At 43.1% G+C, this 72,089-nt stretch overlaps 1 protein-coding gene across 2 annotated transcripts; it reads left to right on the top strand.

The window, feature by feature from the left end:
- The first annotated feature begins 7,581 nt into the window (after positions 1-7,581).
- On the top strand, positions 7,582-58,542 carry qtrt1 (queuine tRNA-ribosyltransferase 1). 2 transcript variants are annotated; one of them, XM_060942483.1, is made up of 9 exons: positions 7,582-7,866; positions 11,931-11,999; positions 19,536-19,674; positions 28,202-28,396; positions 33,802-33,940; positions 37,382-37,457; positions 44,964-45,073; positions 45,254-45,338; positions 57,267-58,542. In XM_060942483.1, exons 1-9 carry the CDS (start codon positions 7,582-7,584, stop codon positions 57,441-57,443), a joined length of 1,275 nt encoding a protein of 424 aa, XP_060798466.1. In that variant the 3' UTR covers positions 57,444-58,542. The 2 variants fall into 2 exon arrangements, with proteins under 2 accessions (XP_060798466.1, XP_060798467.1); XM_060942484.1 differs by having other exon boundaries at positions 7,583-7,866; positions 57,944-58,542.
- The last annotated feature ends 13,547 nt before the right edge of the window (positions 58,543-72,089 follow it).

The following is a 72,089-nucleotide window of genomic DNA, read 5'->3' on the forward strand; positions in this document are numbered from 1 at the left end:
TGCCCACATTAATCAGATTATTGTGTGAGTTCCGCCGCCACCACAAAAACCACATCGCCAGGTCTCGCCTCATCTCCATCGCAAACTGCACTGGTGTTTCTGCACCTTGAGCCAGCGCTGAGAGAAGTTATAGAATTCAGCTATAAACAATCTAAATAAATATTTATAAAAATGTAGAAAAAGTTTATTAATATGACGAAATAAATATGTGCAAATTATTAAGCCTGAATTAAGAGTTTGGTAATACAGCGGCCGTATCCCAAATGACTACCTACTGAAGCTCGAGTGCACTATATAGAGTTTAAAAATCCATTACTTCCTAGTAACATGTAGTGCACTTATATAGAAATTAGAGAGACATTTAGGAGTCAACCCTCGTTACCAGGATACACGTTTTCATTTCAGTTCAGAAACAAAAACACACACGAGACCTCACACTTTTTTTTTTTTAAATATATTTTTTAGGCTTTTTCATCTTTATTGGATAGGATAGTGTAGAGACAGGAAATGAGCGGGAGAGAGACGGGGAGGGATCGGGAAATGACCTCAGGTCGGAATCGAGCCCGGGTCCCCGGGTTTTTTATGGTATGGCGCCTTATCCACCTGAGCCACGACGCCCCCAGAGACCTCACACTTTAACACTAACCAGATAATTAAACAAACAAACAAAAAAAAAAGAAATCATTAAACATGAAGAGTGCGCTTTTTTTTTGTTTACGTATTACGTAGATGTGCTTATTACGTGTCAATTTGTGCATGCGGGACACTTTTGGGTCGTTTTCTGTTCATATTGGAGATCGCATACAAGTCTCATATAATTGGTAATGTGAACGGCCTAACAAAAAAATCGGATTTCACAACAAATCGGATATGGGTCGTTTCAGGTTGCGGTCTGAACGTAGTGTATGTGTCAGCCCTGTGATGACCTGGCGACTTGTCCAGGGTGTACCCCGCCTTTCGCCCGTAGTCAGCTGGGATAGGCTCCAGCTTGCCTGCGACCCTGTAGGACAGGATAAAGCGGCTAGAGATAATGAGATGAGATGAGAATATATGCCACGATTCCAGTGTCCACTGCAACAGTAGAGAGGTCTTTCTCCAAGCTAAAGCTTGTGAAAAATGTACTCAGAAGCCTATGCAAAGAAGAGAGGCTCTCTGATCTCCTTCTCCTCTCGATTGAAAAAGACGTACCCATAAATCACAATGAGGTCATTAATATCTACAGGGACATGGCCCCCGGAAGGTGACTGCTTTAAGGCCCCTGGAATGTTAGGCTTCTACCTTATGAGAGGAAGGACTGATTTTTATCATTTTGTCCATTAGGCTATTTACTTATTTGTTCAAAGTTCAGGTTTCACTGTTCAATGTTAAATCTTTAACAATAAAAAAGCCTAATAATGCACCAGTGTTTTATTGCTTTGCATGTCTTCCAAGCCTATGATGATGTGAGTGACAATTTTGCTGACACAAAAGAAATGGCAATTGCATATCACTTTCACCAACACAGGACACATAGCTAAGTACTTACCGTTAATTTTAAATCTACATTTCCATATTTTGGAAAGGACCGGGGAAAAAAAATCATGCACTTGCTGCCCTTTTTCTGACTTTGAGCCCCTGCCCCTCTATAATCCCGTGCACGTCCCTGAGTCTCGGTTTCATTTACTGCTTTGCAAGTTATTTTATATCCCCCCCGCTGTTGTAGTATGGTATGCATACTGTTTATAGACCCCTTGTGCATGACGTCACGCATCACGTGATAATTACAGATGGGGTCAGACAGACACCGTCTTTCATACAAGCAAGGCTTAATATGTCTTCAACATGGTTAATTTTTGTGCCGTCGAGCTTTGTTTCTGTTATCAGAGGAACACAGTCCTGTGCAATAAATTTATATATCGCATTTTTTGTTATATCATCCACCTCTAGGCTAAAGAAAAAACAGAACGTGCTGCATCATGACAGACCGGCTGCACTGATTCAGTTACAGGTTGCCAGGTCTGTATAAAACACCCACAACCTACACACTAAACAATAATTTTAAACTGAAACATTATCCTGTCTGTAATGATGCATTGCAGGGTTTTTTTTTTACCCAGAGGTGGATGATATAACAAAAAAAAAGAATTATAAATATTCTCAAACACAGTATTGTTCAAAAGTCTTGGCACCCTATTGTTTTCTTCATACAAACTTTGTTATAGATTTCTATTTTATGATTTCTACATTATTGAGGAATGAACCTACAGTCTGAGAGAGAGTTCTACACAAACACACTGAACTTTACAACAGCTGCATGCACGTGAAATCGAAATAAATCGACTAAGGCAGGAAAAACTATTTTGGATAAAATTGTTTATTGTCCGTTACAAGTAAAAGTAAAAATTAATCAATAACCAAACTTCAACTCATTGTGTGATCTTCATTTTCTGTTGCAATTCACAACTATTCTATGGTTTTCCTAAAAAAAAAAAAAAAAGTAGTACTTGCAAAATAGGGGGAAAGTAATAATACTGGGAGGCAAATGGAAATTAACCCTCACTTTCCTCCCTGGGCAAGTGGGTTTAAAAGTTAATGTCGATCCCTGTGAACTATATTTTCAAAATAGTAAGAAAGCGGGGACGGCACGGTGGTGTAGTGGTTAGCGCTGTCGCCTCACAGCAAGAAGGTCCGGGTTCGAGCCCCGTGGCCGGCGAGGGCCTTTCTGTGCAGAGTTTGCATGTTCTCCCCGTGTCCGCGTGGGTTTCCTCCGGGTGCTCCGGTTTCCCCCACAGTCCAAAGACATGCAGGTTAGGTTAACTGGTGACTCTAAATTGAGCGTAGGTGTGAATGTGAGTGTGAATGGTTGTCTGTGTCTATGTGTCAGCCCTGTGATGACCTGGTGACTTGTCCAGGGTGTACCCCGCCTTTCGCCCGTAGTCAGCTGGGATAGGCTCCAGCTTGCCTGCGACCTTGCACAGGATAAGCGGTTATGGATAATGGATGGATGGATTCTGTTGGATTGTCATTGCTGCCTATTCTGTGGATAATATGTAGAGTGTTTTGTCACGTTCTGTTCTGTGTCTTCGTGATGCTTTCTTTTTCTGTCATATTCCCTTCTTGGTTTTTTTTATCTATTCATGTATTGTCATGACTGTCTATTCTTTTCTCCAAACTAAAAAAGAACTTTTGTCATGTTCTTTTTTACGTCTTCAAAATGCTTTATATTCGATCATATTCCCTTCTGTTCTCTTATAATATGCTCTCTTATTTTGTCCTCGTGTCTGTCCTAGTCTGTGTTATTTTTTTTGTCATGTTCTCTTCTGTTCTCTGCACATGCATTCTATTCTCTATGTTCTATCTGAATATATACTAATTTGTCATATTCTATTCTATTCTCTCCTAAGTTATCCTACTCTATCCTGTTCTATTCTCTATTTCTATCCATAATGCATTATACTGTCATTTCTAGTCCTGGGTGTTGCAACCGGTGGGGAGTCTCAGGTCCGGGAGGACTTGAGTATTGGGGAAAGTGGAGTTACCCCTTCATCACCATTGCTCCCAGGTCTGCTCTGACCCGGAGTGGTAGCACCTGCCTGGGTTCCAGCTATGGGTTAGTTACAACCCCGATTCCAAAAAAGTTGGGACAAAGTACAAATGGTAAATAAAAACGGAATGCAATGATGTGGAAGTTTCAAAATTCCATATTTTATTCAGAATAGAACATAGATGACATATCAAATGTTTAAACTGAGAAAATGTATCATTTAAAGAGAAAAATTAGGTGATTTTAAATTTCATGACAACACACATCTCAAAAAAGTTGGGACAAGGCCATGTTTCCCACTGTGAGACATCCCCTTTTCTCTTTACAACAGTCTGTAAACGTCTGGGGACTGAGGAGACAAGTTGCTCAAGTTTAGGGATAGGAATGTTAACCCATTCTTGTCTAATGTAGGATTCTAGTTGCTCAACTGTCTTAGGTCTTTTTTGTCGTATCTTCCGTTTTATGATGCGCCAAATGTTTTCTATGGGTGAAAGATCTGGACTGCAGGCTGGCCAGTTCAGTACCCGGACCCTTCTTCTACGCAGCCATGATGCTGTAATTGATGCAGTATGTGGTTTGGCATTGCCATGTTGGAAAATGCAAGGTCTTCCCTGAAAGAGACGTCGTCTGGATGGGAGCATATGTTGCTCTAGAACCTGGATATACCTTTCAGCATTGATGGTGTCTTTCCAGATGTGTAAGCTGCCCATGCCACATGCACTAATGCAACCCCATACCATCAGAGATGCAGGCTTCTGAACTGAGCGCTGATAACAACTCGGGTCGTCCTTCTCCTCTTTAGTCCGAATGACACGGCGTCCCTGATTTCCATAAAGAACTTCAAATTTTGATTCGTCTGACCACAGAACAGTTTTCCACTTTGTCACAGTCCATTTTAAATGAGCCTTGGCCCAGAGAAGACGTCTGCACTTCTGGATCATGTTTAGATGCGGCTTCTTCTCTGAACTATAGAGTTTTAGCTGGCAACGGCGGATGGCACGGTGAATTGTGTTCACAGATAATGTTCTCTGGAAATATTCCTGAGCCCATTTTGTGATTTCCAATACAGAAGCATGCCTGTATGTGATGCAGTGCCGTCTAAGGGCCCGAAGATCACGGGCACCCGGTATGGTTTTCCGGCCTTGACCCTTACGCACAGAGATTCTTCCAGATTCTCTGAATCTTTTGATGATATTATGCACTGTAGATGATGATGATATGTTCAAACTCTTTGCAATTTTACACTGTCGAACTCCTTTCTGATATTGCTCCACTATTTGTCGGCGCAGAATTAGGGGGATTGGTGATCCTCTTCCCATCTTTACTTCTGAGAGCCGCTGCCACTCCAAGATGCTCTTTTTATACCCAGTCATGTTAATGACCTATTGCCAATTGACCTAATGAGTTGCAATTTGGTCCTCCAGCTGTTCCTTTTTTGTACCTTTAACTTTTCCAGCCTCTTATTGCCCCTGTCCCAACTTTTTTGAGATGTGTTGCTGTCATGAAATTTCAAATGAGCCAATATTTGGCATGAAATTTCAAAATGTCTCACTTTCGACATTTGATATGTTGTCTATGTTCTATTGTGAATACAATATCAGTTTTTCAGATTTGTAAATTATTGCATTCCATTTTTATTTACAATTTGTACTTTGTCCCAAATTTTTTGGAATCGGGGTTGTAATAGTACATCACCAATAAGGCACTGGCAGCAGGGCACTTTTCGGTGCAATGTAGCAGATTAACCCAACAGGGTCAATGGCACACCACCAGATGACATGCGGAAGAGCCACTCAAATCGCCAACGGATGGCATCACTCGGCAAGTCAGTTGTCACTGCGAGGCAACTTCCATACCCGTCAGGTCTGTGGCACTTTTGTGCACCACTTGGCATCAGGTCTGGAGGTCCAGAGAGAGAACACGATGAGGGCATGACATTGTTACCTTACTGTGCAAGGTGCTTCATTAGGAAAGGAGAAAGAACGTCACCGCTGTGGACGGCTCTGTTGCAGGCCTCACCGCTCATCTGCGTTCCTGCACATCCAAATAAAGCAGTCATCATTGCTCGCAATGGACAGTCGACGATGACAATAAATCTAAAATATCTGTGTTATACAATATCTAGCTATAAATATATATCATATAATATCTACTATATATAATATATTATGCATAAAAAGGTCGATATCAATAATATACAATATCTATAATATACAGTATACATTATACATATGTCTGCTATCAACAATATAAACAGTACACCATATACATACAAGATGCAGGATATTTACAGACAAGACACAGTATAGTAAAGCCAGGGTACGCTGAGTGCAGTGAGGTCGTGCAAACAGGAGGATGTTACAGGAGGTAAAAGTGGTACAGTAGTATCATGGCAAGGAAGGTTCAGGTCAGATATTTATGAGGTTGATGGCACGGGGAAAGAAACTGCTCTTCTGTCTGGTGGTTCTGGTTCACAGTGCTCTATAGCCCCTGCAGGAGGGGAGGAGATGGAAAAAGACTGTGACCAGGGTGCGAGGACTCCTTAACGAAACAATAAAACTGTACAAATCTTTCATTTTTTAAAATGAGATTAAAATTTTACCCTGAAAACAGCTTTTCGAAGGTTGCATTCCCTGATAAATTGTTTTATTTTCATGAACATTCATAAAGGAGCTTTATTAAAAAAAATAAATAAAAATAAATAAATCCTTTTTTGTAAGTTAGTAAGATTTAAAATTACAAAAGAACAAGTATTAGTTAATATACAGTGAATGGTGAAAGACTAAAATCTTGTAAAATCTTTTTTGTAAACTGTTAAACTAAGAATGACATTTTCAAACTTTCAAAGAAATGTATAATAACCATAATCATATTTTCAGATTATTTTGCATAAATGCAGTATAAAACCAACACCACAGAGAAACAGATTTTGTCTCGGGACCAGAAAAAGAGCATAAATACAAAGTCTATTAAAATGTGTTTGGAGGCTGAGACCTGTTCCCAAGTCTTTTCCTTTGTATAAAAACATTTCTGAGGTGGGAAATAATTTGTTTTTCTTTTATTCAATACTATCCACATTTTTGTTCTAATAAATTTAACCAATAATTTACTAAAAATTAGTAAATTACTGTGGAATGGCACAAAACAAAGAATCTCGTTTTAAACCCCTGAAAGCACAACAACAATAATAATAATATCTATATTAATTAATGATTAAAAATCAATAATTACTAATTAATTGTTAATTAATTTGTTAATAATAATAATAATAATAATAATAATTGCTGTTGTTGCTGTTGTTATTACTATTATTATTATCTACAAATGAATTATTAATTAAATATTCATTTCCAATTATTAATGAATATACGTATTAATAATAATATGTATATTAATTAATAATTAAAAATCAATAATTACTAATTAATAATAATAATAATAATAATAATAATTATTATTATTATTATTGCTGTTGTTGCTGTTGTTATTATTATTATTATTGTCTACAAATGAATTATTAATTAAATATTCATTTCCAATTATTAATGAATATATGTATTAATAATAATAATACGTATATTCATTAATAATTAAAAATAAATAATTACTAATTAATTGTTAATTAAATTGTTAATAATAATAATAATAATTATTATTATTATCTACGAAAGAATGATTAATTAATTATTTATTTCCAATTATTAATTAATATATGTAATAATAATAATAATAATAATACGTATATTAATTAATAATTAGAAATCAATCCTTACTAATTAATTGTTAATTAATTTGTTAATAATAATAATAATAATAATAATAATAATAATAATAATAATATTTATGAAACAACTTCCTGGTATCTTTCACGTGATCTCTTCTCCTGCGCTCTGATTGGCTGGTTGTTCACACCTACTGTACAAAGACCAATCAAAATCGAAGAAGCCGATAGGAACACCAACCAATCAATTTTCAGGAAATCTGATTTCAGCCAATCAGCGCACGGGAGGCGGGGATTAGGCGGGAATACGGAAATTGACCTCTTAGCGGCTTTCAAAATGGCGGCGCCCGCAGCACAAAGCGACACATGCGAGAGTAAATCAGACATGGCAGCTGGTAGAGCGGTTTCCTCTGCGGTCCCTCTTACTCTCCGGATTGTAGCCGAGTGTCCGGTGAGCAAGGCGCGGGCGTGTGTGCTCACACTTCCCCACGGCAGCGTTAACACGCCGGTGTTCATGCCGGTCGGCACGCAGGGCACCATGAAGGGAATCACCGCCGAGCAGCTGGAACAGCTGGACTGTCACATCTGCCTCGGGAACACGTATCACCTGGGCATGAGGCCGGTACGTGACTGAGATCCCAGTGCGGACTCAGACTGTACTGTAGCACAGCAGCCTGAGTCCTTTCTGTCTTTCAGAGATAAAGGAACAGCAGTGTAAGGTTTTGGATTTGTAGCATATCATCAGATGATGCCCCTTAATGGTCTTAAAGCAGGTTATTTTGTGGAATCGAACGCAAAAGCACCACCAAAAGACATAGGGAAAAGACAGAATGAGAAGTAAGAAACAAGGCTGGGGTTTATTTTTTTTATAGCCAAGACTGGCTAAAACATCATCATCATCATCATCAGTCCATGGGCTCGAAAACCCACTGGTGCTTCATGTTCTGATGTTTACCGCTGCCCTGCACGGTTCTCAATCTTGTGTGGTGTCCAGGTTGAGTGTAGAACATGTTTTAACATGAAGCCTGTTTTGTTGAAGTTATTATCTGTTCATTGATGGAGCCTTGAGTGTAAAACTGTTCATGATAACTGCATTCTAAAGTTATCACAGTGATCGTAGTCCTCGGCCATCATAGCAAAACTGTACGTGTCCAGAGCCAGCTTATAAGTGTGACTTTCGACTGTCCGTATGGGGCGGTCCTCCACAAGAGTGACGTGATGGGACTCCAGCCAGAAGTAGGGCATGAGGATGGATCAGGCAGGTCTGAAGAGCGGGAGAGGTCCGCATCACTGGTGTCTCAGGATCGACATGTAACGAGATGGAGAGAGGGATAGAAAATACAGGTTGTTAGGTATGCCCAGTAGGGTGCATCAGTTGCCGTCACTTTCATAAAATCTGATGCATTTTTGTTCGGGTGTTCCTTTTCACCAATAAAGACATCCTGTAAATTTTTTTGATCATATTCAAAAGTCTGATGGTGGCACCATGCGGTTCATTTTTTGCCAGAAAACGCTTATTTTATGTTTTTGCGTAAGGTTTGAATCACAATGTTGGACTCCATTTATTGATTTCTTGCGACCCAGAGATCATGTTAAAGGGATAGTTTGGGATTTTTGACATGAATCTGTATGGCATCCCCATCGATAGTGTCGTGCAAACACACTGACTTACCCCTGACAGCATCCTGTGAGTCCAGTTCTTGTCCAGTTTTGGTCCAGACGAAAGTAGTCCGGCAAGTTTGTTGGGGTCACGAAAGTAAAACGTTTTTCGTCTCAAAACAGTATGTGTTCAAAAGAGTGATATATTTGCATCACAAAACCGTTGCCAAATAAAAAGTCAGACCTCGAAATCGCTTGGCACTATTTTCTCTCCCTTCTTATCACTGCGCGCTGCCGCCAGGTGACAGCGAAACGCAGACCCACTAAGCTGGTGGGAGACCAAGGCTGCACTCTATCCACGGCTTACACACGTGATGGCACGGAGGATGTGTATAGTGGCAGCATCTGTCCCCCCAGAGAGGATCTTTTCAAAAGCAGGACAGATTATAACTGAGAGGAGAAATAGAATCAGAATTAACTAGTTAATTGCAGCAATTAAAGGAATAGGTAGGAAAAGGAAGGCGCAAAGACCCGTTTTCAGGCGCTGCGTGGTGTCTTTGCACCTGCAGCGGTGCTTTGCCTGTGCTGTGGCTGAAAATAGTTCCAGATATAAATTGGTCTAGTAAATCCCTTCGTGTTAATTTGCATTGATATGTGTACTCGATGTGAATGTACAAGTCATGAGAAATAATTATAAAAAATCTTGAATTATTTGATTCACTTTTGCAACGACATGCTAGCTGGACACGCCGGATTACAGCGACTACGCTAAGCTAAAGCTAACCTGGGCGTTTATAGGTCAGGACAATGGCTTGGTCGGCTACAAAACGCTTTGGCTCACTCATCCAACTCTAGGGACTGCAGGGACTGACTCAATTTCATCTTGGGGTGGCGTATTCCTTTAAATCAAAAATAAAATCTCAGGAGCCGTTTGGGAGCCGAAAGAGCCGGCTCCTTATAGTAAGAAGAGCCAAAAGAGCCGGCTCCTGAAAAAGAGCCGAAATTCCCATCACTAGTAAACAATGAATGAAACAGCCGTGGCTGTCACCTGGCGGCAGCGCGCAGTGATAAGAAGGGAGAGAAAATAGTGCCAAGCGATTTCGAGGTCTGACTTTTTATTTGACAACGGTTTTGTGATGCAAATATATCACTCTTTTGAACACATACTGTTTTGAGACGAAAAACGTTTTACTTTCGTGACCCCAACAAACTTGCCGGACTACTTTCGTTTGGACCAAAACTGGACAAGAACTGGACTCCCAGGATGCTGTCAGGGGTAAGTCAGTGTGTTTGCACGACACTATTGATGGGGATGCCATACAGATTCAGGTCAAAAATCCCAAACTATCCTTTTAAGAACCTTTGCGAGGGATTGAGAAGCATTAATGTGATTCATAATACATTTGTATTGTTTAAAAGTAGTTGAACAATGATTCAATGAACAGCTAAAACTCAAACTGTGCTTGATAATATATTTAGAATATGGACTAAAAACGTGTATCTAAGATATTTGGTATACTCTATAAGGTGCCATAATGCTCCATGAAAAGTGATCGAAATTTTGTCATAAAAGTCATAAAATAGCAGCTTTTTCCATAAGTTTGAGCTCCAGGTGCCACCATTAAACTTTTGAATTTTGTCAAAATATTTCACCCAGTGTGTTTTCTTACCAAAAGGAACATAAAAACAAAAATGCATCATGATCGGAGGAACTTTTCATTTTTAGGGGGCAACTGATGCACTCTAATGCCCAGTGTCACCAAATGGTTAAGCAGAGTATACATTTTGCGCCGAGTGTAAGCAGGGACTCCTGGCAAAACTAACCATGACCGCAGACCTAAAAGGGAGGGCCAGAAGGTAACACATACCCCTTTTCCACCAAATCAGTTCCAGGGCTGGTTCGGGGCCAGTGCTGGTGCTGGTTCACAACTCGTTCAACTTGCGAGCCAGCTGAGAACCAGTTTGCTTTTCCATAGCTCGCGGTGCTAACGGAAGCCACGTCATTACGTCGTTGTATACGTCAGTTACGTCGTTGTATACGTCATTACGTCGCTACGTTTGCATAAACCTTGGTGCGAATATCAAAGCAAAAACAACACGGAAGAAGCAGCAGCAGCAACAACAATAATAATAATGGATGACTTCGCGTTTGTACAGCTGCTGCTTCTCGTCGCTTAAAAATGGCGATCTTTCGCGGTCTTGTTATTGTTGTTGGTCTTAACAACTCCGCCCCCCGCTGACGTAAGCGGTTCTTTCCTCTGGCCCAGCAGAGAGTTGGTGCTAGCCTGGAACCGGTTTTTCTGGCCCCAGAGCCAGTTCTTTGTCAGTGGAAACAGAAAACCCGGTTCCAAACTAAGGTGGTGTTTACATTAGACCGTATCAGCGGATCATCAGATTAATGTTTTTAAAACGATTCGCGTGCACACAGCAACGCCAATACACGGATACGCTCGGCTCCGCAGGCATCCTGCGCTCCAAATCACTCCGCCCTGAACAGCGAGTGCCCTCTGGAGGGTGCGCACTCCGGCCCTGTGCAGCTCAGAGAGCGTGCGAGTGGAGTGCATGAGCAGTGATTCGGGACAAATAACAGGAAGTGAAAGTCCGCACCGTTTTTCAGCAGTCGCGTCACATGACCAATGTGGCATGACCAACGCCAGCGAATCAGGAAGGTGGATGTCACAGTGACGTTGTCCAATGACGACGTCAGCTAGAGCTCAGCACAGCGTATCCTCGTTCCTCAATGTTTACACAGCACTGGATCAGACACGTAATGGATTGAATACGTGGGCCCTGGCGGATTCAAACTGTTTCGCCTGTGGAGTCGTTTCCCGGCGTTTTAATGTGAACGGACAGTGCATCCGCGACGAAAACGATACGGATACGGTCTAATGTAAACACCACCTAAGCACTGGCCCCGAACCAGCCCTGGAACTGCTTTGGTGGAAAAGGGGCAACAGACACGAGGGAGCCCCGGGACACAAAGCAACCAGCCACTACACCATCAACAAACCCAAGTAGGGGGATGACAGTATTCATGCATCCCAGTTTACCAAACACTCTGTGTGTGTGTGTGTGTCCATGTCCTAGGGTCCTGATCTGATCGAGAAAGCCAACGACCTGCACGGATTCATGAACTGGAAGCGAAACCTCCTGACGGTAAGATCACCACAGTGCTGTGTGTTCCAGTCCCGCTCCGGTGTTATCCCTGTACTGCACATCTCACTGTTTCTCTTCCTCCATCAACTCTATTTTCACCTCATGAGGGATGTTCTTTTGAATTAAGTAAAATAGAACAGCGTGAGGGCGGCACGGTGGTGTAGTGGTTAGCGCTGTCGCCTCACACCAAGAAGGTCTGGGTTCGAGCCCCGTGGCCGGCGAGGGCCTTTCTGTGTGGAGTTTGCATGTTCTCCCCGTGTCCGCGTGGGTTTCCTCCGGGTGCTCCGGTTTCCCCCACAGTCCAAAGACATGCAGGTTAGGTTAACTGGTGACTCTAAATTGACCGTAGGTGTGAATGTGAGTGTGAATGGTTGTCTGTGTCTATGTGTCAGCCCTGTGATGACCTGGCGACTTGTCCAGGGTGTACCCCGCCTTTCACCCATAGTCAGCTGGGATAGGCTCCAGCTTGCCTGCGACCCTGTAGAAGGATAAAGCGGCTAGAGATAATGAGATGAGATGAGAAGTTAATGTAAGACAAAGATGAAGTTTAGAGGTTTGGTTCCTGAGTGGGGCAAGAGAAAAGCATTCGGTCTGTCTGCTGGAGATCGCGAGTTCGAATCCCGATGATGCTACAACTATCCATGGTCTAAGAGAGCGATATTGGTTTGCGCTCTCAGGGAGACGTGGTCTGCTCTCTTTCCGTTGTCAGTTACAGCGCTACGAGGCGATCTCGGGTGTTTGTGAGCTTCAGCATATAGAAGTGGACGGATAGCACTTTCCTTCGAGTGTGTTGCATAAGAGCAATTTGGAAAGATGTGGTCGGCTGCTGTCATAGCCTTCGCTCTCCCTGGTGGGTGGGATTTGGCCCTGAGTAAATTAAGGAGGGGGCGAAAAAGTTAGCGGTATATCATGAACTTTAGGCGTTTAATTGGTGTAGAAAAGAATACAGAAAACGGTCGAGTATTAGAGAATAATTCATGAAAGGGTAGATTGTCATTTTTAAAATGTTTTCCTGGACTTGTAATAATTGAATGTTAAAGGTAGACCGCCTTTCAGATTTTTCAAGTGTAGGCCAGGGGAAGAATTTTCCCTGACACGCAATTATTTTTGTTCAGTGGACTGAAAGCTACTGAATTCGAATCACAGACTTCCACTTTTATTATTATTAAAGGTCCCATGGCATGAAATTTTCACTTTCTGAGGTTTTTTAACGTTAAAATGAGTTCCTCTGACCTTCTTAAGTCACCCCAGTGGCTAGAAATTTCATAATGTGTAAACCAAACTATGCCCAACATTTGAGAATGGCGCATCAAAACGGCGTGTTGATAAGCTCTTCCCTTTACTACGTCAGCAAGGGAGATGATCCCCACGCCCCCCCTCTGGATTCCCACCCACTGTATGGATTGCCCCGCCCAGTTGTAGTGAGGAGACCATAAAGGACACAACAACATGGCGAGCGAAACATGGAAATTGCGCTGTACATGGATGTGACAACACAGAAAAGAGTCTGTTTTTACTGCCGACGGGAGAGCCCCTGAAGACGCAGTGGCTTAATTTTATTTACTTCAATAATACGCCGTCGAGTCTACCTAAGACGGTGTATGTTTGTCGGAAGCATTTTCCTGATGAATGTTTCCACAACTTGGGACAGTACAGGGCAGGTTTTGCACATCAACTGTCACTGAAGCCTGGGTCCGTACCGAGCATCCCTGCCGCATCAGCCACAAACACCGAACAAGTAAGTGTATAACTGTTAAGTCGTTTTGCCGTGTTTTAAAATCGGTGCGTTAGCCTAGCAATGGCTACATTAGCTGTGCAGCTAACCGCTTCCTGCAGTTAGCCAGGTACATGGGCTCGAGTTGTACCATTTTTTTTTTTTTTAGACAAGGCGGATGGACCAGGGCATTCGCCTGCCTGGCCGTGCCCGATGAGGAGCACTCTCGGCCGGCTTGGGAGGCAGACGGCAGCCCCTCCCCCCATGTCATGCCCCCACCGTCTACCCTTCCCTGCCTCCTGCTTCTCATTAGCAAAACGACACACTGGGAAAAACGCTGAAATGGGGCTTTCTCCCAGGAGGCTATATCTACGTACCGAGGGTTCATTTCGAGAAAGGCTGCGGATATAACATCCGGAAGCCTCCACGAGCCCGTTTAAAGCATCAACAAACCACCATGCCATGGGCCCTTTAAAAAAAAAAAACAATTAATGAATTTAAGGCCACAAGGCCCTAAATTCTCGGCTATTTTTTCCTGCTTCACCATGACGCAATACAAGATACTATGTCGTGCATCACATCACGTGGTGGGCTTTCCCCATTCACGCAAGGCATTGTGGGATACAAATTTGAAACAGGAGAGAAAAATGGAGGACGTGAGTGTGCGAATGAAACGTGAAAGACCGACTACAGTAACGGAAAGAAAGCGAGAAGAAAAGACGTTATGTTATATACGAAGGAAAGGAAACGCAGGACCAAACTAATAAATATCGGCGCTCAGCGAGCACCTCGGTGTGATCAGCTGTTCATTTAGTGACAGAATGATGGAACTGTCAGTGCACGCTCAAAGGGAAACCTGCGCATGCGCGCGCGCACACACACACACACACACACACGGACTTTTTCTGTCTGCTTGACTGCCTGATTTCATGCACATTATTTGCTTTAATCCCCTCAAATTAAATAACTTCCCAGCCACAGAACAGAACGGCCTGATATTTTGTGAGATGTTTATTTCTGTAATAAATAAATCACAATTACCGCATTTCAGAGGGAAATAAATTTCACCAATTTTATGAAATCGAAAGTCCGTCTAGCTTTGCAACACAAGCGTGCACGGAACACTTTGGTTCGTTTCTTTATTGCAGCTCTTTCGTTGTTGTTGATTTTGTTAAATGGAGGGGGGGTGGACTGATCTTGAGTCATGAAAGATGTTGTCTAGATGAATTTTAATATCCACGATGTATCCTGGACTACTTGATATCGATGTAAATAGTTACTGATGTCCTCATGATAATGTTGGAGTCGGTTCCTGTTCAAGTCATAATTTAAAGTTCAAACAATGTAATGCAAGGATGTTTATTTTTTTTTCCCTCTTTCTCGAGAAGTATTAGACTTTGAAATAGGGTGCATCAGTTTCCCTCACTTTCATAAAATCTGATGCATTTTTGTTTGGGTGTTCCTTTTCACCAATAAAGACATCCTGTAGAATTTTTTGATTATATTCAAAAGTCTAATGGTGGCACCATGAGGTTCATTTTTTTGCCAAAAAACGCTTATTTTATGTTTTCGCGTAAGATTTGAATCACAAAGACTACGTTCAGACTGCACCCTGAAACGACCCATATCCGATTTTTTTGCCCATATGCGACCTGTATCCGATTTGTTATTGACAATTTGAACGACACAGATCTGATTTTTTCACATGCGACCCAGGCCGCTTGGATATGTGGTCCTAATTCCGATGCATATCCGTTATTTTCACATGCGACTGCAGTCTGACCGGACAGGTCGCATTCATGCGACCTACACGTCATCAACAAGAGACAAACGTCACTATTCTGCGTTGGCTAATCCCGTCTCTTTGGTGGAAAACAACAACGTTTGTACAGTTTTCAGAATTTAAATAGACTTTTATAGAATTGATCAAGCTAATGGTGGATTTGGTAGGGACCTGGATGTTAAACCATCCTGTATTACAAGATAAGATTGTTCTGGAAATTTCTAGTAATTTGACACCTTCGGTCTCATTAGTCTGCTGCCCACATTAATCAGATTATTGTGTGAGTTCCGCCGCCGCCACAAAAACCACATCGCCAGGTCTCGCCTCATCTCCATGCTTTACTTGCAAACTTGAAGAGTGCACTTTTTTTTTTGTTTACGTATTACGTAGATGTGCTTATTACGTGTCAATTTGCGCATGCGGGACACTTTTGGGTCGTTTTCCGTTCATATTGGAGATCGCATACAAGTCTCATATAATTGGTAATGTGAACGGCCTAACAAAAAAATCGGATTTCACAACAAATCGGATATGGGTCGTTTCGGGTTGCAGTCTGAACGTAGTGTATGTTGGACTCCGTTTATTGATTTCTTGTGAGCCAGAGATCATGTTAAGAACCTTTGCAAGGGATTGAGAAGCATTAATGTGATTCATAATACATTTGTATTGTTTAAAAGTAGTTGAACAATGATTCAATGAACAGCTAAAACTCAAACTGTGCTTGATGATATATTTAGAATATGGACTTAAAATGTGGATCTAAGATATTTGGTATACTCTATAAGGTGCCTTAATGTTTCATGAAAAGTGATTGAAATTTTGTCATTAAAAAAAGTTCAAGTCCTTCCCATGCCCAGTACCTGGTATTCCTTGGCAGTCTCCCACTCAAGTACTAACCAGGCCCAACTCTGATGGTGGCGCCGATCTCCGTTTCCGTAGCCCTCGGCCTCTCGCCTATTACATAGCTAGGGTTACAGTGGGGGGCTAGTCGTCTGGTAACCATGAGAGTTCAACTCCCCATGCACATCTGTATTGCAGCGTGCCTTGCCAGATGGTAGTGGGTACCATTTTTATGATGGTCTTTGGTATGACCCGACCGTGAATAGAACTCGCGATCTCCCGATCGAGAGGCGGACACGCAGCCACTAGTCGGTGAAATTTTGTCATAAAAGTCATAAAATAGCAGCTTTTTCCATAACTTTGAGCTCCGGGTGCCACCATTAAACTTTTGAATTTTGTCAAAATATTATTTCACCCAGTGTGTTTTCTTACCAAAAGGAACATAAAAACATAAATGCATCATGATCGGAGGAACTTTTCATTTTTAGGGGGCAACTGATGCACCCTACTATGAAATCATCTGCTGAGAAACATAGTTGAACGTAGTTCTTGAGAGATATTTAAAGTTAAGGCTCTGCAGTACTTAATTCATTAACTTGTCATGGTAGTTCTGGGGCTGGTTTTAATTTTATAGTCTGCATTTTTACAGTGTGTGTGTGTAATGGTTTTTGTTTAATAGTTGGTGTGATGTCGAATTACTTTTACTGACTTAATAAAGATGTAGATAAAATGTTCTGGCCCGGAAATGAACTCGGCCCCCAGCTGAAAGAGTTGCTCAGCTCTGTTTCCTTTTCTTGGGATGTGCGACTACATGTGGCTGTCATGAGCAGCACTGAACACTTACTCACTCGCCTGCGTAGAGTTTGTACATCTGTGATGGTGACGTTTACGACTGACCTGCGAAATGAACGCAGGATCTGCACATCAGCTATTGAAAGGCACGGAAATTGCCAGTGTAGGAGCCATAAATACTTTATTTTTTGCTTTTTATTATGGTGTTAATTTTATGGGTATTGGTTTATTTTGTTTGTGTTGTTTTCATTTTATTGGTTACTTTTGGACATGGGTGTGGCGCTGGGCGTGTGCGGTGCGCAACTGGGAGCCTTAATTAGCTTTACCTGACACCTGTGCTTCAGTTCAGTTTGGCGCGGTGTGAGCACGGGGAGGGCTATCTTTTGTGTACCGCACATAGCACATCGCATGGACTCACCTAAAACTTCTGTTCGTTTGGATGTCTTTGCTCTGCCTTGGACTTGGAAAGACTGCTGGAGTCTAAATGAGATAGAGAGCAATAAACTACAGAAACGGGAGTAATTGTGTGGACACTGGATCATTGAGTGCGCGTAAGACAATTGTTTCCCCTGCTTAGCCCACCGCGGCTTCTGAACATTTGGTTAGTTGGATCTGGTAGCTGCAACAGCCAGCAACACGACACGTTGTTGTAATTCACCTTCCAGGCAACAGGGGGCTCTCAAAATGACAATCCACTCCTTTAAAAGAGAACTGAAGGCAAGTATTTATAATCAAAATTCTCATCTCATTTAATTAAATATCGGAATGCATGTTTGATCGCTATTTTGTCGCTGCTATAGCAAGTTCTGAGTGTTTGAAATATGCTCTGTAATATATCAGTCCGTATGTCAAAGCGATGGCCATAAACGAGATTCGTTGAGACCTGTGCAAGACATCGTAGGACGGAAGTAAAACGTACAGCGGAAATCAAAGCAACCGACATCTGCTAACGTTGTCAAAAGACGCGCGCGCCCTCTTTCGAATGCTGATGTAATCAAGCCGGAAGTTTTGTTTGTTTTGATAGCAATCAGGAAAGTTTGAAAAAAGTAGGCAATAATCGCCATTTAAACTCGTTTTTGTGCAATACTTCGTTTGGAAAACAGTTTTCAAAATGGCGGCACTGACACCTGGCTGACACTAAACGTTTCGAAGTCTCGCACAAGTGTCGTGAAGATCGCGCGGATAAACGACGCCTGCCGTCGACCAGACGAACTAAATTCAACACGGCTAAAAACCGAACAGGCCGATAAGTATAATATTTAATTGCAATTAGTTGCCAATACGAGTCACGATATAAGGTTACTAAAACCGAAAATGTCATTGAATAACACGATAATTAAGAAATAAAGCAAGTTTAAAAATGACCTCAGTTCTTTAAATACTGTAGCAATTCCTAACATTGTCATTTATTTAAAGGAGAACTGAAGTCATTTTTAAACTTGCTTTGTTTCTTAATTAACGTGTTATTCAATTACGTTTTCGGTTTTAGTAACCTTACTGTATATCGTGACTCGTATTGGCAACTAATTGCAATTAAATATTATACTTATCGGCCTATTCGGTTTTTAGCCGTGTTGAATTTAGTTGGTTTGGTCCACGGCAGGCGTCGCTTATCCGCGCGATCTTCGCGAGACTTCAAAATGTGAAGTGTCAGCCAGGTGTCAGCGCCGCCATTTTGAAAACTGTTTACACAGCGGCCAGATCGCCATGTCATTCCAATTTGGATTAATTTTGAGATTTGCCAGCTTCATCAGTGATGGACATTATTCCATACGACTTCAAATAAACGTGGAGTAGAGAAGAGTTGGAAAGACGACAGGATAAGGACGAGTCCGTCGCGCTGGTGTTTACGTCATTACTGTCGCACAATTAAAACGTGCCAGATCAGGCGGTTGGTGGGTTTTCAAAATAATAAATACATGCATGTATTTTTGTGATAAATCCATATTATACTGAGCGCATTTCCCATATCATCCTCACTAAGGTTTCGGACAGCACTACAAAATGGCGTCTCCACTATATAGTGAGTAGGGAGTGATTTCGGATACAGGGAAAACTTCCGGCTTGATTACATCAGCATTCGAAAGAGGGCGCGCGCGTCTTTTGACGACGTTGGCAGATGTCGGTCGCTTTGATTTCCGCTGTACGTTTTACTTCCGTCCTACGATGTCTCGCACAGGTCTCAACGAATCTCGTTTACGGCCATCGCTTTGACATATGGACTGATATATTACAGAGCATATTTCAAACACTCACAACTTGCTATAGCAGCGACAAAATAGCGATCAAACATGCATTCCGATATTTAATAAAATGAGAGAATTTTGATTTATAAATTTGCCTTCAGGCCCCCCCCCCCCCCTTTTTTTTTTTTTTAACTGTAACCTGTTCCCTCTCCTCCTGTCAGGACAGTGGAGGTTTTCAGATGGTGTCTCTGGTGGAGTTGTCTGAGGTGACGGAGGAGGGAGTCCTGTTCCGCTCCCCATACGACGGGAAAGAGATCCTGCTCACTCCCGAGCAGTCCATCGGCATTCAGAACAGCCTCGGTACGAGTTCAGCTCATCTTCATCACCTTTATACAGACAGAGTTCTCAATCCAGACCACAAGAACCACAAACGTTCCGTCTCAGTGACGGCTTCAAAGTTTTTGTTAAAACCATAAATTTACAGGAGTTTCTAACCATACGTCAGATTATTCAGTGATGAGAGGCAGAGTGACTGTGAAGTGGGCGGGGCAAGTGATGAGAAAAAAGTTGACCTGAACATTTTTTTTAATTTTTAAAAGAAAAAAATTCATATACTGCGTTCACAATTCCTGAACCAACTTTTTTTTTATCTCGCCCCGGGATGGAGTCCACCAGGGGGTGAGGTATTGTTTTGTTTTCGGTCGGTCTCAAATAGAACCTCCAACATTTTGAGGGTCATCTGGTCAAGGTCACCAAAAAGGTCAAACTCATTTTGGTTGTGTTTACTGTCTCATATAGAGGTGCTATCCACTACGTCATCGTGCTGTAAGAATGTAAGAGTGCAACGATCGCGTACTGCGCATACACGTGTTCCAATTAAAATGGCCGGTGAATTTGGTTCACCGTTCAAAATAAATAGACGAGACTAAAGAAATCGCTTTCAGACATGTTTATGCTTATTACAGACGGAAAGCGCGTTCCACTGAGCTCTAGCGCCGGGCCATTTCCGGGAAATAAGAGTTTGGGTCATGGCGACAGCGTGTGTATGTCAGCCTCGGTTCGGAGGTTTCAGTTTCGAAAACTGTAAGAGGTAAGAGTAGAATAATATAAAGTACAGACACTTGGTATATTTTACTTCTATGATTTTTTTTAAATTGTTCATTTTTGGATTACGCTTCATTTTTGTGGCTACTGCCTCATAAATATATATCTCATCTCATTATCTGTAGCCGCTTTATCCTGTTCTACAGGGTCGCAGGCGAGCTGGAGCCTATCCCAGCTGACTACGGGCGAAAGGCGGGGTACACCCTGGACAAGTCGCCAGGTCATCACAGGGCTGACACATAGACACAGACAACCATTCACACTCACATTCACACCTATGCTCAATTTAGAGTCACCAGTTAACCTAACCTGCATGTCTTTGGACTGTGGGGGAAACCGGAGCACCCGGAGGAAACCCACACGGACACGGGGAGAACATGCAAACTCCGCACAGAAAGGCCCTCGTCGGCCACGGGGCTCGAATCCGGACCTTCTTGCTGTGAGGCGACAGCGCTAACCACTACACCACCGTGCCGCCCCCATAGGGGACCTATTTTTTATTTTTTTCGTGATATCGTCCTTCATATTCATCATAAGTGCTATCGAAAGAGGTTTGTTTTGCCTGGCAACACTTGACTAACGCCTGTAAACCGGATTTTTCTTTGTACAAAGCAACAATCGTTATGCTGATTTGATCATGTATTTTCGAAACATAAGTTAATGGAAAATCAATAAGCTCAGCCAATTTTCACAAAATCTGCCGAGACTGAACTGGAAGATCCCGAAGAGGTGCGTGACGTCACACTTGTAACAATCCAGGTATTGATTTCGTTCACGTGCGCAGCAGTGGAGAGACCAGTCTCGATATGGAATCACATTTTGGAGAGAATTCTGATCGTGATTGGGATTCTTATATGTCGGATAAAGGGGCAGATGATTATCAAGGATGTTTCGGAGTAAATGGTTACCTTTTAGAGCCCTGCACTCCCGCGGGAGTCCCACGGCACCCGGCGCAAAGCAGTGCGGCGCGGGACAAATTTTGAAAGCTCATTGCGGGTGCGAGGGGGAGTGCACAATGCGGGAGAGGTGATAAGCTGCAGTCCCGCTAACTAAAAACGTGTTTAAAATAAAATGTATAAATTATTAATTTATGTCTATCATATATAATTTGTGCTGGATATTTTATTTGGCATTAATAAAAACATTTTAAGATGCCTAAATTTGCGGATGTGGTCTAATCTCGCGTACGTTTCCGATTCCTTTCCGCTCTTCCGTGTTTGAGATCTCCGATCATGGCAGAAGAGCAGAGCTCCTCTAGTGAAGCTCACAATGGGTATCTCTGTAAAGCCTCAGCTGCGCATGCTGCCTGGCAACGCGCACCCTCGCTACGTGCGCTAGGTGAAGGATCGGTCAGTGGAGAGCTCAGCTAAGCTCAGCATGTTTAATTCCCCAAGCCAATGACAAGAACTTTCGTGAGAAATAACGCGAACGTCTGCATCATGCAGGATTTGTGGGCGGGAGCGGGACAATATATGGCAGGCGGGAGCGGGACTGAAAATCATAATTCTTTGCGGGAGCGGGACTGCACAATGTGGGAGCGGGCGGGAGCGGGACTGAAAATTCTGTCCTGCGCAGACCTCTATTACCTTTTCGAGCCCCCAAGACGAGAAACCGATGCCAGTCCGCTCCGTTCATGAGTCTTCTTCTGTAGTGCACTTGAGATGGATAGATAGAGAGAGATATGTGTAGAATGTGGTGATTACCTTTCATCATGTTTTCCTGAACAAAACTAAAAGCAAATTGAGTCTTGCAATATTGCAGTCTGAGAGCATTTAACAATTCGTTCTCGTTAATAATTAATGATTGCGTGCGTGCATTTTTTTTCTTCCTGTCAAAGTGCATCAGATATGATAAGACCAGATGTCGCGAGCGTATAAGTGTTGCTCATAATCCTGTGTGTGTGTGTGTGTGTGTGTGTGTGTGAGAGAGAGAGAGAGAGAGAGAGAGATAATGTGGAATCGACGAACTGTCCAAATATCTGATCAAATGTCATTTATTAAATCAATGGGTTTCTTTTAGCTCTAGTAATTCCCATGTGGTCGTTGTGGTGGTGATGAACACTTGATGAATCAGATTTATTATTAGTCGGAGACAGGAAATCTGCCCACTTCGTTTGCACAAACCTCACCCACTGCCGCTTTAGATTGGTGTCATTTCTCGGAAATTTGTGAACTGAATGTCCTGTTGTATATAGATTTGAACATCCAAACACAACTCGGCGCTTTCACATCGTTATTTTTATAAGATTTCAACAACAATATCCAATTTCAGTGAGTAAACAAGCACAGAGTCAGATGAGCCGAAATGACCCACCCTGTGTCCGAAATCGCTCCCTACTCACTATATAGCGAGGACGCCATTTTGTAGTGCCGTCCGAAACCTTAGTGAAGATTATTTACACCCTATATAGTGCACTCAAAGTATCCCACAATGCATCACGAAAAGTAGTGTACAACGATGGTCACTAACCAAAGCAATATATCCCATCATGCATTGCAGTCGCGCTGAAAGAAATCAAATTAAAAGTCTCAAATGTGATTGAATAAAAGGCAGCGGCAAAGAAGAAAAAGTACTCAGCCTTGATTTAAAAGAACTGAAAGCTGCAGGTACTTTGTATTGATTAATGTGGGAAATGCGCTCAGTATAATATGGATTTATCACAAAAATACTGTACATGCGTGTGTTTATTATTTTGAAACCAACCAGCCGCCTGATCTGGCACGTTTTAATTGTGCGACAGTAATGACGTAAATACCAGCGTGACGGACTAGTGTCCGAAAGCGGTTTTTCATTTTACCAATGAGCTCACTGTATAGTCCTCTATATAGTAATTCCCTTTATAGGGAGTAGGGAACGAGTGAGCGATTTCGGACACAGATTAGATTAGATTAGACTTTATTGATCCCTTTGGGCGGGTTCCCTCAGGGAAATTAAGATTCCAGCAGCATCATTACAGATAAACAGAGAAAAGAAATGGAGAAAAACTTCTAGATAAATTAAAATAAATTAAGTATTCACATATACAAATATAAAAAGAATAAGATATGGGGAAGAGAGGAAGGGGGGCGGCGGCAGGAGAGATATTGCACTTTATATTGCACTTTTTATATTGCGCATTGTCCAGTATTGCTTATTGTCAGGCTAGGCTACTGCTCCTTCCCGTCCTCTGTCCCCCTGTTGCCCCCCCCCCCCCCCCCCCCCCCCCCCCCCCCAGAGAGGAGTTGTACAGTCTGATGGCGTGAGGGATAAAGGAGTTTTTGAGTCTCTTCGTCCTGCACTTGGGAAGGAGCATTCTGTCACTGAACAGGCTCCTCTGGTTGCTGATGACGGTGTGCAGAGGGTGACTGGCATCGTCCATGATGTTCAGTAGTTTGTCCATAGACCTCTTCACTGCCACCGTCACCAGAGAGTCCAGCTTCATGCTGACCACAGAGCCGGCCCGCCTGATCAGTTTGTCCAGCCTGGATGTGTCCTTCTTGGATGTGCTGCCCCCCCCCCCCCCAAGCACACCAAGGTGTAAAACAGGACACTGGTGACCACAGACTGATAGAACATCCACAGGAGTTTCCTGCAGATGTTAAAGGACCGCAGCCTCCTAAGGAAGTATAGCCTGCTCTGTCCCTTCCTGTATAAGTGTTTGTTTGGTGTTGCAAGTCCAGTCCAGCTTGCTGTCCAGCCACAGCCCGAGGTATTTGTAGGAATCCACAGCCTCCACCTCGACTCCCTCGATCAGAACTGGTCGTGACCTTGGTCTGGACCTCCCAAAGTCAATGACCAGCTCCTTGGTCTTCGAGGTGTTGAGCTGCAGATGGTTCCTGTTGCACCACACAGCAAAGTCCCTCACCAGGCTCCTAAACTCCTCCTCTCTGTCATCCCTGATACACCCAACGATGGCTGTGTCATCGGCAAACTCCTGAATGTGACACAGCTCCGAGTTGTAGCAGAAGTCCGTGGTGTATAGGGTGAAGAGAAGAGGGGCCAGCACTGTGCCCTGGAGTGCTCCGGTGCCGCTAATCACAGTGTCAGATGTGATGTCCTTCAGCCTGACGTACTGCGGCCTGTCAGTGAGGTAGCTGGAGATCCAGGTGACCAGGCAGGGGTCCACTCGCATCCTGTTCAGTTTGTCCTGAAGCAGTAGGGGCTGGATGGTGTTGAAGGCACTCGAGAAGTCCAAGAAGAGGATCCTCACTGTGCCATTTCCCTTATCCAGATGCGAGTGGGCTCGGTGTAGCAGGTAAAGGATAGCGTCTTCCACACCGACACCTGCCCGGTACGCAAACTGCAGACAGTCCTGGGCATGTTGTACCTGGGGTCTGAGGAGGCTGAGGAAGAGCCGCTCCAACATCTTCATCAGATGTGAAGCGAGTGCCACCGGTCGGAAGTCGTTCAGCTCGCTGGGCCAATTTCTTTTTGGGAACTGGAACAATGCATGATGTCTTCCAGAGGGTTGGCACTCTCCCCAGCTGCAGGCTGAGGTTGAAGATGCATTGGAGTGGTTCATCCAGTTCAGCAGCGCAGGTCTTCAGTTGTCATGGACACACCTTGTCCGGGCCTGCTGCTTTCCTGGGGTGAAGCTTCTTCAGTTGACCTCTGACCTGGTCTGCAGTAATGCATGGAGGAGTCTGTGTTGAGGAGGGGGCTGCTGTGATGACTGGGGAGAGGTGTGTTGAGGGAAGAAGGAGAGATGGCTGCAGTGAGGGACGTGGGCTGGTTGAACCGATTGGTAAAAGTCATTCAACTCATTCGCTCTCTCCACTGTCCCCAGGGCCAGATAACTGGGGTTCCACATGTGATGCCATGCGAGATTAGCCCTGAGGCAATTCTGCCTTTTTCCGGGATCCAAAAGCTGCGATTTATCAATAGTTTTGTGCTTGATGATAAAAAATAACAAATAATTAATATTATTTCCCTCTGCTTTATTAATTAATTTTGGTCGTTGCCAATGATATATATTCATTAGGGTGCATCAGTTGCCCTCACTTTCATAAAATCTGATGCATTTTTGTTTGGGTGTTCCTTTTCACCAATAAAGACATCCTGTAAAATTTTTGACCGTATTCAAAAGTCTAATAGTGGCACCATGAGGTTCATTTTTTGCCAAAAAACGCTTATTTTATGTTTTCGCATAAGGTTTGAATCACAATGTTGGACTCCATTTATTGATTTCTTGTGACCCAGAGATCATGTTAAAGGTCCCATGGCATGGTGGTTTGTTGATGCTTTAAACGGGCTCGTGGAGGCTTCCGGATGTTATATCCGCAGCCTTTCTCGAAATGAACCCTCGGCACGTAAATATAGCCTCCTGGGAGAAAGCCCCATTTCAGCGCTTTTCCCAGTGCGTCGTTTTGCTAATGAGAAGCAGGAGGCGGGGAAGGGTAGAGGGTGGGGGCGGGCCATGGGGGGAGGGGCTTGACCAAGCTGCGCACACATACTCGCTGCTATCAGCGCCTGTAGCCACGCTGCTAAGACAAAACCCCGTTCTCCCTCGGACTCCTTTCGTAAACTCAACGTGACACAGAGAACAGAGAGTGAGAGTGTTCGGAGTGGTAGTTTACGAACGTATAATACCCTAGGCTTGAACACGCACTCCATAACCAAAGAGGATAGAAGCAGCAACTACAGCAACATAGCGCTTATCCAACAGAAGACATGCATTGCGGAGCAATAGTCAAACATAAGCTCATAAGTTAGTCAATTTCCAGACTAAACTCAGTTTAACAGAGCATGCTGCATGCTCTTTAGTTTTGTAGCGCAGATTACCTGGCTAACTGCAGGAAGCGGTTAGCTGCACAGCTAATGTAGCCATTGCTAGGCTAACGCACCGATTTTAAAACACGGCAAAACGACTTAACAGTTATACACTTACTTGTTTGCTGTTTGTTGCTGATGCGGCAGGGATGCTTGGTACGGACCCAGGCTTCAGTGACAGTTGATGTGCAAAACCTGCCCTGTACTGTCCCAAGTTGTGGAAACATTCATCAGGAAAATGCTTCCGACAAACATACACCGTCTTAGGTAGACTCGACGGCGTATTATTGAAGTAAATAAAATTAAGCCACTGTGTCTTCAGGGGCTCTCCCGTCGGCAGTAAAAACAGACTCCTTTCTGTGTTGTCACATCCATGTACAGCGCAATTTCCATGTTTCGCTCGCCATGTTGTTGTGTCCTCTATGGTCTCCTCACTACAACTGGGCGGGGCAATCCATACAGTGGGTGGGAATCCAGAGGGGGGGCATGGGGATCATCTCCCTTGCTGACGTAGTAAAGGGAAGAGCTTATCAACGCGCCGTTTTGACGCGCCATTCTCAAATGTTGGGCATAGTTTGGTTTACACATTATGAAATTTCTAGCCACTGGGGTGACTTAAGAAGGTCAGAGGAACTCATTTTAACGTTAAAAAACCTCAAAGTGAAAATTTAATGCCATGGGACCTTTAAGAACCTTTGCAAGGGATTGAGAAGCATTAATGTGATTCATAATACATTTGTATTGTTTGAAAGTAGTTGAACAATGATTCAATGAACAGCTAAAACTCAAACTGTGCTTGATAATATATTTAGAATATGGACTAAAAACGTGTATCTAAGATATTTGGTATACTCTATAAGGTGCCATAATGTTTCATGAAAAGTGATCGAAATTTTGTCATAAAAGTCATAAAATAGCAGCTTTTTCCATAACTTTGAGCTCCTGGTGCCACCATTAAACTTTTGAATTTTGTCAAAATATTTCACCCAGTGGGGCGGCACGGTGGTGTATTGGTTAGCGCTGTCGCCTCACAGCAAGAAGGTCCTGGGTTCGAGCCCCGGGGTCGGCGAGGGCCTTTCTGTGTGGAGTTTGCATGTTGTCCCCGTGTCCGCGTGGGTTTCCTCCGGGTGCTCCGGTTTCCCCCACAGTCCAAAGACATGCAGGTTAGGTTAACTGGTGACTCTAAATTGAGCGTAGGTGTGAATGTGAGTGTGAATGGTTGTCTGTGTCTATGTGTCAGCCCTGTGATGACCTGGCGACTTGTCCAGGGTGTACCCCGCCTTTCGCCCGTAGTCAGCTGGGATAGGCTCCAGCTTGCCTGCGACCCTGTAGAAGGATAAAGCGGCTGCAGATGATGAGATGAGATGAGATTTCACCCAGTGTGTTTTCTTACCAAAAGGAACATAAAAACAAAAATGCATCATGATCGGAGGAACTTTTCATTTTTAGGGGGCAACTGATGCACCCTACTATTCATTTTAAAGCATTACAATAAGGCATTACATACACTTAAAAAAAAAAAGAAGCTGTTTTTGTGGTGTGGGTTTTTTAAAAAATTTTTATTTTTTTTAAAAGCAGAAAGGCCTCTTTTTTTTTTTTTTTTTTGAGTGTTTTTTGCATACCTACATTATGTAGCTGGTGTAATTTTCTCACAAGCCAGATGCTACTCTTGTAACCATGGCAACTGGTAAATCAGGTACTGAAAGCTGTGCAGCAGATGTGTTCAAAAAGTAAAATAAGTATTTTTGTGGATTTTTTTTTTTTCCTTTCTAAAATATCCTTTGTGTGTTTCATGTCACGGTTGTGCGGTTCGTGTTACTTCACTGTTTCTTCAGTGTGGTGAACACCTGGAGCAGGAATGTTCCAGAAACGGTGTAGTCCTTGTCCAAGACTGTAAGGTTTAGGATGGGGAAGCTCGGAGTTAACATGATGCCGCTTTCTTTTTATTAAAGGGGAATAAATGGTAGTAGTTGGTATTATAGCACATGTTAAATGCAAGCTGATCTTTAGTTTTCATTTTTGTGGTTCTGCGCAGGCTCGGACATCATGATGCAGCTGGACGACGTGGTCAGTAGCACGATGACGGGGCCGCGGGTGGAGGAAGCCATGCATCGCTCTGTGCGCTGGCTGGACCGCTGCATCGCCGCCAATAAAAATCCACATCGGCAAAACCTGTTCGCCATCATTCAGGGGGGCCTTAATGCGGAGCTGCGCAGGGCGTGCTTGGACGGTGAGCGCTGTCTGGAGTCGCTCTGTCACTTCTTTCTCTGAAATCCACCTGCATTCATTTCAAAGCCCATGTGGGAGAATAGAGCAGCAGGGTTTATTTATTTAAAAATAAAAATAACTAGCTCCTCAGAATTGCTAACTAACCAAATACAACCCCGATTCCAAAAAAGTTGGGACAAAGTACAAATTGTAAATAAAAACGGAATGCAATGATGTGGAAGTTTCAAAATTCCATATTTTATTCAGAATAGAACATAGGTGACATATCAAATGTTTAAACTGAGAAAATGTATCATTTAAAGAGAAAAATTAGGTGATTTTAAATTTCATGACAACAACACATCTCAAAAAAGTTGGGACAAGGCCATGTTTCCCACTGTGAGACATCCCCTTTTCTCTTTACAACAGTCTGTAAACGTCTGGGGACTGAGGAGACAAGTTGCTCAAGTTTAGGGATAGGAATGTTAACCCATTCTTGTCTAATGTAGGATTCTAGTTGCTCAACTGTCTTAGGTCTTTTTTTGTCGTATCTTCCGTTTTATGATGCGCCAAATGTTTTCTATGGGTGAAAGATCTGGACTGCAGGCTGGCCAGTTCAGTACCCGGACCCTTCTTCTACGCAGCCATGATGCTGTAATTGATGCAGTATGTGGTTTGGCATTGTCATGTTGGAAAATGCAAGGTCTTCCCTGAAAGAGACGTCGTCTGAATGGGAGCATATGTTGCTCTTGAACCTGGATATACCTTTCAGCATTGATGGTGTCTTTCCAGATGTGTAAGCTGCCCATGCCACACGCACTAATGCAACCCCATACCATCAGAGATGCAGGCTTCTGAACTGAGCGCTGATAACAACTCGGGTCGTCCTTCTCCTCTTTAGTCCGAATGACACGGCGTCCCTGATTTCCATAAAGAACTTCAGATTTTGATTCGTCTGACCACAGAACAGTTTTCCACTTTGCCACAGTCCATTTTAAATGAGCCTTGGCCCAGAGAAGACGTCTGCGCTTCTGGATCGTGTTTAGATACGGCTTCTTCTTTGAACTATAGAGTTTTAGCTGGCAACGGCGGATGGCACGGTGAATTGTGTTCACAGATAATGTTCTCTGGAAATATTCCTGAGCCCATTTTGTGATTTCCAATACAGAAGCATGCCTGTATGTGATGCAGTGCCGTCTAAGGGCCCGAAGATCACGGGCACCCAGTATGGTTTTCCGGCCTTGACCCTTACGCACAGAGATTCTTCCAGATTCTCTGAATCTTTTGATGATATTATGCACTGTAGATGATGATATGTTCAAACTCTTTGCAATTTTACACTGTCGAACTCCTTTCTGATATGGCATGAAATTTCAAAATGTCTCACTTTCGACATTTGATATGTTGTCTATGTTCTATTGTGAATACAATATCAGTTTTTGAGATTTGTAAATTATTGCATTCCGTTTTTATTTACAATTTGTACTTTGTCCCAACTTTTTTGGAATCGGGGTTGTACTTCGTTATACTGAAACAGACCCACTCGTCGCACCAAACACATTATCAGCGAAATTTTCAGCACATTAAAATTCCTTATCACAAAGTTCTCCTTCCAAGTCACTCTCGCAGTTCACTGACTGAGTTAATGGATCACGAATGGAGGCGATGATGATGATGAGTTCTTCGTGTGTTATGGAAATGATGGAGGTTTACAGTGTATCGTTTGTTGTCAATGTCCAAACACTCCCTGTGTCTGAAATCACTCACTCGTTCACTACTCCCTATATAGGGAATTACTATATAGAGGACTATACAGTGAGCTCATTGGTAAAATGAAAAACCGCTTTCAGACACTAGTCCGTCACGCTGGTATTTACGTCATTACTGTCGCACAATTAAAACGTGCCAGTTCAGTTGGCTGGTGGGTTTCAAAATAATAAACAAATGTATGTACAGTATTTTTGTGATAAATCCATATTATACTGAGCGCATTTCCCACATTAATCAATACAAAGTACCTGCAGCCTTCAGTTCTTTTAAATCAAGACTGAATACTTTCTTCTTTGCCGCTGCCTTTTTATTAAATCACATTTGAGACTTTTAATTAGATTTCTTTCAGCGTGACTGCAATGCATGATGGGATATATTGCTTGGTGTGACCATCGTTGTACACTACTTTTCGTGATGCATTGTGGGATACTTTGAGAGCACTATATAGGGTGTAAATAATCCTCACTAAGGTTTCGGACAGCGCTACAAAATGGCGTCCTCGCTATATAGTGCGCTATATAGTGAGTAGGGAGCGATTTCGGACACAGGGTCTGACTCGGTCTGTTTTCTAAATCTTTACCAATCAATTCATTCATGTGTCGCAAATCACCAGTAATGTCATTTATGTTGTGTCGCGGGGCTGGGCGGAATTGGGGGGGGGTATAAAAACGCTAACTAGGCGTTACGTTTAGCGGTATCAGGAGTCAGTTCGTCCTTTTATCGATCCTTTGATCAGCATTCTTGATAATTGTTTGTGATCGACACCCAAGCGAGGCTCGTTAAGCCTTTGTTTTATGGCGTTGCGTTAAAACGTATTGTTAACTTGACTGCACACTTGATTATTTATTGTTTGTTTCTGGTGGGAAGAGGAGCACGTGGCTCAGTGATGGTGGTATTTATTTATTCATTCTTCCTTCTGTTTTTGAAGACTCCAACTCCTTGTCATTAATGGACACACACATTTGATTTGTTATATGTGAAAGTTCATAGTAAGAGTTATAGCGGGGTTGCAGTGTAACTAGATGGTGAGAAACCAGATCAAACGATGACCCGGATTATAAACCAGAAATTTATATGCTGTACAGCGTAATGGAACAAAACACAAATGAAAAGACTGAACAGGAAGCGGGGGGATCCACCAAGCCGTGCATCAACATCAAAATCGAACAACTTCAACTGAGGATAATACTAAAGCTGTCCACCAAATTTCATCCAAATCCATTTACTACTTTTTGAGTTACGTTGGGATTGTGATGTCCCGAGAGGCTGTGTCGTTGAGGGGCGCTACGTCGCACGCAGATGGCTCCAACTTCTGGCAGCTATAACTCCATCTGGTGGTGGAGTTGGGAACTTCACCCTCAGCACCCAACCCGGCAACACACCTGTGGCCAATGAGGGCCTAACGAGTAAGAGGGCTTTGTGAGGGCTCAAAAACTCCCAGTGTGAATGTGGAGGGGAGGGGAGAGAAGAGAGGTTCATGGACTCTCGTTGCTGAGTGGAACCTGCTGGGCGGAGTATTTGTTGAAAAGCTTATCTGGAACTCTTACCTGAAGGATTTTGCACTGAAGGACTTACCGGTGTTATGAATGCCTGCTACTGGGCTGCCACCGGGCCAAAGACTACAGGGATTGTTGACTGGACTCAAAGGAAGGCAGAAGATTTTGTTTGTTCTGAGAACGGGATATTGGACTGAAGGAAACCTGCCTATAATTTTGTTGTTCTAAAGCCAGAGACATTGTTTGAGTTTGACTTTTGGGAATCCCTCTTCGTTTGAACATTGGCTTTTGAGTTACCTTTTCTGTTTAATTTCCTGACATAACATTTAAAAACCTTGATTTATTTTAACCTGTGTGTCCCTGCACTGATTGAAGGGTCCTGCCGAGAGCCGGCCAGCCTCTCGTGATATCACAGGATCAACAAACAAACTGAGGCGAAAACATAACCTCCTCCAACACAGTCAACAGAGGTAAAACACACATGGGGAATTTGGAACGAGACGTGTAATGCGAGAAGCTTTTTGTGCTCTGGGAATCACAATGACGTTCCAGAACAGTCGCACCATAAAAACAGGGCTCTTTCTTCCAGCTGGGAAGGGAAGAGGCTCCTGGACCACAAAGCACCAGAACTGGAGGCCAGAGGCAGAACATCGTCATCTTCACCTGAGGCAAAGGTACAGCAGTGAAGAATTTAGGAGGTAGGATGACTGCAAGCTGGCCGAGTGATTAGCGTGTCCACCTCTCGACTGGGAGATCGTGAGTGCTACTCGCAGTTGGGTCATACCAAAGACTACCATAAAAATGGTACCCGCTACCAGCTGGTAAGGCACGCTGCAGTACAGATGCAAGTCAAGCTCTCGCGATTACCAGAGGACCCGCCCCTCATTGCAACCCTAGCGATGTAATAAGTGAGAAGCTGAGGTCTATAGAAGCGGAGATCGGCACCGCACCCATGCGCCACAATCTGGTCTCGGTACTAACCGGCTCTTGAGGCGCAAGAGGGACTTTGAAGAGGTAGGATGTCCTCACCAGAGACAGGAAACAGGAGGTAGCACAATGACCTCCTCAGTGAAGATGGGAAATGGAGTCAGGAGCTAGTTGCTCTGGAAAAAGATATTCACACAGATTTCATGAACGGAAATACAACAGATTAGCACCAGAATCACTAAACGCCTCACAAACCTTTCAATATAAACCAATTTCATGTTCTTCAGGGTCGAGTTTTCCTTTAAAGGTGGGGTATGAGATTTTGGAATAACGGTTCCCGCAAGCCATATTTTGAAAAGAAACAAGCCCGCCCTCGCCATGCTCCCACCCCCCGCGTCTCGTTAAGTTAGAGTGTAGAGAGCTTGGAAAAATTGCTCAAACTTTCTCATTTAAACTGTGTTTTCAGCCCCAATTTTCACTCCACACACAATTTTCTCAAAAGTAGTAGCCACACTTGTCCTGATTCACACAATGTGTCTACCTACACGATAGGACTTGCAGTTTTTGAATGAGAAACCTGAAAGTGAGGAGAGAACAGCTGCACAGCACCATAGACTCCCATTATAAACTTGGCAGAAAAGTCACTCGTTTTTAACTCGCTCTAGTGGCCTCATTTTTTTTACACTACAGACAAAAAAAATTACATCAGTGTGTTCAGGGGAGCCTTGTGGCGCTCACTGTGAAAGAATTTTGTGAATATCTCCTTCCGTTTTCGTGTAAATCCCTGTTGTTTGGAGGGACCTTTTTCTATGCATTTCTGTCTTTCCCTGCTCAGCGCGCGGGTTGGGGAGGGGCTGCTCTCTCTCTCACTCACACACACACACACACACACACACACACACACACACACACAGAAGGGACGGGCTGCTCGCGGGCTTCAGTCTGATTGACGTGTCGGTATCCAATCATTTTGAGGTGGTACCTCGATAGGATTGGATGGCATTTTTCCTTTATTTTACACTGTAGACTGGATTAAAATATTTCGTTTTTGGGTCAAACCTTCTATTGTACTGCTTGCAACATGGGTGTGAGGAGCTTTTCAAGCAATATAGTAAAAAATACTCCTGAAAAAAATCTCATACCCCACCTTTAATGCCAATGCGTTCTTTCACTTTTTATTCAAACTCCTTCACCTCATGCATGTTGTACCTACATAATGGTTTCCATCCCATAGAGATGACGAAGAGAGACGTGCCCGGCTTCGCCATCGGCGGTCTGAGTGGCGGAGAGGAGAAGGACGACTTCTGGAGGATGGTGACTCTCAGCACAGACCACCTGCCCAGAGAGAAGCCTCGCTACCTGATGGGAGTCGGGTAAAACTCACTTTCTCATTTATACGGCCGACGTTTCCATCAAATGTACTCCGTATGAAGCAGTAGCACCCAATTTGTGCTCTTGCTCACATTCAAAATGTTACTCGGCACCAGCTGGGATTGAAACGTTGCCTTCAGGAGACAGACATCTGAATAAATCCAGGTGGGATTCCTCACAGCTGCCGTAAGACGATGGTTAGCTTTCCTGCTCATTAGTGGCCGTATTGGCACACGTGTGTCTCCTGCCATCTTAGATTTCCTGAATGTGCAGCATTTCAACATGTATGAACATGATTAGGTCCGTTTTTACGGCAGGAGCCTTTTCAGGAGCTCGGAAACGTGAGGGTTTTTCCACGAGGCCTGTTTTTATTTCCTGGAATGATTTTTAGTTCCTCCTTTGGAGTAGGTGTTTGACTAAAATCACCTAGCGCTCACTGTAAATTTACAATTTTATAAATCATTCTGAAAGTGGAGTTCAGACCAGTGTGTTCCTAAAATCCCAACATCAAATGTGTCTAAACAATTCCTGATGAGAAGCTTAAAGTGCATATCACGGGTAAATTCAGGAGCAAGATCAATGTAATTCTCCTATTTTATATTAAACTTTGGTCAAATATCTGTCACATTCTGCATTTTGTGCAAATTTTTTTTTTTCACCTTGCGCAATACCAGAAAAATTCAGTTGAAATCAAGCCATTTGAGGCGAATTGGTCCGCCTCTGAAAAAACTTGGCGTTTGGATTTCCCGGCAAACATTGATTTTCGTGACATCGCGTGCGGGACGCCTCCTTCTGAATCGTACGTCAGCACTGGTTTGTTTATGAGAAAACGACCTGGTGGTTTTCTGCAAACTTCTTCAACGTTATCGCGTAATTATTAAAATGGTTAACAGATGTATCGTAGGAGGGTGTAGCAGCACCAATCTTGATGGGATTAGTACTCATCGTTTCCCAAAAGACCGGACAATGAGAGAGAAATGGGAGCGCTTCGTGCGAGGCACTCGGAAAAATTGGCTACACAGGCTGTGCACTGAAACCGTGCAAAGCTCGCGTAGCCTGCTGGCGCTTCCGCAGGTAACGTCACGAATCTAGCTCCAGACTCCCTTGGGATTTTTCCAGATGCGTTTTGCTATTTTATTTTTTTCTGCTGTAGACAGATGGCCTTGTGCAAAATTACCCTTCTGGATGAGTGTGGAAAGGGACATGCTTTCATATTTAAAAAAAAAAAAAAAAAAGAAATTGGTCCAGAATATGCACTTTAAGGAAACAAAGAACCCTTAATTATACAAGGAACCCACACAGGCTGCCTGAGGGGCAGGGATGGAAAAAAATATTGCATTTCTTAAATGCAATGGGTTGGGGAGGTGGAGGTAGCCCTGGATGTCGTCTTTTTTATTATTATTATTATTATTATTATTATTATTATATTTACTTTTTTTTCCTGCCCCCTCACACACCTAGCAGTCCTAGAGGGCACTTCATCTCAATTTCTTGCATTTAGGGGAGCCTCGAAGCCACTACATTATGTATTCTCCAATAGAAGGTTACCCAAGAAGGCATGTCATCATGTTTTACTGCATTTAGGGGAGCCTGTTGGGCACTGCATCATGTATTGTCCACCTAGAGGGTATGCCATCATGTTTTCCCATATTCAGGGGAGCCGATAGGGCACTGCATCTTGTGTTTTCTATGGGAAGGGCACTCTGTATGGCATGTCCTCATGTTTTCTCACATTTAGGGGAGCCTCTACGCCACTACGTTTATGTATTCTCCAATGGAATGGTATCCTAGAAGGCCTGTCATGTTTTCTTGCGTTTAGGGGAGCCTATAGGGCACTGCATCATGTCTTCTCCACTGGAAAGGCACCTAGAGGCTATGTCCTCATGTTTTCCCATATTTAGGGGAGCTTATAGGGCACTGCATCTTTTGTTCTCCACTGGAAGGGCACCCTGTATGGCATGTCCTCATGTTTTCTCACATTTAGGGGAGCCTCTAGGGCACTACATTTATGTATTCTCCAATGGAATGGTATCCTAGAAGGCCTGTCATGTTTTCTTGCGTTTAGGGGAGCCTATAGGGCACTGCATCATGCCTTCTTCACTGGAAAGGCACATAGAGGGTATGTCCTCATGTTTTCCCATATTTAGGGGAGCTTATAGGGCACTGAATCATGTATTCTCCACTGGAAGGGCACCGAGAGGGTATGTCACCATGTTTTCCCATATTTAGGGGAGCCTATAGGGCACTGCAACTTGTGTTTTCCATTGGAAGGGCACCCTGTTTTGGCATGTCCTCATGTTTTCTCACATTTACAGGAGCTTATAGGGCACTGCCTCATGTATTCTCCACTGGAAGGGCACCCTGGAGGGCATATCATGTTTTCTGACATTTTAAGGGAGCCTATAGGGCACTGCATTTTGTGTTCTCCAATGGAAGGGCACCCTGTGGGGCATTTTCATCATATTTCCTTGCATGTAGAGGAACCTGATTGAGCACTGCATCATGTATTCTCCACTGGAAGGACACCCATTAGGGCACATCATATTTTCTTGCATGTAGAGGAGCCCTATAGGGCACTGTATCTTGTGTTCTCCACTGGAAGGGCACCCTGTAGGGCATTTTTTTTTCCTGTTTCCTTGTATGTAGAGAAGACTCTAGGGCATTGAATTTTGTTGGGGCAGAGGGAGCCGTGGTTAGCTTGTCTATGAACTTGTGCTACACGTTAACTCGCTGCTTTAGAGCAGATGCTGTGACGTTAATTTGGATTGTGATGGCACACACTGGCGTTACCAAATTTAAAATGTGCTTCATGGATCCGAGCAGCAGATGGGCTTAATATTTTGTGCCGTATAAACTCACCGGCCACTTTAATAGGAACTTGTTGATTCTGAGATCCCTGTTCTTAGCTGCAGGAGTGGAACCTAGTGTGTTCTGCTGTTGCATACTGAGATGCTTTTCTGCTCTTCACGGTTGTAAAGAGTGATTGATTTATGAGTTATTATATCCTTCCTGGCAAAAAAAAAAAAAGCTCGAACTGTCCATTTTCCTCTGACCTCTCTTATCAACAAGGCATTTTTCCCCACCCACCCACAGAACTGTCGCGCTCTCTCACTCACTCGATGTTTTTTGTTTTCTGCACCATTCTGTGTAAACTCTAGAGACTGTTTGTGAAAAACCCCAGGAGATCAGCAGTTTCTGAAATACTCAAACCAGCAGTCCATCTGGCTCAAACCAACACCCATGCGACGGTGAAAGAAAGTCGCACAAAAATTAGGATCACCGTTTTTTCCCATTCTGATGTTTGAACATCATTAACTGAAGCGCTTGACTTGTATCTGCGTGATTTTGATGCATTGTGGTGTTCCTAATAAAGTGGCTGGCGAGTGTATGTCGGTTCTTCCGAACACACACACACTTATTGATTGTGCTTTTGTGTGTTGCAGATACGCCGTGGACCTGGTGGTGTGCGTCGCTCTGGGCTGCGACATGTTCGACTGCGTTTTCCCGACTCGCACAGCTGTACGTATTTTATCCCGAATCTTGTAAATACTTGTCACACTCGCTGTACGTCATGCTTTTTTTTTTTTTTTAAAAGCAATCCAGTTCTTGCACCGCTCGCAAATCACTGAGTGTTGATTTTGAAAATTGGAGTGTAATTCTGTGTATTGAACACGGTGTCTATTCTGTACTTGCACTTTCAAAAGTATCTCAGAATCTTAGTATTGTTCGAAAGTATTATAGACTGGTACCAAAATCCAGAATTGTGACACCCAAAGGCATTTTTGAGACAAAGTCGGCAAACAGTCTTATTTTGTCAATTTGGGTGTGCCGAATTCAAATCTGCAATATGCCGAGCTCTATCTGACCTCTGTTGACCTCTAGAGGTCATTGAACTTTGGGCCTGTAAACGTCTCAGCTGAACCCAGTTTCTCAGCTTTCTAAGGAATGAAATGTACTAAAATGATTAATGAAGTTAGCAAATGGCCTTGTTTGTTAAATGTTTGGGTGCTGAATTCATTTTTCATTTGTAAAACGACATATGACCTCTGACAACCTCAAGGTCATTAAACTTGGCCTATAGGCCTATGCATTTAACGGCATTTTTAAACTGACTTTACTCCCCCAAAAAGAATATGAACAGACAAAAAACAAATAGAAAGGAACAAATACAACATTAAATGCCAGTCCATGTACATGTGACTTACTTTTCACAATGAGAATGCTTCGGCGATCACCTTACATAACATTGCATTACATTTAGCGGTTATTGTTTATACAAAGCTACTGAAAAAAGGACAGATTCAGCAGCATACAAAATGTGGGGGCGTACAGGGTATACAGGTTAATCAGGGTTAGTATATATCAGAGTTTTTTTCTTTGTTTTTTGTTTTGTTTTAAACGGGGTAAAGCCTTTACAAAAAACAAAGAAAAAAACTCTGATATATACTAACCCTGATTAACCTGTATACCCTGTATGCCCCCACATTTTGTATGCTGCTGAATCTGTCCTTTATTCAGTAGCTTTGTATAAACAATAACCGCTAAATGTAATGCAATGTTATGTAAGGTGATCGCCGAGGCATTCTCATTGTGAAAAGTAAGTCACATGTACATGGACTGGCATTTAATGTTGTATTTGTTCCTTTCTATTTGTTTTTTGTCTGTTCATATTCTTTTTGGGGGAGTAAAGTCAGTTTAAAAATGCCGTTAAATGCATAGGCCTATAGGCCAAGTTTAATGACCTTGAGGTTGTCAGAGGTCATATGTCGTTTTACAAATGAAAAATGAATTCAGCACCCAAACATTTAACAAACAAGGCCATTTGCTAACTTCATTAATCATTTTAGTACATTTCATTCCTTAGAAAGCTGAGAAACTGGGTTCAGCTGAGACGTTTACAGGCCCAAAGTTCAATGACCTCTAGAGGTCAACAGAGGTCAGATAGAGCTCGGCATATTGCAGATTTGAATTCGGCACACCCAAATTGACAAAATAAGACTGTTTGCCGACTTTGTCTCAAAAATGCCTTTAACTCCTTAAATTAGCACTTTTTTTGAATTTTGGTACCAGTCTATACTAGGTTTTATAGTTAATGCACTACAGTTATAAAAATTCTACTGCGTTTGCATTGCCACACAGGAATACACACTACACTGCAAAAAATGGCCTTTCAAAAATAAGAAATAAAAGATTAAAACAAAGCATATTTGCTTGAATCAGGTGAAAAAAATCTGCCAGTGGAACTAGTCAAACTTGACTTGGTAAGATTTCTTAAAGTAAGATGAAAAATCTAACCTGTTTTTAGATGAAATAATTCCAAAATAAGATTGGGGAACTTATTATGCGAGATCTGATTAACTCAAAATAATCAAAATAGTTCTTATAACAAGATCGTACTTCTTACATTTAGCCATTCAAGTCATTTTTATTTATTTCACTTAAATTCATGACAAAGTCTTAGCAGTAAAAACTGAATTTAAGATAAATATACTAATATTAGGATTGTTAAATTCTACAACTAAGCTTTGCTAGCTTAAAAGATTCTCCTTTTGTGACCTGTAATTAGTAAAATACTCTAGATATGAGACCAGAGACTATCTTGAATCAAGTTGACGACACGTGTAGCATTGCAACAAGTTGTGTCTCTTTTTTTTTTTTTTTTTTTTTTTTTTTTTTCCCCATTTCAACATTCAAACATTAAAACATATCTCTTAAGATTCCACTTCCCCAGGACCTCAGGCACCAAAAAAAAAGTCTACGCATTTTGACTTGCAGTGCTTACACAACGCCAAAGCAACAGTGCATTTTGGAGGCACTGACTATTCATGTGTACGAGGGGTTACAAGATCAGGCAAAAAAAAAAAAAAGACACTGAACTTAACTCCCAGCATTCCAAAAGACGTCACTAAAACGCCCTCCACTCACTCATAGCCTTTTTGAAGGCGCTTGTCTGGTCTAGAGTCTGTACAGCATCTAGAAGGAGCTCACTCTGAATGACTGAGAAAACAGTCGCAGTAAACTGAGGATCTGTAAGGTGGAGTTGAATTGTAATGAAAGATTCAAAGATTTCAGTAAAGTTCATTTATTCCCAAAACAAGCATGCTTTTTTCTTGAAACAAGATGAACCGCATTTGACAAATGTCCAAAATGTACTTACTTGTTTTAAAAAAAACTTTGTTTTATTTTCAAAGATGCTCCAAATAAGACTTTTTCAAGACATTTTGTCTATACAAGATTTTCAAGATGGACTGTCTAAAAACTAGCCTTTCTAGCTAAATGAGGTTTTGCTTGTTGGGCAATTATGTCTTATAATAAGGGTGGCGAGATGTTTTGACTTGAAAATAGACAAACTTCCTAAGATTTTTATTTTTTGCAGTGTATAAGGGCCCGGTCCCACAACACCAATAACTCTAACTACACCTATAACTCCAACTCACTATCCCTCTGCCTGAGTTTAGTTCCAGTCTGGAGCAGAAACACCACAACTATAATCCCCACTATAATATCGCTTGGTCCTGACACTCAGGGAAGTAAACACATGCAACTTAGGAATAGTCATGGAAGTTTTTTCCAAGCAGTAGCACATTAATCCGGGTCGTACTGTACAGCTTGGACTCCAGAACAACCCATGTACACACTCTGGTGGCTGATATAATACAGATAGGTCACGGATTACGGAAATATCATAAAAAAAAAGGATACAAAATAAATACGGCGTGGTTATGGATTTTAATATGGCTGCATCACGGATGCTAATAATTTACGGATCGGTCACGGACGTTTCAGTATATTACACACTGGTTACCGATTTCATACGGATGATGCATCATGGATTTCATTCTCATCTCCTCTCATTATCTCTAGCCGGTTTATCCTTCTACAGGGTCGCAGGCAAGCTGGAGCCTATCCCAGAAAATTAAGTCTAAAACAATTAAATGTTTGGACTGCCAAAGTTCATAATTAAAATATCTTCCCGGGATTTCTGTGTTTACTTTATTAATTTTACTGTTGATATTTCACGGAAAATAATCACACAGGGTTCTCCACGGATTGAAAATATAGGGGGGTGGGGGTCAATCGGATGACCTTGAAACAAATTTGCATAGATTTACATATGTCATTTGCATACAGTTTGCATAAAATACTCTCGTAATCATTTAGAATAGAGGAATCAATTGGACTGGTACAAAACACATCAAACATTACACACTTACACATCATATTCAGACACATTGTTTGAAATGGAACTGGAAAAAATATTTTTTTTTTATTTAGCAAACTACAAAAAAAGAACAGAAAAGTACAGAAAAGTTTTTGTATTAACTATATTCACACTGCTCCACAAAAGCTGACATTGTTTGTTTGAAATGGAAATGTAATTGCAGGCACCATGGGAAAAAATAATTTTTTTAGAGAGTAAAGTACATTGAAAAGATGTTGTTTTAACTATATTTACACTGCTCTATGGCTATATTTACACTGTGGCTATATTTATACCGTGGCTATATTTACACCGTTTTGGATCGATGTTTTCGATGTCGACAGTGGAACGCTTGCGCGTAAAACCGAATCACTCGAGAGACATTTCAACAGAGTGTACGCACTTCAAGAGCTACAGTAACACTGACAGCCAGGTTATATCCTCACGGTTTTATAGGCAATATCACGCTTGCCGCACCAACTTTGAACTTTTTGTTTTTATCCTTTATTTCTCTGCCGACAATAACAATCGGTTATCTCGAACTTGGTGTCGATTCACACGTTATTATAAAGGCGTGTTATCTCCCGCCGCAAGGACAATGTGTCAAAAACGCCGAAGTGTGAAATGCTTTTCTTAGACTATAATCGTCAGACTGACTAAACTAATTGCTGGTAAATGAGTTTCACACTCGGGTGTTGTCGCGTTGTCTGTACTCCAAAAGAGAAAGGCTATCTGCCACAAAGAAAACAAAGGGACGTCTCTTCCTTTTGTAAAGGGGGGGCGGGAATCACAGAAAGGGGAGCGGCCCGCACCTCTAAAACCCCTCGTGGAGAACCCTGTCACATATCCGTGAATAAAAGATCCGTGCTTTGTGTTGTATTTTTTTATTTTCCGTGAATCCGTATTCATGATGTACAAAGATGTTCAGGAAAAATAGCACGTGCTCAGACAACGTCACGTAAACAATTCCCTGATTGGTCAGATGTTTTATCGGATCAAGTCCAGGTTTGGTAAAATCGCTCCAGAAGCAAATCTCAGCAATACGGATAAACCCAGGCCTGGGCTATAGGGATCGTTATCTGTCTGGTGTGAGCATCGACCACATAAACTGCAGGGAACTCATCTCATCTCATTATCTCTAGCTGCTTTATCCTTCTACAGGGTTGCAGGCGAGCTGGAGCCTATCCCAGCTGACTACGGGCGAAAGGCGGGGTACACCCTGGACAAGTCGCCAGGTCATCACAGGGCTGACACATAGACACAGACAACCATTCACACTCACATTCACACCTACGCTCAATTTAGAGTCACCAGTTAACCTAACCTGCATGTCTTTGGACTGTGGGGGAAACCAGAGCACCCGGAGGAAACCCACGCGGACACGGGGAGAACATGCAAACTCCGCACAGAAAGGCCCTTGCCGGCCCCGGGGCTCGAACCTAGGACCTTCTTGCTGTGAGGCGACAGCGCAAACCACTACACCACCGTGCAGGGAACTACACTACTGCAGGGAACTTATTTATAGTTATCGGTATTGTGGGACCGGGCTTTTTAACGTTCCTACATTTATAAACCGACGCTCCTCACTGTTAACGACTGTATTGTAGCTTTATAAACGAATGTATGTGAATAGCATCCATTAAAGATGTTGCAATTCAATTTCATTGTACAATAAAGTTTATTATTATTCACACAGGACACTTTGTCGATGGAATAAAAACATGTGTTCTATTCCCTTCTTGCAGGTTTCATTCATTTGGTTTAATAGCGTGCGGTATTGTTAGCATATCGCTTATCCTACATGTATTACGTCACTCTACCCAATGGAGAATGAGTGCTGAATATGGTTTACGATATTGCATGGTTGTCAAGACAACATGACGATATCGCACATCGGAGACGTAAAACTTGCGCACTATCAAGTGACTGACGGTGACAGTTTGTAAACTAACATGGCCGCCAGGTTCGCTTGGTTACAAAATACGGAAGATTTTGAAAGAGAAAGACGTGTTGAACACCCGAAAAGGAATATGTACGTTTTGTATAATAAAAATATTGGCTGGCTTTTTTTCATGGTATATCAGAGATATTCCATTCAGTATCATGCTAGCTGAACGGAATACAGTGGTGCTTGAAAGTTTGTGAACCCTTTAGAATTTTCTGTATTTCTGCATAAATATGACCTAAAACATCATCAGATTTTCACACAAGTCCTAAAAGTAGATAAAGAGAACCCAGTTAAACAAATGAGACAAAAATATTATACTTGCTCATTTATTTATTGAGGAAAATGATCCAATATTACATATCTGTGAGTGGCAAAAGTATGTGAACCTCTAGGATTAGCAGTTAATTTGAAGGTGAAATTAGAGTCAGGTGTTTTTAATCAATGGGATGACAATCAGGTGTGAGTGGGCACCCTGTTTTATTTAAAGAACAGGGATCTATCAAAGTCTGATCTTCACAACACATGTTTGTGGAAGTGTATCATGGCACGAACAAAGGAGATTTCTGAGGACCTCAGAAAAAGCGTTGTTGATGCTCATCAGGCTGGAAAAGGTTACGAAACCATCTCTAAAGAGTTTGGACTCCACCAATCCACAGTCAGACAGATTGTGTACAAATGGAGGAAATTCAAGACCATTGTTACCCTCCCCAGGAGTGGTCGACCAACAAAGATCACTCCAAGAGCAAGGCGTGTAATAGTCGGCGAGGTCACAAAGGACCCCAGGGTAACCTCTAAGCAACTGAAGGCCTTTCTCACATTGGCTAATGTTAATGTTCATGAGTCCACCATCAGGAGAACACTGAACAACAATGGTGTGCATGGCAGGGTTGCAAGGAGAAAGCCACTGCTCTCCAAAAAGAACATTGCTGCTCGTCTGCTAAACATCACATGGACAAGCCAGAAGGCTGTTGGAAAAGTGTTTTGTGAATGGGTGAGACCAAAATAGAACTTTTTGGTTTAAATGAGAAGCGTTATGTTTGGAGAAAGGAAAACACTGCGTTCCAGCATAAGAACCTTATCCCATCTGTGAAACATGGTGGTGGTAGTATCATGGTTTGGGCCTGTTTTGCTGCATCTGGGCCAGGACGGCTTGCCATCATTGATGGAACAATGAATTCTGAATTATACCAGTGAATTCTAAAGGAAAATGTCAGGACATCTGTCCATGAACTGAATCTCAAGAGAAGGTGGGTCATGCAGCAAGACAACGACCCTAAGCACACAAGTCGTTCTACCAAAGAATGGTTAAAGAAGAATAAAGTGAATGTTTTGGAATGGCCAAGTCAAAGTCCTGACCTTAATCCAATGGAAATGTTGTGGAAGGACCTGAAGCGAGCAGTTCATGTGAGGAAACCCACCAACATCCCAGAGTTGAAGCTGTTCTGTACGGAGGAACGGGCTAAAATTCCTCCAAGCCGGTGTGCAGGACTGATCAACAGTTACCGCAAACGTTTAGCTGCAGTTATTGCTGCACAAGGGGGTCACACCAGATACTGAAAGCAAAGGTTCACATACTTTTGCCACTCACAGATATGTAATATATTGGATAATTTTCCTCAAAAAATAAATGGCAAGTATAATACTTTTGTCTCATTTGTTTAACTGGGTTCTCTTTATCTACTTTTAGGACTTGTGTGAAAATCTGATGATGTTTTAGGTCATATTTATGCAGAAATATAGAAAATTCTAAAGGGTTCACAAACTTTCAAGCACCACTGTATATCTGATTATACCATGGAAAAAAAAGCCAGCCAATATTATTTTAAATATTCTCGTCTGTTCTGTTTTTAATTGAGATGCCATCATGTTGTTGCAGAGATTTGGCTCGGCCCTGGTTCCCTGGGGTTCTCTGCAGATCAGACAGAAACAGTACGCGAAGGATTTCCAGCCCATCGATCCCGACTGCGAGTGTCCGACCTGCAGGAGGTAAGAATTTCTGCTCTTTTCTTCATCGCCTGCTGTCAGCGTTTTACTCTCTGAAATGAATCACTCTGACCTGAATCAGTGTGTGCTGAATGTTTTTGTTTGTTTTTATTTATTTTATTTTTAATATTACTGCATTCCTTTGCTGATGGGATTTTTATCATCTCCTCCTGTGAACGGCAGGCACAGTCGAGCGTACCTGCACGCGCTGTTTAAGAGCGACACGGCCGCCATGCACCACATCACCATCCACAACATCTCCTACCAGGTACTGACGAGGGAAAAAACACTGACACACACCGAGGGGTTTTTAATAGTGTTTTATGCGCCACATAAAATGAAGTCTTGTCCTGTTGTCTCATCTCATCTCATTATCTCTAGCCGCTTTATCCTTCTACAGGGTCGCAGGCAAGCTGGAGCCTATCCCAGCTGACTACGGGTGAAAGGCGGGGTACACCCTGGACAAGTCGCCAGGTCATCACAGGGCTGATACATAGACACAGACAACCATTCACACTCACATTCACACCTACGCTCAATTTAGAGTCACCAGTTAACCTAACCTGCATGTCTTTGGACTGTGGGGGAAACCGGAGCACCCGGAGGAAACCCACGCGGACACGGGGAGAACATGCAAACTCCACACAGAAAGGCCCTCGCCGGCCCCGGGGCTCGAACCCAGGGCCTTCTTGCTGTGAGGCGACAGTGCTAACCACTACACCACCGTGCCGCTTCTTGTCCTTTTGTATTAATTTTATTTCCCTTTTTCTGCCACTCGTTGCTCAGATACTTAGTAATAATTTCAAACATCTTCCTTATTGAAGCAGTACATCATGCTTTTGAGAAAAGTCTTATTCCGATACTATGAAATTTAACTTTTTTTTTTTTTACATAAAACTAATACTCAAAATTATTATAATTGTTGTTATTCCATTTATTATAAAATAATTATCATATTAATAATGGGGGGCGGCACGGTGGTGTAGTGGTTAGCGCTGTCGCCTCACAGCAAGAAGGTCCGGTTTCGAGCCCCGTGGCCGGCGAGGGCCTTTCTGTGCGGAGTTTGCATGTTCTCCCCGTGTCCGCGTGGGTTTCCTCCGGGTGCTCCGGTTTCCCCCACAGTCCAAAGACATGCAGGTTAGGTTAACTGGTGACTCTAAATTGAGCGTAGGTGTGAATGTGAGTGTGAATGGTTGTCTGTGTCTATGTGTCAGCCCTGTGATGACCTGGCGACTTGTCCAGGGTGTACCCCGCCTTTCGCCCGTAGTCAGCTGGGATAGGCTCCAGCTTGCCTGCGACCTTGTAGAACAGGATAAAGCGGCTAGAGATAATGAGATGAGATATTAATAATGGGATCTTGAAATTATGTCTCTGTCTGGTATATTAAAGTGCATATCCTGGACCAATGTAGTAGGTTTCTTAAAGGGTTTTTTTTTTTTTTTTAATATGAAAGAATGTCCCTTTACACACTCCTCCAGAAGGGTAATTTTGCACAAGGCCATCTGTCTACAGCAGAAAAAAAAAAATTAACAAAACGCATCTGGAAAAACCCCAAGAGAGTCTGGACCCAGATTGATCCAGATTCGTGACGTCACGTGCGGATCTGCCAGCAGGCTGAGAGACCCTGCATGGGTTCAGTGCACAGTCTGTGTAGACCAAGTTTAGCATCTATCTATTGTTGCATAAATCTTTTTTTTTTTTTTTCTAATTACTATTATGTATTGATATATTTCTTCATTTAGAAGAGTACTGGCTACTGTAGGAGAAAGATTTCATAAGCTACACACATGGACTCGGCTAAGCAGGGTTGTGTAAACATTTAATGTGTTTGACGGGTCCCAAGATCTCAAACCCTGACACGCCGTATATCCCTTGATACATGTGAAGTGTATTATCGCCCAGCGCTTTCGTGGTGTTTACTTTTGTGTGCGTTAATAAATAACATTATCCGTGTACCACACAAACACAGGAACACCTAATTTAGAGTATAGTCTCTCTTATTTCTTACCCTGGCAACAGTCAATTTGCGAATTGCCGATTTTCTTGGTCTTTTTCTCGGCTCTGCTTTGGTCCTCGGCTTCGAGGGCCTCAGTGGATGCGGCACTTCGCCTTCTGTCACTGGAGACGAACACGGCTGGCTCCTTTGGTGACGCTGACACAGATGGAGACGGTGTTGCTTTGGGCATTCTGACAGATGGAACTGCGTCGTTTTTCAGATCAAGTTGCTTCTTGAAGCCCATTTATTCAGATTTTTCTATTCCATTCAGAATTTTTTTTTTTTGCAGTTTGTTGTAAATCATCTTCTTTTGGCTGCTCCTGATTAGGGGTCGCCACAGCAGGTCTTTCGTCTCCATTGCTCCCTGTCTTCCGCATCCTTCTCTACCACACCTGCCACTTTCATGTCCTCTCTCACCACATCCATGTATCTCCTCTTTGGCCTTCCTCGTTTTCATGTGCCTGGCAGCTCCATCCTCAACATTCTCCTTCCAACATGCTCTGCATCTCTTCTCAGGATGTGCTCATACCATCTCAGTCTCATCTCTCTTAGCTTCATTCCCAAGCTCTCCACATGTGCTGTCCCTCTGATGCGCTCGTTCCTTATCCTGTCCAACCTCCCATCGCAAATCTTAACATCTTCAACTCCGCCACCTCCAACTTTGCCTCCTGCCTCTTCGTTAAGGGTACGGTCTCCAGTCCATACATCACAGCTGGTCTTATACATCTTGCCTTTCACTTTTGCTGGGACTTTCCGATCACAAATGACTCTTGAAATCCTTCTCCACCTGCTCCACCCTGCCTGCGCTCTCTTTCTCACCTCACTATCGCAGCCCCAATTTTCCTGCACAGTTGACCCCAGGTACTTGAATTCACCAACTTTCTTTACATCTACTCCTTGCATCTTCACTACACTCTCATCCCCATTCTCACTGATGCACATGTATTCTGTCTTGCTACTGCTCACCTTCATTCCTCTTCGTTCCAATGTATACCTCCATCTCTCCAATCCCAAGTCAACCTCCTTTCTACTTTCACCACATATCACAATATCATCCGCAAACATCATGTTCCATGGTGACTCTTGCCTCACTTCGTCCATCAAGCTATCCATCACTATGGCGAACAAAAAAGGACTCAAAGCAGATCCTTGATGGAGTCCCACCTTGAACCATTCAGTTGTTCCAACTGCACACCTCACTGCTGCTTCACTGTTCTCTGATGCCCCTTTTCCACCAAAGCAGTTCCAGGGCTGGTTCGGGGCCAGTGCTTAGTTTGGAACCGGGTTTTCTGTTTCCACTGACAAAGAACTGGCTCTGGGGCCAGAAAAACCGGTTCCAGGCTAGCACCAACTCTCTGCTGGGCCAGAGGAAAGAACCGCTTGCGTCAGCGGGGGGGCGGGGTTGTTAAGACCAACAATAATAACAAGACCGCGAAAGATCGCCATTTTTAAGCGATGAGAAGCAGCAGCTGCACAAACGCGAAGTCATTTATTATTATTGCTGTTGCTGCTGCTTCTTCTGTGTTTTTGCTTCGATATTCGCGCCAAGGTTTATGCAAACGTAGCGACGTAACTGACGTATACAGCGACGTAATGACGTATACAGCGACGTAATGACGTGGCTTCCCTTAGCACCGCAAGCTATGGAAAAGCAAACTGGTTCTCAGCTGGCTCGCAAGTTGAACGAGTTGTGAACCAGCACCAGCACTGGCCCCGAACCAGCCCTGGAACTGATTTGGTGGAAAAGGGGTAACGCATGTCTTGCACCACTCTAATATACTTCTCATTCACTCCACTCTTTTTCTCATGCAAAACTCATCTCTCGGCACTCTATCGTATGCCTTCTCCAGGTCTACAAACACACAATGTAGCTTACTCTGGCCTTCTCTGTACTTCTCCATTAACATTCTTAAAGCAAAAATTGCATCCGACGTGCTCTTCCTTGGCATAAACCCGTACTGCTGTTCACAGATTGCTACCTCTCTTCTCAATCTCGCCTCCAATACCCTTTCCCATAGCTTCATGGTGTGGCTCATCAATTTTATCCGTCTAATTCCTGCAGCTCTGTACATCTCCCTTATTCTTGTATATTGGGACCAGCACACTCTTTCTCCATTCATTTGGCATTTTCTCATTCTCTAGGATCTTATTAAACAATCTCGTTAGGAACTCCACAGCCGTCTCACCCAAACCTCTCCAAGCCTCAATCGGGATACCATCTGGTCCGACTGCTTTCCCAGTCTTCGTTCTTTTCATGGCTGCCCTCACCTCATCCTTACTAACCAACTCTGCTTCCTGATTTGCTGTCGCCAACGAATCTGACCTTTTCTCTCTTGGATTCTCCTCATTTAATAAATCCTCAAAGTACTCTTTCCACCTTCTTAATACACTGTCTTTTGTTTATCAGCACATTTCCATTTACATCTTTTATCACTCTTATCTGCTGTACTTCCCTGTTTCTCTGCCTAGCTAGTCTGTACAGGTCTTTCTCTCCTTCTTTGGTTTCCAGTCTTTCATACAACTCCTGGTATGCATCTGCTTTCGCCTTCGCTACCGCTCTTTTTGCCTTCTGTCTCGTCTCTCTGTGTAACCGCCTGCTTTCCTCGTCTCTCTGATCGTCCCAATTCTTCTTTGCTCGCCTCTTCACTTTTATAATTTCCTGCGCTGCTTTGTTCCACCACCTTGTCTTCCTTGCTGCCTCTCTTACTCGTACAGCAGTAGTATTCCAATCTTCTGGCCGACTTCCATGACCACTCAATGCTCGTCTCATTTCTCCCCTAAACTCCTTCTGATGTTCAACCTCATTTTAGTTTCCACCACTTAATCTTCGGCTCCACTATTTCACGCTTCCTCTTTTTCACTTTCAAGCTCATCCTGCACACGACCACTTGATGTTGTCTAGCTACACTCCCCCCTGCCATCACTTTACAGTCTCCAATCTTCTTCAGGTTACCCCTTCTGCAGAGTATGTAGTCCACCTGTGTAGATCTTCCTCCACTCTTAAACGTCACCCTGTGCTGCTCTTTCTTCTCGAAGTATGTATTGACTATTGCCAAATTCACCCTCTTTGAAAACTCAACCACCGTTTGCCCTTCCACATTTCTCTTTCTTACACCATATCTGCCCATCACGTCCTCATCTCCTCTGTTTCCCTCGCCAACATGTCCGTTGAAATCTGCTCCTATCAGCACGTGCTCCTCCCTCGGTAGGTATACTTTCTACCACTTCATCCATCTTTTCCCAGAAAGACTCTTTCTCTTCATTCTCACATCCAACCTGTGGGGCGTACGCACACACAACATTGATTACCACACCTTGAATCTCCAACTTCATGCCTGTCACACTATCTGACACCCTCTTCACATCAATCACACTGTTGACCAACTCTCCCCTCAAAACAATACCAACACCATTTCTCTTTCCATCGACTCCATAATAAAACAACTTGCACCCATCTCCAATGTTGTAAGTATCTACAACCCCGATTCCAAAAAAGTTGGGACAAAGTACAAATTGTAAATAAAAACGGAATGCACTAATTTACAAATCTCAAAAACTGATATTGTATTCACAGTAGAACATAGACAACATATCAAATGTTGAAAGTGAGACATTTTGAAATGTCATGCCAAATATTGGCTCATTTGAAATTTAATGACAGCAACACATCTCAAAGTTGGAACGGGGCAATAAGAGGCTGGAAAAGTTAAAGGTACAAAAAAGGAACAGCTAGAGGACCAAATTGCAACTCATTAGGCCAATTGGCAATAGGTCATTAACATGACTGGGTATAAAAAGAGCATCTTGGAGTGGCAGCGGCTCTCAGAAGTAAAGATGGGAAGAGGATCACCAATCCCCCTAATTCTGCGCCGACAAATAGTGGAGCAATATCAGAAAGGAGTTCGACAGTGTAAAATTGCAAAGAGTTTGAACATATCATCATCTACAGTGCATAATATCATCAAAAGATTCAGAGAATCTGGAAGAATCTCTGTGCGTAAGGGTCAAGGCCGGAAAACCATACTGGGTGCCCGTGATCTTCGGGCCCTTAGACGGCACTGCATCACATACAGGCATGCTTCTGTATTGGAAATCACAAAATGGGCTCAGGAATATTTCCAGAGAACATTATCTGTGAACACAATTCACCGTGCCATCCGCCGTTGCCAGCTAAAACTCTATAGTTCAAAGAAGAAGCCGTATCTAAACATGATCCAGAAGCGCAGACGTCTTCTCTGGGCCAAGGCTCATTTAAAATGGACTGTGGCAAAGTGGAAAACTGTTCTGTGGTCAGACGAATCAAAATTTGAAGTTCTTTATGGAAATCAGGGACGCCGTGTCATTCGGACTAAAGAGGAGAAGGACGACCCAAGTTATCATCAGCGCTCAGTTCAGAAGCCTGCATCTCTGATAGTATGGGGTTGCATTAGTGCATGTGGCATGGGCAGCTTACACATCTGGACAGACACCATCAATGCCGAAAGGTATATCCAGGTTCTAGAGCAACATATGCTCCCATCCAGACGACGTCTCTTTCAGGGAAGACCTTGCATTTTCCAACATGACAATGCCAAACCACATACTGCATCAATTACAGCATCATGGCTGCGTAGAAGAAGGGTCCGGGTACTGAACTGGCCAGCCTGCAGTCCAGATCTTTCACCCATAGAAAACATTTGGCGCATCATAAAACGGAAGATGCGACAAAAAAGACCTAAGACAGTTGAGCAACTAGAATCCTACATTAGACAAGAATGGGTTAACATTCCTATCCCTAAACTTGAGCAACTTGTCTCCTCAGTCCCCAGACGTTTACAGACTGTTGTAAAGAGAAAAGGGGATGACTCACAGTGGTAAACATGGCCTTGTCCCAACTTTGAGATGTGTTGTTGTCATGAAATTTAAAATCACCTAATTTTTCTCTTTAAATGATACATTTTCTCAGTTTAAACATTTGATATGCCATCTATGTTCTATTCTGAATAAAATATGGAATTTTGAAACTTCCACATCATTGCATTCCGTTTTTATTTACAATTTGTACTTTGTCCCAACTTTTTTGGAATCGGGGTTGTACCACATATTACAATATCAGTAGACATTTTATATTTTGGTTCGAGGAATGACATGCGACCTTTGACCTGGATGGTTACAATATCAATTCCCTGTTGATATTTATTGGTAAACTACAAAACTAGAAATTAATACAAACAACAATGAATGATTAACAAAATGTGATCTAGGAAAATACTTAGAAAGTGGAACACAGAGATTTTCTGACGCAGATTAAACATTATCAGCTCATTTGTTTACAAACATTAGAATTACTTCCTCATTCACGTAAACTCCGACATCCATATATTTATATAAATGATATTTTGTACTAAATACAAGTCTGTGTAAAACAAATGTTCAATAAAAACTGTTTTGTTAACTTAATACCACATACCAATTTATTATTTTTTTTATGAATAATAATCTGGGTGTCAATAATTGTGGAACGGTGTAGATAACTGTGGACAAACGTGTCTAATTGCGGAACAGTGTCACGTGATCTGATGCGCTAAGTAATCGGGGAATCAACTCATTTTTTTTTCCAGTGCACAATTTACATATTAAGTCTTTTTTTTTGTTTTGTTTTTCTCCCTACTTTTGCAACGGCCAAAAAGATCGTTAAGGTGTCAATAATTAATTGTAGCTGCCGTGCTAATAACTCGTATAATCACTCTTTACAACTATGGTGAGCAGAAAAGCATCTCAGCATGCAACAGTAGAACAGAAAACCACATTGGGTTCCACTCCTGCAGCCAAGAACAGGGATCTTAGAATCAAGAACAAGTTCCTGTTAAAGTGGCCAGTGAGTGTATTATCTCAATAACGTAACGTTTTTCAAAGTTTATGGTATCTCCATAAACATTTATCAAGCTAATAATGACCTCTGAATGAGGAGGAAGTTCCTCAAAAGTATTACGGAGTACTGGAGGCCGGGTGTGAACGGTGTTGGCTGCTTAGAGGGTCGTTTGGGTGATCTGTGGGTCGTTGACTCTCTCTGCCATCATGTGAGTCATTAAAGTCAGCGGAGTCTTGGTGTGGATGTGTATTCAGTTTTCTGGGAAGTGTGCCAAGGACTGAATTGTAGGTGGCTGATGTCTCGGGCTACATCCACACGACAACGGCAACGAGATTTTTTTTTTTTTTAAATATTGCGTCCACATGGGCAACGGATCAGTAAAATATCAGGTACATATGGCAACTCAACGCTTGCTGAAAACGATGCAATACACATGCCACACCACTACGTGCGCTGTAAGACGGTCCCATTGGAGACACCAGAACAATAGAAGTAGACGCATCCGCATAAACCCCTTCTTCTGTAGCATCAGCCACATAAAGTTTTGATTATTAATCAGTAGCGTAAAATGAAAGACGCGGAAAGAGGAATGAACGGGGGTAGATGGAGAGGGAGAGAGGAATGAACGGGGGTAGATGGAAGCCGGTACGCCAGCATTCTGAGATCCTCCAGAATTCTTTAATGGTCTGGAATAAATTGAATGCTACACGTTGATGGATTACTTTGTTCTTCTACGCCCTTTTTGAGGAATGTATTGTTGGACTTAAACCAACATCTGAAGAGGTGAGATCGCTTCTTTTTTTTTCCTATGTTTGCTGGCGGGATTGTTTTTGTTTTTGGAAAGCGCACGGGCGGTGCGCGGTTTGGTACTGCTTCCGCAGTGTTTGGACGAAAGACTCTGCCCTAAGAGCTATTCTCTCTCTCTCTCTCTGCACCATTACACAATAAATATTCACAGTGAAAATATTTTGTAAGCGCGTTTCATGAACCAAGTTATAGGATTTGTTGACAACTCGCATCGAGTTTGTTACACTTCTACCCGGCGTGAAGCACTGACAGTCATGTGGTTGTGACGTCATCGTAAACAAATCCGTTCTACTCATCCAGACGACTTCGCAACGGCGCCGTTGCCAGATTTTTCCACTCTGGAACCCGTTCTCAAAAGATTTTGTTTTGGGGCACCCAAAACGCCGGTGCCGTGTGGACGCCAGGCCGAAACGATAAACAATTTTATCAGATTCACCTGAATCTGTTGCCGTGTGGACAGGGCCTCAGTGGTGTCTCAGACCACCTCCTCTGTTCAGTGATGGACATTCCAGGTTGATGAAGATGGTTTCTTTTACTCCTCTTTCAAACCACCAGTCTTCTCTGATTAGAATGCGTACATTGCAGTCCTGAAACGAGTGTCCTTTGTTGTTGAGATGAAGATGGACTGCAGAGTCCTGGCCTGAGGAACTGGCTCTCCTGTGTTGAGCCATGCGCCTGTGAAGCGGTTGTTTTCGTTTCCACAATGTACAGGTCCATGCATTCCTCACTGCGCTGAATAGCGTACACTACATCGTTTGTCTCTGGGTATCTTGTCCTTAGGGTGGACTGATTTCTGCCTCCGAGTGTTATTGGGTCTGAAGTGTACAGGGATGTTGTTGTGTTTTTGTAAAAAAAAAAAAATCCTCCTGAGTTTCTCAGATAGTCCAGAAATGTCAGGAATGACACTGTTCTTGTGTTCGTTGCTGTTTCTCTTCCTGGTCCTGACAAAAGCCCAGTTGAGATACCCGCACTTCTGAAATGCTTCCTTGATGTGTTTTTTTTTTTTTTTTTTTCCTTCTACCATTGTAGGAATGTTCTGAGCCCTGTGATGTAAGGTCCTAATGGCCCCCAATTTGTGTTCCAGTGGGTGGTGAGTCGAACAGTAGATACTGGTCTGTGTGTGGGTTTTCGGTAGACCTCAATGCTCAGGCTTCTTCTGTCTTGTTTCAATATGCACACTGCAGTCCGAAAAGGCTCGGTTCTTTCCACGGACATCCTCCCGAGTGAACTTGATGTTGATATCCACTGCATTGATGATGTGCTCTGTGGTGGCACGGTGGTGTAGTGGTGAGCACGGTCGCCTCACAGCAAGAAGGTTCCGGGTTCGAACCCAGCAGCCGGTGAGGGCCTTTCTGTGTGGAGTTTGCATGTTCTCCCCGTGTCTGCGTGGGTTTCCTCCGGGTGCTCCGGTTTCCCCCACAATCTAAAGACATGCAGTTAGGTTGACGTGGTGTGGCCTTGGGCTGAGGTGCCCTTGAGCGAGGTACCGAACCCCTGACTGCTCCCCGGGCGCTCTGGTGTGGCTGCCCACTGCTCTGAGTGTGTGCGTGTGTTCACTGCTTCAGATGGGTTAAATGCAGAGGATGAATTTCACTGTGCTTGAAGTGTGCATGTGATAAATAAAGGCTTCTTCTTTTCTTTTCTTTATTATTATTATTGTTGTTTTCTTTAAATTATTACTTTTTATCTTGTTGGTATAAGAAGCCTGTCTCAAAAATAATACTTTCTTTTTTTCTTGAAAACCATTTTATAAATTAAAACTTCTATATCTTTCTCCAGCTTGTTGTGGGTTGTTGGTAGTATGTTGTTGGTGTTTGTGATAGGAGGTTGTTGTGGGTAGTTTGGTGGTGGTGGTGGTGGTAGTAGTAGTAGGTTGTTGTGGGTAGTTTGGTGGTGGTAGTAGTAGGTTGTTGTGGGTGGTTTGGTGGTGGTGGTAGTAGTAGGTTGTTGTGGGTGGTTTGGTGGTGGTGGTAGTAGGTTGTTGTGGGTGGTGTGGTGGTAGTAGGTTGTGGGTAGTTTGGTGGTGGTGGTGGTAGTAGTAGGTTGCTGTGGGTGGTTTGGTGGTGGTGGTAGTAGTAGGTTGTTGTGGGTGGTTTGGTGGTGGTGGTAGTAGGTTGTTGTGGGTAGTTTGGTGGTGGTGGTAGTAGGTTGTTGTGGGTAGTTTGGTGGTGGTGGTAGTAGTAGGTTGTTGTGGGTAGTTTGGTGGTGGTGGTAGTAGTAGGTTGTTGTGGGTGGTTTGGTGGTGGTGGTAGTAGTAGGTTGTTGTGGGTAGTTTGGTGGTGGTGGTAGTAGTAGGTTGTTGTGGGTAGTTTGGTGGTGGTGGTAGTAGTAGGTTGTTGTGGGTGGTTTGGTGGTGGTGGTAGTAGTAGGTTGTTGTGGGTGGTTTGGTGGTGGTGGTGGTAGTAGTAGGTTGTTGTGGGTGGTTTGGTGGTGGTGGTAGTAGTAGGTTGTTGTGGGTGGTTTGGTGGTGGTGGTAGTAGTAGGTTGTTGTGGGTGGTGTGGTGGTGGTAGTAGTAGGTTGTTGTGGGTGGTGTGGTGGTGGTGGTAGTAGTAGGTTGTTGTGGGTGGTGTGGTGGTGGTGGTAGTAGTAGGTTGTTGTGAGTAGTTTGGTGGTGGTGGTAGTAGTAGGTTGTTGTGGGTGGTGTGGTGGTGGTGGTAGTAGTAGGTTGTTGTGGGTGGTGTGGTGGTAGTAGTAGGTTGTTGTGGGTGGTGTGGTGGTGGTGGTAGTAGGTTGTTGTGGGTGGTGTGGTGGTGGTCGTAGTAGGTTGTTGTGGGTGGTGTGGTGGTAGTAGTAGGTTGTTGTGGGTGGTGTGGTGGTGGTGGTAGTAGTAGGTTGTTGTGGGTGGTGTGGTGGTAGTAGTAGGTTGTTGTGGGTGGTGTGGTGGTGGTGGTAGTAGGTTGTTGTGGGTGGTGTGGTGGTGGTCGTAGTAGGTTGTTGTGGGTGGTGTGGTGGTAGTAGTAGGTTGTTGTGGGTAGTTTGGTGGTGGTGGTAGTAGTAGGTTGTTGTGGGTAGTTTGGTGGTGGTGGTAGTAGTAGGTGGTTGTGGGTAGTTTGGTGGTGGTGGTAGTAGTAGGTGGTTGTGGGTAGTTTGGTGGTGGTGGTAGTAGTAGGTGGTTGTGGGTAGTTTGGTGGTGGTAGTAGTAGGTGGTTGTGGGTAGTTTGGTGGTGGTAGTAGTAGGTTGTTGTGGGTGGTTTGGTGGTGTTGGGTTGTTAGGAACTCTCTCTAAATTTATTACTTATTTTCTCTGAGTGATTACTTGGTATCTTGTTATTGTAAGAAAGGTGTTGAAATGATGACCGCTGCTCAGCGGCACACAGACTGTGAACACAAGGAAGAGCTTCACGACTGTACGAAGTGGTGAAATTCATTTGAGGCCCTGATATCCAACAGGGTTTATGGTTAGATCACAACTTCATGATCAACCAAACTCTTCATCCAGCATCAGATAAACGAGATCACGCACAAGGTTTAATCAGATCGGATTTTAAATCCAGCTGTTGTTCAGTACATGTCTTTGTGTGTGTGTTTTTACTCCGTGCAGCTCACTCTGATGCGTTCAGTGCGGCAGAGCATCATCGAGCAGCGCTTCCCCGAGTTTGTACGCAGCTTCATGAGGAGGCTGTTCCCCCACGCCAAGTCGTACCCGAGCTGGGCCGTGGATGCTCTCGCTTCGGTCAACATCACTCTGGACGGAAAAGACGTTCAGGACGAGCTCTAAACTTTCACTCACAGTGAGGGAAGTGTGTCAGTTTGCTTCCTTTTTTTTTTTAAATGTTGGTATGTAAATTTTAATACTTCTGACGCAAACGTTACTTCTCCTTTCCAGCCTTGACATCTGTCCAGATGTTCACTTTGGTCCTATTTTAGTGACCTCAAGACTGGGTTTTTTTTAAAAAATCTAAACAGTGTCTGTTTTTAAGCAGTGTCCTCAGCGTTGGGGAATTCTTTTCTATTACTGCTCTATTTATTTTCACAAAAGGAACATTTTATTTCTCCTGCTGCTTATGGAGCGGGGGTGGGGTTAAATGTATACACATCAAGATTTTTAAAATTCCTTATTTTTGCTCTTGAGTCAAGTTTTATTCATTCTGTAACCATGGCTTTTATTTTAACACGCACGTGCACACTTGGTGCATTAGTCAAGCTGTTCTTCACATTAGAGTATTAGCAGAAATCATGGATTGAGGAGTTTCTGTTCTATTTTTATTCTCTTTACAGCTTCTCTTGTACCTAATATTCAGGGTTTGGACTGAGAAGGAATGAATGATTTCTACAAATCAAAGCTGATGTGGAGAATCAGATGAATAAAGTGCTGCGCTACCTGATCTGACCACTAGAGGGCAGGATGGACAACAGGGCTGCATTAATAGCTGTGTCCCAAACCACGTCCTGCATTATTATACAGTGGGAGAGTAAAACACCAGGTGGTGTTTTAATATTTTAACATTTTGATATTCATTAATCTACTGCACAAGTAATATGACTCAATTAGGTTTTTTTTTTTTAAATATAATATACTGAGACTAAAATGAGTTACTTTTCTTATGTAAATCGGTACAGGTTTGTTTTTTATCTTGGACATAAACCGTTTGCTTGCTGGTGTTTTTTTTTTATAAATAGAATCAAGGAATTGTAAAATGGCTTTTTTTCTTTTCCCCCTCATCATTTCAAAACTTAAATATTTTCGCAGCATTTCCAAAGTTAGAGTAAAAATAACGGGTTAAGAAAACTATTTTCACTAAATTTTGTCCAAACTGTCATTTTCTTTGGAAACTTTGTGTACTACACTGCAGATATTACATAATATTTTACTTGTATTACGTGTGTGTGTGCGTAATTTTATAAGAAATAATTCTCCTGTTAATTCTGCTTCTCTTCTCATCTCATCTCATTATCTGTAGCCGCTTTATCCTGTTCTACAGGGTCGCAGGCAAGCTGGAGCCTATCCCAGCTGACTATGGGCGAAAGGCGGGGTACACCCTGGACAAGTCGCCAGGTCATCACAGGGCTGACACATAGACACAGGCAACCATTCACATTCACACCTACGCTCAATTTAGAGTCACCAGTTAACCTGCATGTCTTTGGACTGTGGGGGAAACCGGAGCACCCAGAGGAAACCCACGCGGACACGGGGAGAACATGCAAACTCTGCACAGAAAGGCCCTCGCCGGCCACGGGGCTCGAACCCGGACCTTCTTGCTGTGAGGCGACGGCGCTAACCACTACACCACTGTGCCGCCTCTGTTTCTCTTTAAAAAAAAAAAGCCTCTGCAACAGAAAAGGATTTACTTTTAGCATCAGGAGATTGAGTTCGAATCCCGACTCCACAAGAAATATCTGTGGTCAAGAGTCCGAGAGTGTACTGTCTAGGTGGGCAGGGTATACTCTACTCTGTCTCCTCTTATAAATCACATCGACACCGGCCAATCGAAGATATCCCCAAGCTCATGTATGTGGAAGACGGTGGATAGCGCTTTCCTCGGAGTGTGTTTCACCACCCTGTGACGCAGTATGAATTTATTTTATCAGGTTGTGTGAGTTCTTTTTGTATTGACTTTCGTCTGTTTATGGTCAGGGACAGATGTACGTGCTATGCTTGGCATCGGTCACGGGGTGTTTTTGTTTACTTTACCACTACATGGGCTATCACCACGCTTAATCAACAGACCAATGGTTCAGGATCCAATCACCTGTATTCTCACCATGCTTTGTATAGCGTGACCTGAGACAAAGAATTGAGGTCAAACCAATAAAATGCTCCAGAAAGAGGTCGAAATACAATGTTCACCACAACTCGGTCATAGCGGACCGAGCCTGGGCTGTTTCAAAAGGTCTTGGGGAGAGGGAGGTGCTTAAAGTTGGGCAGGGACTTTCAGTGGCCAAGTTATCTCATCTCATCTCATTATCTGTAGCCGCTTTCTCCTGTTCTACAGGGTCGCAGGCAAGCTGGAGCCTATCCCAGCTGACTACGGGCGAAAGGCGGGGTACACCCTGGACAAGTCGCCAGGTCATCACAGGGCTGACACATAGACACAGACAACCATTCACACTCACATTCACACCTACGCTCAATTTAGAGTCACCAGTTAACCTAACCTGCATGTCTTTGGACTGTGGTGGAAACCGGAGCACCCGGAGGAAACCCACGCGGACACGGGGAGAACATGCAAACTCCGCACAGAAAGGCCCTCGCCGGCCACGGGGCTCGAACCCAGGACCTTCTTGCTGTGAGGCGACAGCGCTAACCACTACACCACCGTGCCGCCCGTGGCCAAGTTATGAATTTTTAAATCCCAGTGTGCACCTGTGGCTGGAGCCAGGGCTCAGGTTAAAGTTTTCAGCGAGTCGCGCGGGTTTGGGGTCAAATAGCAGGCCGAGTCGCGGTCATAGCAGGCCATGGCTGCCCTCTTCGGAAAGGGCTCGGCGTGCTCTACAACCCTGTGAAAATCCATAGTGATCTGGTAAAATTCTTGGGCTGGATCCGTCCCTGATGGTGTACAATGTATCAGCACTCGCCGTTTCTTGAGGACCACCATAGAACCACCGCTGACTTGGCCGGCCCTGTTCTATACAGATACGGCCTGACATACAACACACACTCTAAAGCTCGCGATAGTTATCGATGAAAATGAGGCGTTTGGTGGCGATGCTTCCCCGAGCTTCAGGAAGTATTCCCAAACCCATCTGTGAGTATTTGCTGCTTAGTTTGTTGACAAACAAATATCCCCCACCAAATTTCAACGCGTGCATTCGTTGAAGTTTTTTGTCACATTTTCGCCCACTCATGGGGCGGAGCCACCAACTTGCAAAGTTCGGAGATCATTCACCGTGTATCGCATGATTGCTCGCAATTTTTCATCGCCAAGTATTCGCGAGCCCATTGCGAGCTGGAGTGTGAGCAGAGCCGAAGCACAGCGGTGGAGTGTATCAGGTACAGCAGTGTTGGATCGAAGAACTTTCCACCAACCAAAATGCACTATATTGCCAAAAGTATTTGCTCACCCATCCAAATTATCGGAATCGGGTGTTCCAATCACTTCCATGGCCACAGGTGTATAAAATCAAGCACCTAGGCATGCAGACTGTTTTTACAGTTTGGAGCTGGCCCCGTCCTCTTCCAACATGACCGTGCACCAGTGCACAAAGCAAGGTCCATAAAGACATGGGTGACCGAGTCTGGTGTGGATGAACTTGACTGGCCTGCACAGAGTCCTGACCTCAACCCGATAGAACACCTTTGGGATGAATTAGAGCGGAGACTGAGAGCCAGGCCTTCTCGTCCAACATCAGTGTGTGACCTCACAAATGCGCTTCTGGAAGAATGGTCAAAAATTCCCATAAACCCACTCCTAAACCTTGTGGACAGCCTTCCCAGAAGAGTTGAAGCTGTTCTAGCTGCAAAGGGTGGACCGACGTCATATTGAACCCTATGGATTAGGAATGGGATGTCACTTAAGCTCACAGGTGAGCAGATACTTTTGGCAATATAGTGTATATCCAGTGAACATCTGTGCTGTGGTGAGAAACCGATACGGGTGAAGATTAGAGGATGATTAACACACACTGTGTGTGGAAAGATGGGTGTTTTTAGCGTCAAAATGTGTGTGAAATACAGCTGCCAGTCTCTGTTAAATAATTTACTGTAGTGTAAACAACTATTAAAGAGAGGATTATAATATTCCTGGCACTCTGTTACTGTACAAGTGTCAAAGAAAGATTGTTTGTTTTTCAGAAGTCTTTAAAAAAAAAAAAACGGCATTGAGATTTTCTTCATGTTCTTGTATCGTGCACAATTTTTAAATGTTTTTCGTGTCAGAATTGTAAAGTAGTTTTCTCCGTAAGACAGGTTTTTTTTGCTTTTTAAATTTTCATATCTACATTAAGGTGTTTGATTTTCCAACAGGGACCAGTATGAAGGTGAAAGATGGTTTATGAGAGACAGAAGAGTGTAATGAGGTGTAATATGTACATGTATTAATAATTAATTGTAAAATAAACAGCCTTTGGGTGCAAAAATTTTATATATACACACACAGTGGTGCTTGAAAGTTTGTGAACCCTTTAGAATTTTCTATATTTCTGCATAAATATGACCTAAAACATCATCAGATTTTCACATAAGTCCTTAAAGTAGATAAAGAGAACCCAGTTAAACAAATGAGACAAAAATATTATACTTGGTCATTTATTTATTGAGGAAAATGATCCAATATTACATATCTGTGAGTGGCAAAAGTATGTGAACCTTTGCTTTCAGTATCTGGTGTGACCCCCTTGTGCAGCAATAACTGCAACTAAACGTTTGCGGTAACTGTTGATCAGTCCTGCACACCGGCTTGGAGGAGTTTTAGCCCGTTCCTCCGTACAGAACAGCTTCAACTCTGGGATGTTGGTGGGTTTCCTTACATGAACTGCTCGCTTCAGGTCCTTCCACAACATTTCCATTGGATTAAGGTCAGGACTTTGACTTGGCCATTCCAAAACATTAACTTTATTCTTCTTTAACCATTCTTTGGTAGAATGACTTGTGTGCTTAGGGTCGTTGTCTTGCTGCATGACCCACCTTCTCTTGAGATTCAGTTCATTGACAGATGTCCTGACATTTTCCTTTAGAATTCGCTGGTATAATTCAGAATTCATTGTTCCATCAATGATGGCAAGCCGTCCTGGCCCAGATGCAGCAAAACAGGCCCAAACCATGATACTACCACCACCATGTTTCACAGATGGGATAAGGTTCTTATGCTGGAATGCAGTCTTTTCCTTTCTCCAAACATAACGCTTCTCATTTAAACCAAAAAGTTCTATTTTAGTCTCAACCGTCCACAAGACATTTTTCCAATGGCCTTCTGGCTTGTCCACATGATCTTTAACAAACTGCAGACGAGTAGCAATGTTCTTTTTGGAGAGCAGTGGCTTTCTCCTTGCAACCCTGCCATGCACACCATTGTTGTTCAGTGTTCTCCTGATGGTGGACTCATGAACATTAACATTAGCCAATGTGAGAGAGGCCTTCAGTTGCTTAGAAGTTACCCTGGGGTCCTTTGTGACCTCGCCGACTATTACACACCTTGCTCTTGGAGTGATCTTTGTTGGTCGAGCACTCCTGGGGAGGGTAACAATGGTCTTGAATTTCCTCCATTTGTACACAGTCTGTCTGACTGTGGATTGGTGGAGTCCAAACTCTTTAGAGATGGTTTTGTAACCTTTTCCAGCCTGATGAGCATCAACAACGCTTTTTCTGAGGTCCTCAGAAATCTCCTTTGCTTGTGCCATGATACACTTCCACAAACGCGTTGTGAAGATCAGACTTTGATAGATCCCTGTTCTTTAAATAAAACAGGGTGCCCACTCACACCTGATTGTCATCCCATTGACTGAAAACACCTGACTCTAATTTCACCTTCAAATTAACTGCTAATCCTAGAGGTTCACATACTTTTGCCACTCACGGATATGTAATATTGGATCATTTTCCTCAATAAATAAATCTCATCTCATCTCATTATCTCTAGCCGCTTTATCCTTCTACAGGGTTGCAGGCAAGCTGGAGCCTATCCCAGCTGACTATGGGCGAAAGGCGGGGTACACCCTGGACAAGTCGCCAGGTCATCACAGGGCTGACACATAGACACAGACAACCATTCACACTCACATTCACACCTACGCTCAATTTAGAGTCACCAGTTAACCTAACCTGCATGTCTTTGGACTGTGGGGGAAACCGGAGCACCCGGAGGAAACCCAATGCGGACACGGGGAGAACATGCAAACTCCACACAGAAAGGCCCTCGCCGGCCACGGGGCTCGAACCCAGACCTTCTTCCTGTGAGGCGACAGCGCTAACCACTATGCCACCGTGCCGCCACATTTTTAGTCCATATTCTAAATATATTATCAAGCACAGTTTGAGTTTTAGCTGTTCATTGAATCATTGTTCAACTACTTTTAAACAATACAAATGTATTATGAATCACATTAATGCTTCTCAATCCCTTGCAAAGGTTCTTAACATGATCTCTGGGTCACAAGAAATCAATAAACGGAGTCCAACATTGTGATTCAAACCTTACGCGAAAACATAAAATAAGCGTTTTTTGGCAAAAAATGAACCTCATGGTGCCACCATTAGACTTTTGAATACGGTCAAAAAATTTTACAGGATGTCTTTATTGGTGAAAAGGAACACCCAAACAAAAATGCATCAGATTTTATGAAAGTGAGGGCAACTGATACACCCTACTGAGTACGTACTGTCTTGTACAACCCTGGTGGTTGGGTATTTTACCTCATCTGCATGTCTTTGAACTGTGGACGAAACTGGAGCATCCGGAGGAAACCCACACAGACACAGGGAGAACATGCAAACTCCATGGGGTTCAAACCTGGGATCTTCTTGCTAACCACTGCAGCGCTGTGCGGATATTGTATTATCTGTGTACTATAGTATATTGGAATTGAATCAGAGTAGTTAATAAGAGCTCAAAGTGCAGACTTTCAACTTTATTTGGATATGTACAGTGCTGAGCGTAAATGAGTACACGCCCTTTGAAAAGTAACATTTTAAACAATATCTCAATGAACACAAACAATTTCCAAAATGTTGAAAAGACAAAGTTTAATAGAACATCTGTTTAACTTGTAACGTGAAAGTAAGGTTAATAATATAAACTTAGATTACACATTTTTCAGTTTTACTCAAATTAGGGTGGTGCAAAAATGAGTACACCCCACAACAAAAACTACTCCATCTAGTACTTTGTATGGCCTCCATGATTTTTAATGACAGCACCGAGTCTTCTAGGCATGGAATGAACGAGTTGGTGACATTTTGCAACATCAATCTTTTTCCATTCTTCAACAACGACCTCTTTTAGTGACTGGATGCTGGATGGAGAGTGATGCTCAACTTGTCTCTTCAGAATTCCCCATAGGTGTTCGATTGGGTTCAGATCAGGAGACGTACTTGGCCACGGAATCACTTTCACCCTGTTCTTCTTCAGAAATCCAACAGTGGCCTTAGATGTGTGTTTAGTCATGTTGGACAAGTGCACGATGACCAAGGGCACGGAGTGATGGTAGCATCTTTTTTTCTCTCCGTGCTTCCACGGAAGGCGGTCGCATTCTCTGCTCTCCCTCTCCCTCCTTTTTTCCCTGCTTGTGCTTCTGTGTCTTGTCTCGTCTGCTGTACTTTTTGAAGAGACTCTTCCTGCATTACTTTCTAAACTTAAAAAAAAGCATGGAATTGATAAACTGGTCTCCTAACGAAATTGACACAGTTTTCTTGACGAGAAATTTGGGTTCGGGGGAACCCGCCTGTCCTGCTGGAACGTTTGCGGCTGGTTACACGATGGACGCGTGGGAGCGGTGGCGGGTTGTGTGCCTGGTGATTCTTTCTGTGGAGGACATTGAAGATATCTACCTATTCGGAACCATGATTACAGGACTTTTGCTGATTGGATTAGGCATTGCCCTGGTATATCGAGGAAATCAGACAACGGTGACAGCTGTTCAAAGCCCCACAAAGCTGCCCGATATGATTGGAGTGGTGGTCAAAGCTGTTGGCACTCAGACTGTGGACATTCAGAACTTTAACCACAAAATGGTTGTTATCTCGGAGCAGCTTTCAGCTTTGCAAGGAATACGTTTTTCAGAGATCAATTTGAATAGAATGGACGGAATGGACAGATATGGACGAGCGGTGTGGACGTGCAAAGACTGCGTCTGGAAAGACCAAACAATTCATATCTTATCGACATTCGGCACCCTGAGACAGCACCGGCCTTGGTCACTGCCGGGAGACACTCTCGCCCTCGCATTCCTTCTCTAACTCTCCGCGGTCGCCATTTTTACCCCCAGTGTGACAAGCGGGTGCGTGACCAGCGCCGTCATGGCTGCAGGAGCAGACGACTGCTTGCTTGCGCTGGATTACCTCCCCCCCTCCCCCCCTTACCCCCTCAAGTCCCATGTTTAAAGTGTACTTGTGTTGTTGTGTGCTTATGTGCAAAAGGTTTTTAAATGTTCCCACACTGTACTCCTGATAGGAGCATATTGGGGGCGGGTGTTCTTTTTTTCCCTTATCTCACCTCATGTTGTGTTTCCTTTTTATCTTTATCCCTGTCTTCCTGTCCTGTCTACCCTATGTCAATTGTATGTTGTATATGTACGGACAGGTTGACGGCTAATTTCGCTGGTACATCTGACTAGTGACAATAAAGGGCATCATCATCTTCTCTTTCAGTATAGAGCAATACATCTGTGAATTCATGATGCCATCAATGAAATGCAGCTCTCTGACACCAGCAGCACTCATGCAGCCCCACATAAGGACACTGCCACCACCATGTTTCACTGTAGGCACCAGGCATTTTTCTTTGTATTCCTCACCTTTGCGACGCCATACAGTTTTGAAGCCATCAGTTCCAAAAACATTTATCTTGGTCTCATCACTCCAGAGTATAGAGTCCCAGTAGTCTTCATCTTTGTCAGCATGGGCCCTGGCAAACTCTAGGCGGGCTTTTTTGTGCCTGGGCTTTAGGAGAGGCTTCTTTCGTGGACGGCATCCATGCATGCCATTCCTCTGCAGCATATGCCGTATTGTGTCACGGGAAATAGTCACCCCAGTTTGGCTTTCTACTTCTTTAGATAACTGCAGTGAACTCGCTTGCCGATTTTCTTCAACCCTTCTCATCAGAAGACGCTCCTGTCAAGGTGTTAACTTCCGTGGACGACCTGGACATCTCTGTGAGATGGTCGCGGTTCTATCTTTCTTAAATTTTTGTACCACTTTTGCTACAGTATTCTGACTGATAAGTAAAGCTTTGCTGATCTTCTTGTAGCCTTCACCTTTGTGGTGTAAAGAAATTATTTTCTTTGGGGAATTCTGAAGAGACAAGTTGAGCATCACTCTCCATCCAGCATCCAGTCACTAAAAGAGGTCGTTGTTGAAGAATGGAAAAAGATTGATGTTGCAAAATGTTGCCAACTCGTTCATTCCATGCCTAGAAGACTTGGTGCTGTGATTTAAAAATCATGGAGGCCGTACAAAGTACTAGATGTAGTAGTTTTTGTTGTGGGGTGTACTCATTTTTGCACCACCCTAATTTGAGTAAAAGTGAAAAATGTGTAATCTAAGTTTATATTATTAACCTTACTTTCACGTTATAAGTTAAACAGATGTTATATTAAACTTTGTCTTGTTAACATTTTGGAAATTGTTTGTGTTCATTGAGATATTGTTTAAAATGTTACTTTTCAAAGGGGGTGTACTCATTTACGCTCAGCACTGTAGATCCAAATCTGGTGAACAGTGAAGGAATTCCAGCACGGTTTTATGCTGTGTATGTTCCACCTTTTTTTTTAAATGGAATATATTATGGAAAACCTCACTTTTTCAGTTCTTGGGGACATACATTTTGGTATTTGGCAGGCTTGTAGTACTTGAGTTCAGGACTCGAGTCCAACTTGTGCCCTAATTTTAAGGACTCGTGACTTGACTTGGATTTGAGCAGAGTCAGACTTGGACTCGGACTCGTGCATTAACTGCATTCAGACTCGTAAATTGGAGACGAGGACTCGGATTTTTTTCTTTATTTTTTATAACATCATAATTTGCCATAAGATATTTATGTCTACATTTAATTTTGTACTAATTTCGTGCAAGAGTGTCACACTTGTGCACCTTGGCATGTGCATCAAATAGACTCTTGGGCGTGATCCGGACAGCGCACGTGCCAAGCGGACTCTCGTGCTTGCGCCGTAAACGACTCGCACCTGCACAGGATTAAGGTGCAATCAGCGCGCCGATATAAAAACTGTGAAAACACACTTGCTTTGCGAAGTATTGAGTTGCATTGCTGACACATTACCGAGCCTTATTTCCTCATTTGGATTCCTGATCCCTGATTTCCTGTTGAGTCTACAATAGCCTGTTTTATGATTTTGCCTGCCATTCTGGATTGTTTACTGTCTTCACTTGTATTAATAAACACACCTTCTGCACTTGCATCCGTCTCCCAACCATCTCTGACAGAATACTTCACACTCCCTGATAAAGAGAAGCGCATTCATCTGTTCATACGTCATGTTCAGGAACAAACTAATGTTAATGGCGCTAAAACAGCCACCGTCAAATGGTGCAGTTGGAGTCTTGTTCTCGGACTCGACTCAGAGCTTTTTTTTTTTTTAAATGACCTGACTTGACTCGAACTTGAACACTGGGGACTCGAGACCATTGTTGTTTTTGGCAGCCATTTTTGATTTAGTTTTAGTCTTTTGGATGAAATGTTTTAGTTTTAGTCACATTTTAGTCAATTCCATCCTTGATAGTTTTGGTCTAGTTTTAGTCCAGTTTTAGTCATTCATTTTAGTTGAAAAAATAATTACTTTAAAACATTAAATTAGGCCAATACGGAGACAGGAAATTGTAATCGAGGTTGACAGGTTGTGCATAGCATACTCTCTACATAAACGCTGTCTACTGTGTATACTCCATTGTTCACAGACTCGTGTTTCTGCCTCCGTTTAACATGTCGCAATGCGCTGATAGAGCACAAACATGTCATGATGAATACACAACTAGAAGATGACCATGCTGTCCGTTAATGTAAATATGATGGCTAAACGTGCTGCTAACGTTAGAGTAGCCAGGTGTGCTGCTGCTCATTTAGACGTATTAAGGCACAGCAACAGGTCTGAAAAGCTACATTTCCCCCCGTATGTTTCACAGTAACTCAAATATGGGTCAATATATGACAAAGCATTCAGTTACTGTCCCACCAATAATCCCTGCAGGACAAGTTTTACTCATGACATGTTAACTGAATTTAAGTTAGCTTAACCAAGCCAACTTTAGCATGAAGCTAGCGGTCCCATTCATTTTCGCCAGGTCACGGTGTTTTGGAAAACTTCATAGGAATTTCATCACAAACCGATTGTTGAGTGACATTAACCAAAGCTAGCAAATGTATACATGATTTGTTAACGGGACTTCTTGTAACGTTAACTTACCGTCGCAGAAATAGCAGCATGGTGAGCCTTTAGATGCCTCTTGAGGTTGGTCGTATTCTTGCCACGTAGTTTATAGCCACAGCGTGTACCTCTGTCTCCCACTACAAGGCATTCCATTTTATTTTCTGCTGGATTATGTGTAAAGTATGTCCATAAATCATCACGTCTTTTCCGCCCACCAAGCCCTTGTGCTGGTGTTGCCGCCGCCATGGTCTATGAACTGTGTGTGGCTGCCCCGGTGTGCACTGTGCCCAGACATGCCTGGTGGTGGGTGTGACCAAACAAGGACAGGATGCAGGTGCATTGCTGATATTTTGAGCATTTGGCAGACAGATTGCACGCACCATTGGAGGAAACGCCATGCATTTTGATAGTCCTATAGCCAACCCACTAACATTTTCGTCTCGTCTCGTCAACGAAAACAACAGATACGTCTCGTCATATTTTCGTGATCAAAGAATTGTTTAGCTCGTCACGGTCTCATTTTAGTCATGAAAAAAGGTGCGTTGACAATGATTTCGTTATCATCGTTAACGAAAACAACACTGCTCGAGACTGGACTTGGACTCAAGGTTTAGTGACTTGACTGCAACACTGGTATCTGGAGTCCCTACTAATACGCAAACGCTGAACTAAGACACTCAGCCGGTTTCTTTTATTCTACCTATTTCAAAAAATGTGCTTCAACAAGCTGTTCAGATTTGCCTCCCCTTTCTATGTCACAAAGGGACCTAATTAGAATAATCCTACCCCCTCATCTGAACATCTCCACTCATGGCTTGAGAACTGCCTCTGCAAAGTCATGAATGAATGAATGAATGAATGAATGAATGAATGAATATTCATGAGGAAAGTGTTACCTGATTGGCTGATGAAATAGGTGGGTGGTGTGAGCTCATGATTGGCTCATTATCTTTTAAAGGAACCGGCTGTTCCTTAAACCGTCCGTTTTGAACAGGGCTGTTTAGACTGGGTGAGAAGGGAGCTGTGGGGCTTTATCTTTGTGGTATTTTGACCAAAGCATGTCCGACATTTCATTAAGACCTCATGGGACTGTATTAACTTGTGGAAAAGGGGGATAATATGGCACCTAGAAGGGACTCAACGTATTCAGACAATTAACTGCTCAGTTGTTCCATCTCCAGGTGTGAGTTATTCCCTCATTATTTTACTTAGAAGTCAACAGATAAAAGGTCTTGAGCTGATTCCAAGCATTACTTTTTTTTGCAACAGATGGTTTGGATAGCTAGAACCATTAACCTCCTGTAAGGAACCCATAGGGCAGCAAGGTGGTGTAGTGGTTAGCACTGTCACCTTGCAGCAAGAAGGTTTTGGGTTTGAGTCCAGTTTCTGATGGGGGGCCTTTCTGTATGGAGTTTGCATGTTCTCCGTGGGGTCTGTGTGGGTTTCCTCCGGGTGCTCTGGTTTCCCCCACAGTCCAAAGACATGCAGTTAGGTTAACTGGCCACTCTAAATTGTCCATTGATCAAGTTTGGAGAAGGATGGGTTCTGCTAAATTTCAAATGCCCCAGACACACCAATGATAGACTGTTAAAATGTCATTAGCGGTGCCCCTATGGCCCTTGCTGGCTATGGGACGAAGAAGAAGGAACTCTTCTGGTTGTTCCAAGGAACTTGGGATCTTCAGAAAAACTCAAATCTACAGTAGTCCTATTGACAAGTGTGAACACTTAGAGGTGGTCCAAAGCAGAACCGATCAAACATGAAGCAAAGAACCATTAAAGAGAACCTTGTATTTCAAAGAGATCATGGGTTTCACTTTATACGCTCTTGCGTAGGTTAAATCTAGAACCCTAAAGTGTTCTGTTTGTCACTCTGGGTGAATCATTTTAATCATGTACTGTATGAAGTAAGCCTACAGGGGTTTAAAGGTTCTCTGGCTAGGTCTATTTGGAAACATCTCTGAGAAGAAACAATCTCGTCTAGTGTGGTATGTAGATCCTTTAGGGATTCCCCTAAAGCAAAAAAAAAAAAAAAAATTAGGGCTCTAGATTTAACCTCCATTTAGGAAGACATTCCAAATCAGAGTTCTAAGTAGAACAGCTTTAGATAGCTAAGAACTGTAAATCCCCAAACAACCCTTGAGAAATCCTTTTTCTGTGCATGAGGTCATGGATTACAGAACATGGATTGTTCTCAAGATGTGCACTCTTGCTCTTAGACCAGGGTTTAATCTAGAACCCAAAAATGTTCTTCGGTTTATTTCTCAAGTGGAATCCTTAAATTTTATGCAAAAGGTTTTAAAGGTTCCTTAAGGGTGTTCTGGCTAGTGAAGGAGTTCTGAATGGTGTCCTACTTGGAGCCCTCTCTGATAATTGAGTACTTGGGGTTCTGAATGAAACCTTTTAAAGGTTTTCCCAAGGGGGGGGGGGACACTTGACAGCTCTTGTTGTAACCCCCTTGAGAAGATTCCAAGCCTTGAGGAAGCTAAGAACTGTGACTACTTGTACCTTAATTGGTTTTTCTGTGTACACTTTGACAGTTTTAATCACGAACCCAAAAAAATTATTTGGCTTGTGCCCTTACATTAAATGAATATGCCCTACAATAGAGCACAAGATGCAAGATTGGACATTCGGGCGCGTGGCTTCTGGGAACCCCCAAAGCTCGGCATTCTTTGATGTGAGGGTGTGCCACCCTAATGCAGAGTCTTACCGGGACCAGGAGCCACAGCAGATCTACCGCATCCATGAAAATGACAAGAAGCGTTTGTACTCAAGGAGAGTGCTGGATGTTGAGCATGGTTCGTTCACGCTGCTTGTATTTACCACTGCTGGAGGGATGGGGAAGGAATGCCAAAGATATCATAGTAGATTGGCTGAGCTGATAGCCGTCAAGAAAGGAGAACTGTATTCGCAAACAATCTCCTGGATTCAAGCAAGGACATCCTTTGCGTTGCTTCGGTCGGCTTTGGTTTGCCTTCGAGGATCGCGGGTGAAGTGCCGTGCCGTGTTTGATTATAAGAACTGTGATGTTGAAATCGCAGCTTTCGAAGGAGCTATTGACATGAGTTTTTATAGTGTGCTTTGTATATAAGGTTTTAAGTTGATGTTTTATCAGATGTAAATCGCAATACAATTTATTCTTTTTCTTGATGTGAATAAAGATTACATATGTATAATTATATGCCCTACAAGAGAGGGTTTCTTTATACTTTTTTGACAGGGAAAATGGGTTCTTTAAGGGTTTCTGGGATGGTTAAAGTGGGAATGCTGTGGAAAGCTTTGTTGTTGTTGTTGAAATGGGTGGCACAGTGGTGTAGTGGTTAGCACTGTCGCCTCACAGCAAGAAGGTTCTGGGTTCGAGCCCAGTGGCCGGCGAGGGCCTTTCT

This window comes from Neoarius graeffei, chromosome 16, assembly GCF_027579695.1.
Source record: "Neoarius graeffei isolate fNeoGra1 chromosome 16, fNeoGra1.pri, whole genome shotgun sequence".
Classification (NCBI taxonomy): domain Eukaryota; kingdom Metazoa; phylum Chordata; class Actinopteri; order Siluriformes; family Ariidae; genus Neoarius; species Neoarius graeffei.

What these genes read in the sequence shown, in the direction of transcription:
- qtrt1 (XM_060942483.1), top strand. Translation starts at nt 7,582, where the DNA reads ATGGCGGCGCCCGCAGCACAAAGCGACACATGCGAGAGTAAATCAGAC. An exon ending in CGCTACCTGATGGGAGTCGG is followed by an intron (nt 33,941 to 37,381) that starts GTAAAACTCACT and finishes TGTGTGTTGCAG; the next exon opens with ATACGCCGTGGACCTGGTGG. An exon ending in TTTTCCCGACTCGCACAGCT is followed by an intron (nt 37,458 to 44,963) that starts GTACGTATTTTA and finishes ATGTTGTTGCAG; the next exon opens with AGATTTGGCTCGGCCCTGGT.